The sequence below is a fragment of the Ascidiella aspersa genome, chromosome 6 (assembly GCF_963924565.1).
Source record: "Ascidiella aspersa chromosome 6, kaAscAspe10.2, whole genome shotgun sequence".
Lineage (NCBI taxonomy): Eukaryota > Metazoa > Chordata > Ascidiacea > Phlebobranchia > Ascidiidae > Ascidiella > Ascidiella aspersa.
Genome location: NC_139452.1, coordinates 30,927,020 through 30,999,108, shown reverse-complemented (window position 1 = coordinate 30,999,108; position 72,089 = coordinate 30,927,020). Strand labels below are relative to the sequence as shown.

At 34.1% G+C, this 72,089-nt stretch overlaps 3 protein-coding genes and 1 long non-coding RNA gene across 4 annotated transcripts; 3 read left to right on the top strand and 1 right to left on the bottom strand.

Annotated features, from left to right (window-relative positions):
• The first annotated feature begins 42,442 nt into the window (after positions 1-42,442).
• Positions 42,443-44,268, top strand: LOC146141280 (serine/threonine-protein kinase/endoribonuclease ire-1-like). Its single transcript, XM_083391883.1, has 7 exons — positions 42,443-42,568; positions 42,726-42,826; positions 43,048-43,192; positions 43,395-43,451; positions 43,557-43,707; positions 43,819-44,024; positions 44,089-44,268. Exons 1-7 carry the CDS (start codon positions 42,518-42,520, stop codon positions 44,242-44,244), a joined length of 867 nt encoding a protein of 288 aa, XP_083248009.1. The 5' UTR covers positions 42,443-42,517; the 3' UTR covers positions 44,245-44,268.
• Positions 44,269-44,474: 206 nt separating this feature from the next.
• On the top strand, positions 44,475-45,522 carry LOC146141279 (uncharacterized). Its single transcript, XR_014501312.1, has 2 exons — positions 44,475-44,610; positions 44,946-45,522. It is a non-coding gene; the product is annotated as an uncharacterized LOC146141279 (long non-coding RNA).
• A 59-nt stretch (positions 45,523-45,581) lies between these two features.
• Positions 45,582-49,721, top strand: LOC146141278 (uncharacterized). The gene is made up of 9 exons (XM_083392866.1): positions 45,582-45,595; positions 45,745-45,893; positions 46,430-46,540; positions 46,621-46,806; positions 46,917-46,985; positions 47,044-47,097; positions 48,137-48,218; positions 48,559-48,694; positions 49,029-49,721. The coding sequence occupies exons 1-9, from the start codon at positions 45,582-45,584 to the stop codon at positions 49,104-49,106; spliced, it is 879 nt and encodes a 292-aa protein (XP_083248992.1). The 3' UTR covers positions 49,107-49,721.
• A 6,721-nt stretch (positions 49,722-56,442) lies between these two features.
• Positions 56,443-62,269, bottom strand: LOC146141277 (small ribosomal subunit protein mS27-like). The gene is made up of 9 exons (XM_083391880.1): positions 62,157-62,269; positions 61,273-61,489; positions 60,426-60,616; positions 59,294-59,476; positions 58,733-58,834; positions 58,049-58,131; positions 57,573-57,668; positions 57,122-57,379; positions 56,443-56,669 (listed from the first exon to the last, which is right to left on the bottom strand). The coding sequence occupies exons 1-9, from the start codon at positions 62,233-62,235 to the stop codon at positions 56,457-56,459; spliced, it is 1,422 nt and encodes a 473-aa protein (XP_083248006.1). The 5' UTR covers positions 62,236-62,269; the 3' UTR covers positions 56,443-56,456.
• Positions 62,270-72,089: the final 9,820 nt, after the last annotated feature.

Genomic DNA, 72,089 nt, shown 5'->3' with positions numbered 1-72,089 from the left:
ATTTTACATCAATTTGAAATGTAAAAGATCTCAATTGACATAAACGGTTTAACAAAAACACACGTCTATGCTACGTCAGTGGATCACCACCTATTTTGGCTTGCGGCACCCTTGCTGAACGAAACCTAACGGTGGGAATGAGAAAATAACTTCTTTTGCAAACTTTAAGTTCGAACATTGTGAGTTTCGATGTTTTAAACTAAATTCACAAGTTGATGCACGAGTAGATATGTTGTTGTGTTGTTCATATTATTAAATAGTTTAAATAAAAAAAATGTTTAAGTTAAAAACTGATACAAGTTGTAGTTGAAGTAAGGTGTGTATCTAACAAGAACTCGTGATGTTTGCTGTTAGAGTTTTAGTTCCGCATTCAGCAAACCGTACTTCGTTGGAGTGACCTTAATGAGGCTGACGTTGCGTATTTCCGCATTAACGAGCTCGGCTCATATCAACGGATGTGGAAGCCTTTAGTTGTTTTTTTTTTGTCATACTAAATAAGAAAGTTTGCATCACAAGGTTCCTGGCGCTAAGGACAAATGAAGTCAAAAGGACAGAGGGTCACAATGAACTCTAATCTAACTTTGCTTGAATGAATTAAGGCCGATTTTTTTGTTCAGCTCCACTTTTCCTTTACGAATTAAGGCATTCCAATTTAAACATCCACGATTTTTTTAACATTAGATATAGTTAGAAATCAGACATGATATTAGAAATAACGCATCAATCGACAAAAACACAAAAACACAAAAGTCCCGATCAAGTTAAATCCATGATATCAAAATAAAACTAAATACTATACAAAAGTCACTTGACTCAATTAATAATGGCCAAGTCAAGCAATTTCACTCAAACTTAAAGTCAAGTATTTTAAAAACAATTACTTAAGTGCACTTAAGCCAAGTATTTTTCCAATTTAGTTATAAATAGAAGTAACTTTATTACCATATGGGTGAATGAAATAATACCGACTTTTAATTACTTATTTGTAATAACTGGGCTGGTAAATAGGAGTTGGCGAAGTTTATAAAGATGCTTTGTATTCCGGGTGGAAATTCAATGCGCCATTCTATCACGCATTTGTTTTGTTCAGCAGATACTCAACTTAACAAAGTGCAGTTGTTAGTGAAGATTTAGTCAAGAGCGGTAAAATCACGGGTTTTATAAAGTTGTTAGTAAACTAACGTTGTGTGTTTACCGAACAAAGACTTTATGTTGCCTCTCATTGCAACAGCGAGCGTTTTACCAATTTTTTGTGTATTTTTTCAACTATTTCGCGAAATTTGAAGTTAATTTCGTATAAGGTAGAACATAAACTTTAACCATATGGGACACTTGTATAATATTGACTATTTTTTAAGTCCCGTTTGTAATCATTGCAATATAGTCCGGGTTTTAACGATTCCAGCTCTAAACTTAAATTACTTAGAGCGGAACACGGGTTTCATAAAGTCGCTGATAAGTCAACATTTACTTGTTTTCCGAACAGGGACGTATTTTTATTGCAAGTCAAACACAGTCAGCCATTTCACTCCAACAGCCATCACGTCGCAACAAATAAAGCTAAAGGACAGACGGTCACATCGAACTTTAATCGAACTTTGCTAGAATGAATAAAGGCTTTTTATTTCAACCAACTCCATCCACATTAATTAGCGAACCGTTAAATTATTTCAATTTAAACATCCTCGATTTTTTAAGAATAACCCATATTGACAAAAACACAAGCTAAATTTACTAAAAGTTCGTTCATGAGTTGCTTACTGATAAGGGGGATCTGCTAATATTCCGAACACACTAGCAGCAAATACGACTCAAATCTAATGTTGTTTGGATTCTCAAACAATTTTTCTTGGAAGGTGTGACGGAAAATTTCGATGGGCCGCAAAATCTCTCAAATTAAAGGGGTGACGTCATAAAACAACCTAACTTATAAACAGAGTGAACTTATGCGCAAATATGCGAAAATTTAAGTTTTCACGTGTTTGGGCTGACATATTTCCTTAAAACGGTCCGCAAAAACACACATTCAGAAAAACAAACATCTTGCTTAGCAATGATGGGTGCACAAAGTGTTCGATGGATGTTGAAATGCGACATTAGACTCGATTATAAAAAACACAAGATTATGCCTGCATCAAATACTACGCGATCTTCACGTTTTGATGATAGTCGAAACAATTGTTTTTAATAAAGGCTACTGAAAGTGAGAATTAGTGGTGGGCCGCACGTAAATATTAGGCGGGCCGCAATGCAGCCCGCGGGCCGCAGGTTGGACATCCCTGACCTAAATCGACAAAATAACGCCCATAACTCTAAAAAACAGGGTATGGGACGGTTAAGGGACATCTTATTGGCATCGACCGTTTTGGTGTCGACGTTTGGGTGCTCAGTTTAAAATGCGCCGTTAGGGCGCCGCTGTTTTGCTACTGGATTGGTTGCCTCTGTTTGGGGTTAGGCGCGATTAATGGGTCGAATTAGAATTATTTCAGGGTAAAAATTATGAGGGGAGTTAGTGTTGAAGTTATGGGTGGGGTTTTGGGTTAAGTAAAAGGTTGCAAAGGCCTTATTCTTGCCATTTAGGCCTTATTCGAACGAATTTAGGTCTTATTTTGGTTTAAACGTTATTACGAGTATTAGGTATTAGTCTTATTTTGGGTCTTACTCCGAACTGTTTTTTATGCCGAAGTTGATGTTGTTTTAATCGCGGTTTAATGGCGGAAGCCCAGCTAGAAATGTTGCAATAGTTCCTCTTTCTTTGTTAGCGAAGAGCCTACATTAACCATTGGAACTTCAATAGGGGCTACGAATCCAATCATATTGCTCAGTGTTTATTCACAGAAAATAGTGACTAGAGTTTATTTACAAACATAGTCCTTTATTAAAAAAAATAAATCTGAATGGTCATCTTTGATTAAAGTATCATCTACAAATAGCCTAATTTAACTTTCCCTCTCTAGCTTTTTTAAGAAAAGCTTTAATTTTATCTGTGGATGAGTGTTTTCAGTTTGATTCGGCATTGACAATTTTAAACTATTTAAATGTTGGAAAATGTCATTTAAATTTGTAACTTTGAATTCCAGAATTGACCAACGCCATAATAAAACCCAATATATTTTCGGTATAAGATCCAAGTGGCCTAAATAACTTCCTCATCCGCAGGAAATTGATATAAAACGATTAGGCGCCGCCACAGCCTTATAAGGGCCATGTTTTACGGGTGGTGTTTGTAGACGCTGTTTTGAAACTGGACTGTTGGTCCGATAGGGGTTTGGGTTTGTTATCTATAGGTCCTCTTTCGATCTTATTCCGAACTGTGTTATATTCCGACGTTGATGTTATTCCTAATTTTGGTCTTACTGCTGGAATCCACTATCAGTCACAAATCCTCAAAATTATGCAGAATTTTTGTAGCATTTTCTCTCATTTTTTCGCGGCGCACCTGGCAACCTTCCACGGCGCACCAATTGAGAAACGCTGGGTTAATATATTTAAGTTGAATAGCGATAAATTACTGTTATGAGCTAGTTGTTAACTGCAAAAGTTGTAAAGAAAAAGTTGTTGCCGTTGTTAGATCCAGTAAGGGGTGTCATGGGGCACACCGCACACGCATAGGCCTATAAGATCTAAAAACTTTGGTGTTAGCTTTTTGATTTTAAATCAATTTGAAATGTAAAAGATCTCAATTGACATAAACGGTTTAACAAAAAAAAACGTCTATGCTACGTCAGTGGATCACCACTTATTTTGGCTTGCGGCACCCTTGCTGAACGAAACCTAACGGTGGGAATGAGAAAATAACTTTATTTGCAAGCTTTAAGTTCGAACGTTGTGAGTTTCGATGTTTTAAACTAAATTCACAAGTTGATGCACGAGTAGATCTGTTGTTGTGTCGTTGGTGCGATTATGAATTAGTTTAAATAAAAAAAATGTTCAAGTTAAAAACTGAACCAAGTTGTAAGTCAGTAAGGTGCGTATCTAACAAGAACTCGCGATGTTAGCTGTTAGCGTTTTAGTTCCGCATTCAGCAAACCGTACTTCGTTGGAGTGACCTTAATGAGGCTGACGTTGCGTATTTCCGCATTAACGAGCTCGGCTCATATCAACGGAGGTGGAAGCCTTTAGTTTTTTTTTTTTGTCATACTAAATAAGAAAGTTTGCATCACAAGGCTCCTGGCGCTAAGGACAAATGAAGTCAAAAGGACAGAGGGTCACAATGAACTCTAATCTAACTTTGCTTAAATGAATTAACGCTGATTTTTTTTGTTCAAATTCACTTTTCCTTTACGAATTAAGGCATTCCAATTTAAACATCCACGATTTTTTTAACATTAGATATAGTTAGAAATCAGACATGATATTAGAAATAACGCATCAATTGACAAAAACACAAAAACACAAAAGTCCCGGTCAAGTCAAACCAATGATATCAAAATAAAACGAAATACTATTATAAAGACACTTGACTCAATTAATAATGGCCAAGTCAAGCAATTTCACCGAAACTTTAAGTCAAGTCATTTCAACAAAGTTACTTAAGTGAAGTCACGTACTTCGTTAAACAGTGACCTTAATGAGGCTGGCATTGCGTATTCCCGCATTAACAGTTTTTCTCTTATCGAACGCTAAGGTGGGCGGTTCCCTGTTCCGTTGGCGTATTTTTAGTCATTATTCTACCGACTTGACTAGTGTTATTTCGTCTGGTGAGTGTTGATTGAAATTGAATCTTAACCCTGGGTTATTGTGCTTCAGTCGAACACAACACGAACTGCCAGTTGACGCTATACTTAAATGGGTTGAGGTTTATGTGTTACCTTGAATCAGCCAGACGTTATTTAGTTGAGGCAATGGTTGGCTGTGTTGTTGTGTTGCAGCCGAGCACAGAAGAACGGAACTTTACTGTGACAATGAGGAACCGATATTTCATCTGAGCTCGTGCTTGTCTTAAGATATGTTTTTCTCGCTCCACGCTCGAATATTTTGTTCGCGCCGTAGAGAATGAAATGCGAAACTGTTCTGTAACAGAGAAACTTTATATTTGTCAGCCCTAACTCGCCTCTATGTTGGTTCAATTTACATTAAACGAGTTTCTTTGTTTTAGCTAATACGGGAATTTTAAAACTTCTTTATTCAACGAGCAGTTTACCGCTAGAGTGCAATAAACATATTTGCCTATAGCTTGTGCTCAATTAATTTTGTTTTTATTTAGTTTGTTGTGCATTTAGCTTAAGTCACAGTGAAGCATCTAGTAAGGGTGTCGCAAACTATTTACACTTATTATGGCGTCATAAGCCAAACAGTTGTGGAACACCTGCGCATAAAAAGATCGAACTAATCGCCTGTTTGAAAAACACTGTGAAAAGCTAGAATATTCGATTCGGCGCCACGTTTGTTTCAAAACAATTACAGTCACTAATTTCAACCTTTAAATCGTAAATTTATTTGAACTAAGAAATGCTAAACTTGCAAACAAAGTGTAAAATAATACCCGGGCGTGGCGGATCCAAAACTCGTAAGCGTATCATGAAGTTGTTTTTGTGTTGTGAGATTCGCAAGCGGCCTCAGATCATCGCTGCAACCAAATGTAAAATATGTGCAAAAGTACGTCAGGCTGAAAATTGTCCAAAACCAATTAACAACTGAAACAAGCAGGTTTTTTTTTATGGTAAACTCATTAAAACTTTTGGGTAAACCGTTTTATTAGAGAAAAGACGCCATTTTGTTTTCAAGGACGAGCTGAAAACATTTTCAAAATTTTTAGCAAAAGTATTTTCCTATTTAGTTGAAATAATACTAACAACATATGGGTGAATGAGATAATACCAGTTTTTAATAAAAACCTATTTGTTATAACTGCGCTTAGTAAATACGCGTTGGCTAACTTCATAAACGTGCATTTCCCAAATACCTCCCGACCAACTACACTTCACCCGCGCCCCCGTTTTAATATTCTGCGGCATACCATTATTTTTTAATGGTTTGCAAGTATTTATTACATAAGCCCCATTTCTTTTATGTTGGTTTCTTTGGATTAACGTTCTTTTATCATATTGAGCGGCCGAACATCACAGCGTATTTCAGTATTTACGTCACACGAAACAGTGTGTTGTACGCAGGGAGTCAAACTTTTCCGGTTCAGGTTCGGTTCGGGTTCAAAGATTTTTTCGGAATCCGGTTCAGTTCCGGTTTCGGTTCGGAGGAATTTAAAAGTTCCGGTTCAGCTCCGGTTCGACCATCGTTATTTCAAAACCGGTTCATAAAGTTCCGGTTCAGATACAATATAATTTGCGTTAAATCTCAAAATGTGGGTCGATAAATGTAGAGAATAATCTTTGAATTGTAAGTCATTTAATCTAAGTTACGTGACTTACTAAAAAAAAACAGCAACTCAATATTGAAATATCTAAAAAATAAAAAATGAACGATTTTTTTATTCAATATTCATATTTTTTTCATAAAATTTCGAACATGGCGTAACTCGACTCTGTAAAATAGAAGTTGTGACGTCATGCAGGAGCGAACCGCTTTCGTTTACAGCAGGGGTCGGCAACCTTTTTGCACTGCGGACCAGTTTAAAACGCAAATTTGGCCGCGGACCGGCCTTGAAAAAACAAATATTCAGTAAAGTAAATTTAGTGCAACTTTTAGCAATGAGAACTCTGAGCTTGTTTTGCGCGATCTATATGAATCATTATTATTGAACTTAATGAAACCCGCAATATGTCCCTATCTTTCTTTCTGTTTTGTGGTTTTGTCTTCTGTGCTGTCATCGCAGAAAATCCAGATTCGCACAAGTAAGATGTCGGAAATGGTAGCAAACAGCTGTAGGGCTTTTATGGCAAGGTCAGGGTATTCTGGCAAGACCTTCATCCAAACATTGATAAAGTAGTTGCATGAAAAGTTCATTTTAAGCAGCCATTATTTACAATGTCCAGCAATTGATCCTCTTGTCGCACTACTAAGGTCGATTCACCTGTTTCAGAACCACGTTTTTTACGAAAATAGCGCTTGAACTCTAGTAATATAACACGCAAGTGAAATATGTCACACAAGTATAGGCAAGGTTTACAACCTAGTTTTCGTCTATAAATTTGTTAGCAAGGTCTAAATGTTTCTCTAATGAAAATCTTGGCAGTGATTCACGCAATTTAAACGCTCTCTGTTTAATGTTTTTTCTCGTGAGAGCCACCTTACTTCTGTGTGCAAAAGAAGGTATTTGTGTGGCGCATTCATGTCCTCACAGTCACATAGCTTCTCAAACAGCCGGGTGTTAACTGCATGGGGTTAATCAATTTAACTTTATCATCGAATACACGAATGATTTTAATATACTAGAATAGACTTTAGGGTGAGAAGCTCGCTAAAATAAAAAAACATAATATTTTGGTCCGTTTTTCGATATATTGCACAGTACGTAGCCTACGAGGAGTTGTATTTTACGATAACATAAAAAACATTTTGAACGTTGTGAATGTGCTGTAACTCCTATGGCCATACCAGACTAGCTGTTTTGAATTATACTCGTGTATAGTGATTTTTATCATACCAATCAACCATGGAGTACATTCAAACGAAAGTTAATATGTTTTGAATATAGAAATACATTTCATTTTTTTACTTTTATCTTGCTTATTACTTACGGTTTTGGTTTAGATCCAAATTTTAATCTGGCAACCCTGCTACGGACCGGTAACGAACTCCTCGCGGACCGGCGGTTGCCGACCACTGGTTTACAGGTTCGGGTTCGGTTAAGGTTCTTTCAAATTATTCGGTTCAGTTCTGGCTCCTTAAAATCTTATAAAAACCGGTTCAGGTTCGGAAAAAATTGACCCAAAACCGGTTCATAAAGTTCCGGTTCGGTTCCGGTTCGACTCCCTGGTTGTACGGTTTTAAAGTTATTACGTTATCCGAGTTAAATGGGTATTGTTATAGGGAGTTTCCCTATCTACAATCTCTTTTTAGGAATGCCGGAAAAGTTAAATTATTTTATCTTTATATATTAATTGATGTAATTATTGTTGTTTGAGACTCCCTGTATCTTTTATTTAGTACTTACACATTACCTTTTTTCCTGCACCTTGTTGTGTTTCTCGTTAATATAAAAAAAAATATAAGGTTATTTACCCACTAACAAAACAAGGCCCAGGTCTAGAATCGTACCACACTTTTTACAACCAGAAGCTACACATCACAAAAGCCGGCGCTGGTCTAGAATCCTACCACAATTATTAAATCAACGCACAAAATTTAAGTTAGGGCGCGAGTTAGCATTTGGGTGTGGGTGGGTCAAGTAATTTTAAAATCATTATTTAACAATAATACTTGACAAACCCTAACCCAAACGCTAAACCGCACCCTAACCCAAATATTGTGCATTGTGGTAGGACCAGCGCTGAATAAAAGTTGAGCTCAAATCGAATCCACAGTGTTAAAACAATTATAACATCAACACACAATATTTGGGTTAAAGTGTCGGTTAGTGTTTGGGTCGGTCAAGCATTAGTATTTTAATAATACCGGAACTAAACCATGAATAACTACGGGAATTTTTTAAATCGATTAAGGGAGAAACAAAATGTTTTGTAGATAACATACAAAATATACAACAATAAACAGACAAGAATAAAAACTAGCCAAACAAATATATTATCAAAATCAATTAAAAGAAAGCAAAAGTTCTACTCCAACAGGGAAAACTATAAAATCCTAAAAAACATAATAGTGCAAAATGGAAATATAATAAGCAAAAATAAAATAGCAGGAACATTGAATGTCCACTTTAATAACATAGGCCTTAAAATGGCACAGCAAATTGCACCCACTGATTTTACTTTCTTTTGAAGGAATGCTAGGGCACCATCCCCAACAGATTCATTTCATTTTTCCCCAACCACACAATTTAAAGTAAAAAAAACCCTCACTTCCCAATCCAGCGGCCCTCATGTCATACCAATCAAATATATTCAGATAGCAGCAGATATAATATAACCCCCTTGTACCAACTTGTTAGTTGTATTTCAGTCACCTATTTTAATATCCTACTATCTAATCAGTATTTAGAACTAAAGCCGCTGTGAGTTCTACATTCAGGTTAATATTAATCCTATCCTGTCCTTAAGAAAATCAATCACAAGAAATTTACTGATACAGAATATATTGTGTTGTTTGTAATAGATAAGTGCTACGAATTAATATTGGCATTATACAAATCCACTTCAATATTTTCATCAAACCAATGCAACTGCAAAAACACGAAAAAAATGGCATTTTCAACATCATATTCTGCTCAATTACAGGCTAAAATCAACATGTTTTCACCACGGCCAAACACGCGAAGCCAGCACGCCAATGATTATTCCGAAATGCGCCATTACTCACCAGTATAAACAGGGTTACCATCTGCTCAGATAAAAAAATAAGCACGCTACTCCAAAAAAATAATCACGCTACTAAAGACCAGGGTCAGATCCAAGCTTTCAGGAATAACGTTATAAAATAAAATAAAAACTTGAAAGTCAGCTATTTTTGTTTGCGCAAAACGCAGCTTAATCGCGCGAAGCCCAAACCATTGTGTTTCTTTGGTTGAAATTTGCAAGTTAACCAACCTTATTTAATGCAAGCTTTGTCAACTTTTTTGCGTCAGAGCGCACTTGTACACCTTTTAAACCAGGGGTCAGCAACCTTTTTTAGACGCGGGCCAAACCAAATCAGTAAGTTCTCGACAAGCCATAATAGGTTTCCTTTATCATAAAAGACGGAATGCATCAGCAAAAAAAATCAAGGATTAAGTTAAATGAACTTTCATTTTAGAGACTTTTATGCTACAAGTAATTTCCATTTCGATATAGCTACCATGCGCATGTCGCGTTTTGTCTGAGAAGCCCTCTCTAAACTGCGAGACGTAAAAGGCAGGCAAATACGACTCGCGCGAACAATTTTTGCAGATTTCTGTGTAACACAGTTAAAAATATGAGACATGACCAGTTGGCCATGTCCACTGTCCACCCCTATTTCAAACCGTGGTGCATGGCAGCATAAAACGCCTAATTCTGACCCTGCCTAGAAGTTAAGTTTAGTTCACTTGGCGGAGTTATGCTTGTAATAAAAGTATTCATTGAAAAAGTAATGCATCTAGCAATTTGTTGTTGTAGTAACATTGTGTTTTCCATAGCCTTTGGGCTGATTTCACAATAACAAGAACAGCAATGATCGTAGCTTTTTTTCTTTGGACTTCGTTTGACATTAGAAAATCATTCATGTTTATCACAAAAACGTGCTGATGCTGACTCAATAACATTGTGTCTGCACTGACACAAAAATGCCAGTCCTCACGTCAAGCCAAAAGCTCATTTGATTGCTAAAGCAACCTACCACATTTCTATAGGCTACATGTACTTTTCAGATGTAGAATAAACAATCACAATCCATTGTTATTATGTACTTTAATGCATTGTTGTTATAATCTGGGTTAAAGAACTTCGTAAATATAAATAAGTAAAGTCTTTCACTCCTCCGTCAACGGTAAAAGAATTGCTGAAGAACACTTTTAGAAACTAAAATAAGAAGCACACAACTCTAAAATAAGCACGTTTCTTAGAAATAAGCACATTTGTGTTTTCTAGGACACGGCACCCAAAAATAAGCACAAATCTTAGAAATAAGCACGGTATGGCAACCCTGAGTATAAACAATCACAAAAACATGCATTGTTACAAATCAATCTACACATGTGCATAAAATTAAAATCGTTAGAGCAAATGCAAAATGCAAAACACTTTTGAACAATCGCTATCACGAAAAACGTATTTAACAATTTGTAATTATTCCTAATGATAATAGAAACTCAGAGAGGCTTATGGCAATTAACCAATTTAGGTGTTTACTGTGTTGCTACGTAACACCCTGGCTAACTGATTTCCACAATATTGGTATCTTAAGCAAGCCAGCTAGCCTTAAAATAGCCAAAACAACTCTGATTTCAAAAATTGCCAGACCAAAGACTCCTAATGACTACAGACCCATAGCAGTTACAAATATTTTTCAAAAAACAACACCATAAAAAAAATATCAATATGGTTTCAGAAAAGATCATTCAACCGCTCTGGCTACTGCACACCTGTATAAAAACTTACTAATAAATAAAGATTTAATTAAACACAACTGCATAGTGTTTGGCAAAGGCATTTGATATTGTAGATAACAAAATATTGCTAACCAAACTATACCACTACAGCATCAGAGGCCCACCATTACAGCTAATAAAATGTTTTTAATAGACAGAAAACATAGCACTAAAATCGGACATTTAATTTCAAACCCATTAATTCCTGTATGCGGTGTTCCACAAGGAAATATTTCGGCTCCCCTGCTCTTCCAAATATATATTAATGATCTCCCTTTAAATACTAACAGTAACTGCAGTATGTATGCAGATGATACAGTCCTCTATGCTTCACATTCGAATGCAAAAATTCTGGAAAATACAATTCAAAATGAATTGCAAAAAATTTATCTTTGGTTTCGATCTAATAAATCATCAATAAAATATTCCAAGACACATTACATGGTAACAGATTTGAATAAGGACAATACAGATAAATTTAATATTACAGTAAGGGAAAACAAGATTCAAAAAGTTAATTCGACTAAATACCTAGGACTTTTAATAAATAATAAACTGTCATGGACTCCACATATTTCAATGGTTGACCACAAAAACTCTAGAGCAAATAAACTGTTGGCAAAAATGAGACACCATTTAAATATATGTAAATGCTTGTATTTGTCTAATTTTAAATAGAGGAATCAGCTGGCTCTGTATAAAGATAAATTGTATTGGATTCTCGACAAGCGTTTGCACAAACCGTGCTTAATCAGGCCAAAGTAAATAATCTTTTACTCTGAAGGATTCTAAGCACCAAAAAATGTTATTCCGCCATATTGAGCATGCAGTTTAATTTTTGCATTTAACTGTTGCTTATTTTTGCTTCTTCCTAAACTTACTTACAAACGCTCATCAATGCATATTCAGTAATATATGCAATGCATAGGCGCCAAACGTAGTTGTGCAGAGCGTTTTTGGACGCTTGGGAATTCTTGCGGGTGTCAAAAGACCTGAAATTTGATCAAGAAATTGATGTGCAGTTAGTGTGCAAATCCAATTCTGGGAACACTATATTAAATATAGCGCAATGTATATATATGTTACCAGTAAAACAGTTTAGGTGCCCTAGCAGTGTGAGAAACTTTCCTAAATTAAATGGGAAGAAGTTCATCTGCGAAAATGTTCGTTTGCACCTACAAATAAACAAAGCGCTGAAATCACGAAATACCATGTAGGTCAAGTCAAAGTTTAACACAGGTCTTTTTCTGGCGTCACAATTACTGATGTTAAAATATGCTGAGACGTTTGGTCATTCAAATCAATAAATAAAGGCAATATTTTGAAGCATGTGGTTTTAAGCGCCAACCACATATAAAAATGGTTGTTTAATAATATTGCCAATGCGGGCACTTGTTATTCAGTCACCTTAAAAAATTGACTCTTTAATAATTATTCTGTGTATAGCCCCAAAAATCGCTTTGCTGCACATATGCCATGACGAACAATAACTTCAAAATCACTAATATAGTCTACGATTTTATCTACAAGATTGATGTGAAATTGCATATTGTGACTAAATACTCTTTTTATTATCATAGAAAGTTTATTTTTTTAGGGACAAGAAGCGTGTAGTTCGCTTTAAATTACAAGAGACATAACAAATAGTTTTAAAGATAATGACAGAATAGCAAAATAGGTTTTTCAAGTGCTGTTACATTTGTTGGTGATTACTAAGCATTTCGTACTGGTTCAAAAAACACCATGTATTTAAAAGTTTAGCACCTATGAGCGCAATGTGTACTCGAGAGATCTGGGCAAGCAGCCACTTCCATGCAAAAAACATGAGATATGAATTTCAAAGTTAACTTGAATTACGTGGGTAGTTTGAGTCTATAACTGGAAGCTTTAAATCGATACGTTGAAAAGCTAGGGTCCATAAAAGCAACAAAGATTGGGATTAAGCGATTTGGAGTTGCATACACATACACAATTCTGCCACAGCTTTGTCCGGGAGTTTTTGCTTTGTTCATATTTGGTTTTGGGTGGGTCAAGTGTCATTATTATTATATTTATTTTTCCATATTTATTTCTTTCTTGCAATTTCAATTTTGACAACTTGTTTTATTACTTAAAAAAGTTGGTAGGATTGGATGTCCCTTTAGAACTATTTTATTGTACTAACTGATTTTAGTTTTGTCACAATTTGTATAGACTTGTATTATTTGTTGAATATATAGAATTGAATTCTTGTAGCTTTAAATACTTCCTTTTGTAACAGATTGCATGCGCTGCGTAGCTTTATTAGTCAATAAATTTTCCATGTACAATTTTTGTTTAAGAAGGGTAATGCTGTAAAGTGAGTGCACAGATTTGTAAAATAAATACTCAAAGTTTTAAGTTAGGTAAAACATATGATCTTCTTGTTTTTTTTAATACGTTACTTTAAGTGGCGGCAAATAGCTCAACCTGTTAACATTTTGTTATGCTTTATTGAGCATGTGCGTTATAAAAATTATACTTAACTATATGGCTTCAAACTTCCTAGTGACTGTTGATCCATAGCTATGGGAGTTATTTAGTAGTAGATGTTTTACTGATATATATTTATGCTGCTATTTAATTTTTTTGTTGACTTTTGACTCATAAGTTCAGCAGACAAAATTGTTCTCTTTGCAGAGCACCCAAAACAAACTCTTAAATTAAAATGGCTGATAATGAAGAAACATCAAACAAAGATGGTAAAGAAACAGGAAACGAAGGTGCACCTGATGTTCAAAACATTGACTTGGTAAGATTTAGAGATTACCAATACCAATTACCTGATGATATTTGTGAAATATTTACTTATACAAGGAAATTCATATTTTGACAAGGTACACAATAAATCTTTAACGAACTAACCGAATCAGTCAATCAATTAAGAATATTGATGTTAGTCAGGCTTCAAAAACAACTAGCCGGCTGTTGGGTTCGAACTCACATAATCTGGCAATACACTCTCTGCAAGCTAGTTGTTTTTCTAGCCTGACGTTGCATGAATATCTATAATTAATCGACTGATTAGGTTAGTCACTTTTTTTATGTAAGTCATTGGTCAAACAAAAACATTAAAAATGCCGGATCACAGTTGTTGTACACCAGTCATTTCCAACCTTTGCACTGTGGCCCCCTTTGAAAATGGTAAGAAATCCATGGCAACCCTTTTTTTCAACCTTATAAAAATTAAGAAACATCATTTAATTGAAAACTGGCTTATACAGTGACCGGTAGTTAGAATGATAAAATGATATAAATACAACACACAATAAACACAATAGCACATTAATTAGTTATTACTAGGGCGAATATTTTTTGACCTAAAAATAGGAAATTTTGGCTTAAAAAATTAAAATTTTGACAAATTGTGACCTAAAAATAATTTATTTTGACAAAATTTTGACCTGATAGATATACATCGATTTAAATACCCTAGGCGTCGTTAAACACGCATTTTTTACACCGTATATTGCTCTCATAAAGATATAATACGGTTAAAATGACTTTGAACATAAATCAAAACTAATTTTTTTTGATGAAATTGAACGATAAATTTCAAAACAACTAAACGACCAATTTCAAAAGGCTGACTAAAGTTTTTTTGATTTTGTAAACGATTTAAGTGCATTTTTAAAGGATTTTAACTTAAAATTTGACAAAATGTTGACCTAAAATTTTGACAAATTTTGACCTTACGTGTAAATTTTGAAAAAAATTTGACTTTTTTTGACAAGTCAAAAAATTTTTACCCTAGTTATTACATATTTAGTTGATGTGAAGATTGAGCTTGTTTTTGCTCTGACAAATTTTTTAATTGCTGGTTTAGTGGTGGAAAGACCAAGCCGCATGTCATATTGAATATTCAAGACACTGCGCTGTTTTGTCTTTAGAAGTAACATTGTTAAAAACCCACATTCACAATGATATGTTGATGAGAAAGGCAACAGCAATGGCATGACCATTTCATTAAGCTTGGGTACGATTTGCTTAGTTTTGCCTAAAATGTGGTCGAAATATCTTTCTCAAAGCTCAATTTTGTTGCCGTCTCTTCTCTTGCCATACTGGAGTAGACTTAGAGATAATAAATTAAAAAATTAATATTTTTCAAATTTGTTCATGGCCCTCTCAATAAAAGCTCCATGGCCTCCAGGTAGGGAACCCCTGGTGTACACCTATGTGTACGCATCTTTCATTTTTAAATATGTTTTTCTTTTGTATGGGCAACTCAAGAACAGTTGCTTTTAGGGGGGGAACGGGGGGCAAGCAATTTTTAGTCACACTCTCCACAAATGTGTTTTGCCATCTTTAACAAAAAAACGGTGAAAAACTTTTTGCGTTTTGCGCAAACCTGCCAATCGCATATCACAATTGGTTAGCGCTGGGAAGCCCACACTTATTTGGGCAAATTTTTAAAGTTATTTGCAGTATGGCAATTGCTTTGTGTGTAATCACACCTTTTAAAGCACGATTAACACAATGTTTAATTTTTGCGCTTTGGGCGACATTTTAACGTGGTGTAACCTTACAACCGCGAAGGCAATGCCCTCACAACAGGTTTGTCAAAATCAGCTTGATGAAAACCAGTATATTGAGCACGAGCAATTTTTTTGTTCGCAATTCGTCAATAAAGTTAACCCAATTCAAACCGAATAAAAACAATTTTTTTCGCGCTTTGCCCAATTAGGAGTCAACTTTTGTATTTCATGTTCTCTCACTAATATGTAATCACAAAATAACAAATTGCTCTTAGTATGATAATTATTTAATATCTGAAAGGTGCGCAAAGCACAGGACAATTACCAAAGGGGGCGCGGTAAAAAAAGGTTAAGAACCACTGGGTTATACAGTGAACTAAGGTTTTCTGATACCGGATATAATCTTACCGGTTAAACAAATAGCACAGGCAAGGTTTTCAGTTATTTTTCATGCCTTCATACCCTTTTCACTGAAGTTCCTGAGTTCTGGTTGGTGAAATGTTTGCCCCAAACCCGCCGGGATAGCGGCAACAATTTATGAAGTACAGTTGGGAATTATCGCTTACTTTAAATAATGGAAGCCTAGGTCCACTAAAATATTTCAGTTAAATGATGTTTGTGATGACTAGGGCTTATTTTTTGACCTATAAAAGAAGAAATTTTGACCTGAAAAATTAAAATTTTGATCTATTCAAAATACATTGATTTAAACACCATATTGTTGTTTGAAGTACTGCATCAGTGTCTTGGCGTTGTAAACCACACGTTTTTGATGTTTTACTGACTACGGATCGAACACAAATCAGTTTATTTGTGGGTTTATACAAAATAAGATGCTCGTGATTTTAGAAAAATGTTATGTAAAAAAGTTAAAATCCTAGGTAAAAGTTATTGCAGAAAATTAACAAAGACTAAGCATATTATCGTAAAATAGAAAATGAAAAAATGCAAATCACAAGTGAAGACCCAAACTGGTCAATTTATTTGTCCAAATAAGAGATAAACAACTATAAAAAGCAAAAAAGAAATTCGAGCTGAACGTATTCCAATAAACTAGGCCTGGGTGGTTAATTATGCTGGTTCGTGTACACTGTGTTTGCTTTAATACAGTAAAAATGATGTGAGCAGGGGGGTCCAGAGGTGGCACCTGGCCATGCCCCTTGAAAAACATTATTTTGGTAAATTTCTATACAAGTACAATTTTTTCATGTTTCGCGCAAAATTCTATCTATCTTTATTGTGTTTTAGTCTCTTTGAAGTAAATCTGTTAATATCAAAGGTTCTATGTATAAGCCCAGTTAGATTGAATTAAAGTTAACTCATTTTTTACCCTCCGCGATTAATCTGCATTTTGGTTGCATAATTTCCCATGAGTTTGTAAGACAACGAAACGTTTAAGATTAATTTTGTTATGCATCACGATTTGACAACTTTTTGAGTAATCCCTAAAAACATTCAACTGGCAGCCGTGAATAAGACTGTCAAGGCGGCGGTCAACTGTTAAAAGGATGGGCACCCCTGGTTTAGCTTAACAGAATTAAAAAAAAAAACTAACAGAACCGGAGGGACGTGAACAACTTTGACGCTCAAGCTCAACAACAAATCACTCCGGAAACTAATGTGCATAACATACAAGCTGAACAGTTACTTCTCAGCAGCGGTGATGTTCACATTAATCTTCCACAAGGCAACATCGAAGCAGGTGAGCTCACTCTATTGTTTATAAATCATATTTAGTACAACAGTAGTACATTATTGTGAAGGGTAGTTATGCAATATGCTGCATTGCATTGTCACAGATCTCCTGTGTGAACTTTGTTCTTTATTTTGTAATATTAGGCATTAGATCTGTTGTTCTTACTTAGTGCAGACGGGGGATTGATTGACTCATAAGCAAGCACCTTTGCTTAAAGTGCAATGCAGAAATGCTTTGCTGTTGATATCGTAAATAACTGAAGGTTCCTTCAAGTTTTAATACAAGAAACGTAAAACAAATTACCATGTAGTGTTACTTTTTAGATGGAAACCAATGATAAAAATGTGCTCTAGCTAATGTAAGTTTTCAGTAAATGATTGAAAAAATGTTTTAGCCGTCCCCTTGAAATTAATGGACCCAGTTTAAGAATCAATGTTATGACTTTTATAAGCATTCGCATTATGTGAAGAGCAGTATATACGTTTGTGTTAAAACGCCAAACAAGGGTTTCTGTATTGATTAATCGCTTGAAACAAAATTGTGTGTTATTTATTGTACTTGTTGGTCCAGGTAGATAAACTGATTGTTAATGACAGAATCACTGATAAGTCACACTGAAAAAGTCTAAACCAGGGATGTCCAACCTTTTAGCAGAATGGGCCGCATTGCCACTTTAAAAATTTTGATGGGCCGCAAAATCTATTAAATTAAAGAGGTGACGTCATAAGTTACGTCGTATCGTGACGTCATAAAACAACTTAACTTGTAACCACCCGCTCTTCCATAGAGAACTCGTGCGCAACTATACGTAAGTGAAACTTGGCGTAATCGCGCGAAGCCCAAAAACTTGAGTTTACATGCCATATAATGCCATTGTACGACACCTTTGGGCTGATATATTTCCTTTAAAGTTAAAACGGTCCGCAAAAACTAACATTAATAAAAAACACACATTAAGGAAAAAAACACATCTTGCTTAACAATGATGGGTGTGCAAGTGTCCGATGGATGTTGAAATATGACATTAGACTCCATTTATAGTCATAGAAAAGATAGTAGATTAGATCTACATCAAATACTGCGCGTTCTAGACGTTTTAAAGATAGCCAAAACAATGTTTTAAATAAAGGCTACTGAAAGTGAGAGTAAGTGGTGGGCCGCACGTAAACATCAGGCGGGCCGCAGGTTGGACATCCCTGGTCTAAACCTTAACAGACTTCCAAAACATAATGTTAAGCTAGGTTTAGCCAGTACGGCAGAATGCTGGCGACTTGGCGACTATGTCGGCTGAAGAATCAACCAGAAAACCGGAAAATTGGTGCCAAAATCTTTTAAATTTAAATTATTTTTTTTTTCAATTGGCAGAAATTAATTTTGTTAAAAATTACGGTAGTGTGAAGCACGTTTGTTGGCACAAGGGCGTATCCAGAAATCCAAAAAGGGACGGTTCCGAATTTTCAACTTAGGGAATTCCCCGTTTATCTGTCTAAAGTTAATGACGTCATAAAATAGTGGCGGATATGACATCATAAAACAGCGACTGTAATGATGTCATGAGTAATAAAAAATCATCAGAAAGAGCCAATAAACGTCCAGCAAAAGCGAACCTTTAGACGCAAAGCGAACACGTGCGTCGTCCACACTCCTGCCAGGCGCTTATTGTGCAATCGTTAACTTTAGGCGAAAAACGAAAACAAGACCGTGAAATATGTGTGATTAATTTTGGTAGATCCATGTATGGGACTGTACGCTAAATTACAAGCACGTCTTTCGCCACCAACAATACTGAACGAAGATCGTTTTTGCCGGGTGTTATTCGATTAGCGCGACATCTGTGCCGAGCAGTGTGTGAAGTCAGCGAAAATACAAGCACGTCTTACACCAGGGAGTCGTCAAATAATAATGTAGTTCAGTGTTTGTAAACGTTTCTAAGTCGGGGCATATCTTGCGTGCGAAGCAAGCACGATTTTTTTTTGGTATAACAGCATTTCGCTTAAATTTCTTGAAATTTTTATTACATTGTCGAAACTGAAAATACAAAAAAGTTTAACAATATATGTCCAATATTTTTGAATACATTTTCGTTTGTCCATGACGCACTTGTCAGCCTTCCATTGCGCAACGGTAAAGAAGCGCTGATCAAATTGAAAAGGCAGCATCAAAGCGTAAACAAACTGGACGTGGGAAGTTTATTCACGTAAAGTGCGAACATTTTTTTTTACTTACTTACACAGTTAATGGCCAAAAAGTATTTCAAATGGACTCTTGTATAGTTTGTCAAAGAGGCTGTGGGCGGATCCGGCCCTCAGGCCGTAGGTTGCCGACTCCTGTCTTAAACTGACATCTGATATAAACATGGACAGCAAACAGTGAGAAAGATCAGCACCGCCTAACTTAGTGGTTCTCAAACTGGGGTCCACGCTCCTTTTGGGGTCCACGAGACTATTTTCTGGGACCGCGAAGCACCTAACAAAAAATCAACACGACGCTCCTGAAGAAGAAATTTTTTTGTGCAATAAACTTTTCAGGCAACTTACTTTTACAAACCAAGCTGATTATTATTATCATTAGTTGTTCATTCACGTTATGGCTAGGGATGCTCAAAGTAGAATATCGAATCCTTGGATTCGAATCCAGATGGGATTCGAATCCAATTCTGCCATTTATTTCGGGTAATTGGAACCGATATAATTTAATGTTTTACCGCCGATTGTTGCGCCTAATTGCACAAAAAAGTTGGCCTGTCGCCGCGGCGACCAATTTATAGTGCTTGCTTTAAATGTAACCTCGTAGTGCAGTGTAATCGTTTTTTCGGGCGACCAATTACCGCGTCTCGCGATAACGTTCGTCTAATAATTAAGTGTCAATCAAGCGTTATTGGGCGAGCGGCCAACGTGTAATGTCAGGTGTGGAGTTCGCAATTTCCCTAAATGCGTTAAGTTGCAAAAGTAACATAGCGTTGCAAAACGTGCTGGCCGTCCACAAAATGCGCTATGGGGTTACTTCAGGTCAACTTTAGGCCAATATTCAGGGAAGTTATGCAGTTATGCACAACGTAATTGTCAACCTGGACAGTTGACATATTACGGTTTACAGAACGGCTTCAGATGACAGTTGTTAAGAATGTTAAACATATGAGAGAGTTTTTTAATTATAATGTACACATGTTAGAAAATTGTTTGGGCGATTTATTGCTGTGATTGTGGGCCCTGTAGGGTAGATTAAGATTAATCCCTTCCCCAAACAAAATCGAGGTTAAATAATTTAATAAAAATATACTAGGATTCGCTATTCTGGATTCGTTATTCTAGATTCGAAACCTATTATTCTAGAATACCTTGGGATTCTACTTTGAACATCCCTAGTTATGGCACCCTTAAAGTTGAATTGTCCATTGCAACGTCATAGTGTTGCGTTGTGCTAATGAGAATTACGTTTTTACAGCCTGCTACGCTGACACTGTTGGCTGTACGGTAGCGGTTTTAAAACCGTACGTGATTGCTTCTCACAAAAAAGTGATTTGTTAGAGGTTAACATAGCCAAGCTGATAGCAAAGAAGCAAATGCACCCGTCCCATTAAAACAACGTGTTGTTTTGTGTTTATTGTGTATATTTTAAAAGGACCGTGAGCAACTAAAAAAATTGCTGGGGGACCGATGCGTAATTTTTTTTACAAAGATTGAGAACCACTGGCCTAACTCGACGTTTTCAGCAGGAAAAGGCTGGGACCGCCTGATTTATTGTTGTTGATTGTCGAACACACACTTGCTGATCAGCCAACCCGACCGAATAATGAAATGCGAAAGAAAAAATATCCTGCGTATACGGTCGACCAAACAAGAAACGAAAAACGGCGTTGCGTTTGAATTTGGCTTTGCATTAGCTTGAGACGCGTGACCTAATTAGATTACAAACATTGCCGCTTAGGACTGTGAGTAAAACCCTGAAAAAAACGAACAAAAAACGATAATGTCACAAACATTGCCGCTTAGGACGGTGAGTAAAACCCTGAAAAAAACAAACAAAAAATGATAATGTCACTTACAAAAAGGGGGCGGGGGTCCGAACCCCCCACCCCAACCCCCCCCCTGGATACGCCAATGCATTGGCATATTAAGGATGTATGAGGCTATGCTTTAACACCTAAGGCCTAAAGTATATTTTTGGTTGTTTTAATTACGCAAACGCAAAAAATTTACGAACTTTGGCCTAGTTTTGCTAGGTTCTTGTGTCTTTCTTTTAAACAAATCTATCTATCCCAAAGGTAATATGTATACTATGTGACAATGTGGCATATTGCACTGTGACAATTTCTACTAAATTTTATTATAAATATCATTATTTCGAGCAATATAAATTGGAAATTTATCCAAAGAATACTTTCTTTTTAATCTGATGTTTAGCTGCATGTGTGCACACAATTCGCCTGAAAACAGCTTATCTATATAACAGTTTTAGAGTAAGAAAAGCAGACATGTGCACCCCCAGGCCCCAGGTTGGCATATGCCCCTTATGTATTTGTTAATGACTTAATTTCACAAAAAATTTTGCGCCTTGGGCGCTACGTTTCATTGTCTAATTTACTTATAAGCCTTGTTTATAGCCAAAACATGGCAAGGTTCAGACATTCCTTATGCCAACACATCATTTAAGTTTAGAAGCGCGACCGAAAACCGAAGAATTTTGGCCAAGAATGCTCGTCACCAGAAGGCTGGCAAGATTCTGCCAGCCTGGTCTGACTCTCCTGCTATATAGGACAGCTGCACTAAAATCAATTTTGCGATATTACGCCTTGCGATATAACATTACTCTCCCCAATATATATTACTGACAATTCAACCTGAAAAACGTCAAACTATCGCTTAGCCAAAAAAACCAAAGAGATTAAACAAAATTTTGGATAATTCAAAACATTTAAGCACCTCTTTGATTTGTCTAAGTGCTGTTGAATTAATCTGAATAAAAACTGGCGATGTTATGCAGATCACTATACATTAAACTTTCAGCAGTAAAAAAACGTTGGCTTTGTGGCTCATGAAACATTTATTTATTTTAGCGCAACCTAACCAAATAAAATAGGCAGAATCTGAATTTTCCTTGGGGTTCATGATCCCCAGGTTGGAACAACTTGATCTAAAAAAAATTGTTTATTTTTTGACTTAGGAGAACGTTGGAAACGTCGAAAACGTCGAAAAACCGAAACGTCAAAAACCCGAAATGAAATCTCTCAATCTGGAGGAGTTTTTCAAGCAAGAGGTGAATTACACTGGTCAACAGCAAATTTTAAACGTATATGTGATAGATTGAGTCTTAATGTGTTTTTGGCACATTTTATTTTTTTTGATGTTTTGCTGTATTAATAATATCGTCAAATTGCACACTGTGACCTTATCCAACTATAATGTGACTCACGCAACATTCTATCTGTTTTTCACTGATTTTTTTAAAAACATTATTAGAAAGATCTTTTATTAATGTTTTTGTTATTATTCAGTAGTTAATTTCCAGATGTGAAATCACTTCCTGAGCTTAGTATAAATGTTGTTTAAACAAGTTCTCATGCACTACAGCAGAACAAAAACATAATGAATAAATGTACGGTAGTGCCAGATTTTAATCAGTAATGTTGTTGCTTATTCTTAAAAAAAACTTGGACAGCCTACAGTAGGTGGTCCTTTTTGGTAACAGCCATGTTACGGTGTTGATAGTCTACTTAGTTTAGCATTTAGATGGGTTATGCATGTCACTCAAATGTATATTTTGCACACTTGGTTCGACTTATTTCCAGAAAACCTGGGTTCAGTTAGTGACAAACAAAATAACATTTTAAGCTATAAAACCCCATCACCAAGCATTTTATAAAGGGGAATAGTTAAAAATTCCATGAGAGAAGTACTATTGTGGTGAATCGAGTTATGTGTATAAAAAGTTGTATGTCAGACGTTTTTAAGGCCATGTATCACAGCTGTGTTTTCAAAGTGTTTTTTTCAGAAAAACTAAAATTGTCGATATCTTAAAAATTAGATATGCTAGAGAAAACTAAAGGTATATTTAAAATCAACATAGGAAATACATCTAAGATGAATACTCACATTCTTGTTAACAAAAAAAGTGAAAATTTGTTGACCAGTGTTATTGTTGCTCAACAATAAAGTAAAATGGATTAGTATTAACCAATTTCTTTTGAAGTATTAGCTAAAATCAAACATTGAGAATGACTAGCAGTTCTGTATGCCATCTTTTGATTGTACCTTTGTCTAAAAAACTAAATTTTCAACTTGCTGTTTTGGGAAGCAAAATTCCTGTTTGTATTGTTCTATTGACTTGTAGTTTAAAACATGCAGATAGTAAATAAATCCTAATCTTCTAATGTTGTTGTTTATCCAGATAACACCAACATGAGTATATTCGGCCAAGTTGTCCACATTCACCTACCTAGCGGTGAGTAAAGTGATGTATTATACACATATACACATATAAGGGATTGAACAACACAAAATAGTATGAAATAAGCTATTGCTGCCAGGCATAATATATAACGGAGTGTTGCACGAAATAGTATGCTTATGATTTACTTAACATCAGTATGGCAGAATGCTGGCGTCTTGAAATAAATTGATGCAAAAAAAATTTTAGGTGAAAAAATTTTTTTTGAAAAGCGGAACTATGAAATAACTCTACAATTGGCATAAATTAATTTTGTTATGCCATTTAAAACAAAGTTACAGTAGTGTGAAGTATGTTGTTTAGTGAGAAAAAGCCAGTGTAAGGCATATAGATTGTTTTTTATTTAAAAAAGTACACAATTTTGATCATAGAATTGTTATGTGTATGCAGTTTTACTTTGATTTGGCAAGTACTCCATTATTGAGTTGAAATCCCCATTCCTGTTAAATGTACAGGTATAACATTCACATCGGCATATTAAAGATGTACAAGGCTATGCTTCTCCACCGAAGGCTTAAACTATATTTTTGGTTATTTTAATTACACAAATGTAAAAAAATTTTGTGCTTCGAGTGGACTTTGGCCCAGTTTTTCTAGGTTTATGTGTCTTTGTTTTAAACAAATCTATCCCAAAGGTAATATGCAGACTATGTGGCATGTTGCACTGTGTCTGTAAAAAATTCTATTAAATTTTATTTTAAATATCTTTCTTTGAGAAATATAAATTGGAAAAATTATCCATTGAATATTTATTTTGTTCTTTTCAACCTGGTTTTGAGCTACGTGTTTTCACACAAGTTCGCCTGAAAACAGCATATCTACATTAGAAATAAGAAAAGAAAAAGCAGACATGTACAAGGCCCCAGGTTGTACCTTCGCATGCCCCTTGTGAATTAATGACTTAATGTCACAAAAAATGTTGCGCCTTCAGCAAGGACCGTCCAAAGTGCTGAACAGGTTTTGTGCAAATTACTCCAACAGTTGAATGTCCTACACGAAATGAATATGAAAGTTGTTTCTGTGATGAACCAGTTGCTAAAAATCTAAAAATAAACGCAAAACATTTCTATGATTGGTCTACCAGGCAGTCAGGAAAATAAAAACAAAAAATACCTGAGTGTCAAAATTGGTCTTTGTTTCGGACTAATTGGCTTGCGGAAATTTGTGTTCTGTTTTTGTATAAAAGGGGTTACTTGCTGCAGAACATCATAAAACTGGTTTGGTGTCATTCTAGCATACTGGCGAAATTTTTGCACTTATCGCGTCGGGAGAGCCGCACAAATTCGCTTCTCTCCGTATGCTCTGACGCGGTGTGCATTGACATACATAAGCGCTTGTTGGCGTCGCATCGGAAGGCGCTTACGACGCGATAACGACGGCGGTGTGCATTGGGCTTAAGATATATGTGCAAAAAAGTTGTTCTTAACTAGGGGAGGCACTCCCCCTAAATAGAGTGACGGCAAATTCTCAGGGCGTCGCAAGTACTGCTATAAATATTTTTATATTATGTGCAGTAATTTTTATGGTTACATGTTACGCCTGGTGTGATTTCTGCCTATATTCGGTGTCTTATCCTTTACTTTGAAATTACATGCATGTGTAGTTTCACCTGATTCGTCAGAAATTATTGCAGTTCTAAGCAAAAAAGTGCACAACAATTAGGGCATCCAATGGCAGGAGAGTCTGACTTTTAGACTTTGAGGTCGTGGCAATGCACTAATTGGATCTTAATGTAAACTCTAGGTATAGATAAATAAAAAATATTGGCTGAAAACTCACAAAAACACTATGAGATAGATTTAATAATACTTGACCCACCCGAACCTAAACGATAACCAACACCCTAACTCAAATAATGTGCGTTAATTTATTAATTATTTAAACGCTGGGAAAAAGCCCAAACTCGGGTGGACATAAGTTAATTTCTCGTCCAGGTTATATAGGATTGTTATGTCACACATACATTGATGAATTAGGACCGACAGCGTTTATATAATTATTAAATCAACGCACATTCTTTGGGTTAGGGTGCTGGTTAGCGGTTAGGTTTGAGTGGGTCTTAAGCAGATTTGTTAAGTCAAATTAGTGCATTGTCTAAGACTTCTCTAGCCTTAATGGTCCTAGAGCCTAGACCCTTTGCTTAGAACTGCACTAATTTCTGACGGATCGGGTGGTAGTTTAGTAACTGCAAAATTTGGTTGTGATTTTGTGATTCTCGGTGTCTATAGGCTCATTTAACTCATATTTGAATCTTTTACGACGGATTAGGGCATAGTTTGTCAGAGCAAGGTAGTGTAGTTGACAGGGATGTAAGTTTTGCATAAAGGTTAGACACCAGGTTACGCTTTTCAGTAACTGGAATAATCTTTCGTTTGGCAACTTTATTTCGTCCTAATTTGGAGATGCTTTTGATCTCAAGGTATCTGTGTTTAGCACTGTATGTTTTGTGTTATAGGAAAGTACTTGTGCTTTTATTTGCAAAAAAGAACTTTTTATGCTGTTTTTAACGCTTAAAACTGGGGTCGGAAACCTACGGCCCGCGGGCCGGCACGCCGCCTCTTAGGAAGCGCGAATTATCTTTGTACGTGCGATTTGTTATGTTTTGCTGCTGTCTTTTCAACTAGATCAGTGCCTCGTTACCATTGCGCTGTGGAAGGCTGCCAAGTTCGTCGCGGACAAACAAAAAACGTATTAACAAATATTGGACGTATATTTTTTAACTTTTTTTTATTTTCGGCAAAGTAATATAAACTTGAAATTTAAAAGAAATGTCGGTATGCCGAAAATCGCGCTTGCTTTGCTCGCCTTCTACTTTAAAGTACACTTCCTTCCACTTCAAGGTTAACAAACACTCAACTAGATAAACTATTAAGGTTATCGCGTTTCTTTAAGGTAGTTTTATTACAATTTTCATTAGTAGTATGGATGATGACATGTGGACTCAAATTAAAACCAAACAAGCGCTATTTTTTCGCGCTTTGCGCCAACACTTTACTGCCTGCATGAATGTAATTAAACACGTTTTAAGTGCTTAAAAAGATCCAAGGCCCGTCGGATTCACACTGTTGTTCTAACATTTTAATAACACATTTTCTCATTTTGTGCGGCCCGATAGACCTTGCTGGGTTTGGTTTTGGCCCGCGACTAGAAAAAGGTTGCAGACCCCTGGCTTAAAAGGTTAGGACTTCCCAAAGATAAAACTTTTACGCTCATTGTTTTTAGTAATAAAACAGTGTACAATGCAAATTATAATATACCCCAAAAAGCAAAGTTGCTTGTTGTGTCAACTAAAGGAGTAGGTTAAATTTATTTCAATATAAACTGGAAAGACGCTAAGGCGAAATTTATTTTTTAATTTAAATTATCAACTTGAGAAAAATGCGTAACCCGTTTAAAACTTAAAAATGCTTACTGATAAAACTGCTGCACAACGCGCAATAATTACCTTGACCATTAGGCGGTTACACTGAGCTACGCTAGCGCAATTCTCCAAGTAAAGAGACTCATTTTTATGTTTGGGAGAAATTAATTAAGATTATTGCGACGCCTCTCGTGCTCTGCCGCGCATATTGCTCCTCTTCATTTCAACAAAAACATCCGTCCGATGGACAAAGCAAGCCAAAAATAGTTAATTTAAGAGCTAATAAAAACGCAATTAGGTAAATTCGGTGAGCGCGGATATTTTTGTTGGAAATTTTGGGCACTAGCACTTATTTTCAGCATGTGCGCAAAATTTTGGGCACATGGTAAAAAATTAGAGGGAACACTGCCATAAGGTGAATTTAGCTAATTAGCTATATTTTCTGACAGTACCCCATCCATGCACATTATACCTAATGTTATACAAAATTAGGAAAACAACACTTTCTGCAATGCTCTGTGAAATCTGCCCGAACAGCAACGCCAAACATTGTCTGACAAAACGGAAAAAAAAGTTTTAAGACAAATTTGCAAGCTTTTTCAGCACGTCATTTTGTAGCATTAATAAAACAGTCAAATGTTTTATTGTGATGGATTGCATAAAATTCTGATGTTGTAAGATTGATCCGACCGATCAGGAACAATAAAGTGAATTTTATTGGTATTTTGGAACAATATTTAATCTTTTATGACCATTGTTGTTGCTATTAATTTCAAAGGCAGTAAACAGTAACAGAATACAGATGGAAGTAAAATAATGAAAGACATTTGGATGGTTTCTCAAACTGATAAAGCATTGCAATGTCTAAATACATCTTGGTGTCATCTAACAAATATATAATGCTAACATCTCTTCTTGGCAAACTTCTATATTTGAGATAACAGTTGTATTTGCAATTGCGTAATATTGTCTTTGTGTTTTGTTGTCGATTTTGTTTGTCAGTTGTAGTATTAAAGGTGAGCTGCAATTTCCCAATGGTTATGTAGGATTTGGAAACAATTACATTTTTTCTTTAAACCAGGGGTCGGCAAATACTGGGTCGCGACCCCAATTTCGGTCGCGGGACCATTCAGTTGGGGTCGCCAAAGCCTTATTAAATTTTAATAGCGGCCTATATTTTTAAGTTTTTGAAATGTTGCCGACCTCTGTCTTAAAATTTAAATTGCCCCCTGAAAAATCCCTATATGCGAGCCTTATAATGTTAAGCTTATAATTTTTCAGTTTCACAAAACGATTGCGAGACGTCAGGGCATTTTTAGTGGGTCGCGCCAAAAAATCATTACACACCTTGCTAGAAACTATTGCACTAAGTTAAGTAGTGGACAGAGTTGAAGGGGTTATGGTGGGGAGTTGGTGGGGCTGCAACCCCTGGAACCCATATTGGTTGTTAAATCATATTTGTCACCTGAATGAGACATCACAAGTAGTAAAACTCAAAGCTTCTTTCCGTTGTGTTACAGAACCCTTTCTCTTTAAAAATGAACAAAATGCGCAACATATATATTTGTCTTAATGAATAGAAACACAATAAGTTATTGTTTTTTTTAGCAAAGCTGTTTTATTAAAAACAGCTCGAAGTATTTGGGTCGCGAGACCTCGGTACTAATAATTTTGGGTCGTGCCAAAATGTATTTGTGGACCCTTGCTTTAAACCAGCTAAGATTCTATATGAAATTTATTTACCATTTTGTGGTCCTGTCTCACAGCAAGCAAGATAAAATCTAAACATTTGTTTCATTTGTGTTTCTTGGGAGCAACCCATTTATAGCTGGGCTAACTGTGCTTTCTACACCATTTAATGCTCTCCTACAATATTTTGTAACCTTCAGGGCTACTAGGCATTGTGTAAGCTAGTACCAGGCTGTTGTTTGTTCTAAAACATATATAAAACTTAACAATATCCCTACATAGTTTTTGTGTCCAGAATAAATTATGCGGGCCATTTGGGGTATTTCAGGATATATTAAACTAAGAATCAAGTGCTATTGATGAAGGAAAACTGTTCTAGTTACCACTCAGGAGTCTAAAAAGTGAAAAAAATAGGCAATTATTTTTTGCTCTTAAATTCATCACCTTACTCCAAATCCGATGTAACATGTTACTACAAAATGGAAGAAAAACTATAAAGTCGTTTTTTGAATGAATATTAATAACATTAAACTGGAAAGTTATATTTTAATGGCAGTAACAATTACCTGCAATTACAAATCACTTCAAAAATATATCTCTCCGGTTATACTAAACCATTTGCAGTATCTTTTAGTTTCTTTTCACTTCAAAAAAAATGTAAGTAGAAATAATTTGTTTTAATTGGATATATTCACAAATGTAACTCAGCAACATAAAAGTACTTGTTCCATTTTGATTTTCATACCAAGGTGTTTTTATTTGGTATCTGCTGCCAAAATGTTGGTTTATACTTTGTTAACACCAGAGCAATTTCTATCTTTGTCTATTGTTGTTTGACACATATTTCGCATAGGTGTGCCACTGAATTGGTTTAGCTCTGTTTGTGTGCCGCAAGTTGAAAAAAATTGCAAAGCGTAGGTCTAAAGTATGTAAGTGCCTTCTTTACAAAGCAAAAAGGTGTAAACAATTAGTGAAACAAAATTTTGGGAAACAATTTGGTTTTGCACTTTGGTTATACTCAGTTCTGTCTTACTACATATAACTGTTTAACTCCAAGTCTATTAGCTTTGTTATTTGCTTTTTGAGAGTAAACTTATATATTTCTGAATGATTGCTTGCTAAATAGAACGAACAAGTGTTACAGCTTGTGATTAAACTCACCCAACTATTTACTGCTGCAAAACAAAAAGCAATCGATGAAGCCAAAAGTAAGAAATTCAGCAACAAAGCAGCATTTGATGATTATGTGGAGAGACATGGCAACAGGGTAGGTATGACAGGAATAACTGGAATTGGAAAAACTACAGCTTTTAAAGAGACACTAAAACAGGTTAGAGATGGACTACTAGCAGGCCAATTGCTTTTTCAATACTTACGGAATTTAAATCTAAATAAACCATTGAGTGTTCTGGAACTCCTATCATCCAACCCAAACTGGAAACACACAAAGGAAATAGATGATCAAATACTGAAAAGACTTTCCAAATCCAACAAGCTGTTTATCTTCCTGGATGGTTTGCACGAACTTGGGTTCAAGAATCTTGACTTGGATGCTCCAGTGATCGGATTGTACGATCGGTTGTCATTCTACAAAACCTACTCCGTGGCGACATTCTTCCAAATGCTCACAAGCTGCTTATTTCACGACCGGGAGCTTTTATTAAGTTACACCCAAGCTGCAAGCCCCACTTTGTAGTCAAGGTAATAGGCCTCAGCGTAAGCTCGCAAGATTTTTATTTCCGACAAATTTGCCCAAAGCAAGAAGATTATGAAAAGGTCACCAAGTCACTTGATCAAAACCCACATGCAAAGGATTTGTGCTTTCTTCCTATGTTTGCCAAAACCGTCGCACCTTACATTATAAAGCATGACACTAAAAATGGCACTTTCACACTCACAGATGTGTTTGCCACTTTTGTGTCTGATTGTATTCGCTCGCCTTTAAAAACACCCAAAAGAATTTTGCGCAAACTTTCGCACTTGGCATTTATGTGAATGCTCAATGACAAGGTTAACTTTTATATGAATGATTTTGCCAAAGCTAATCTTAATGCTGCTGGTTTGGAAGATTTTATCAACATGCAAGTTTCTTCCACAGACCCTGACCTCAAAATACTGGAGGGGGACAAAGTTTTTTATCTTTATCCACCTCCTTTGGCATGAATTTTTCGCAGCACTCCATCTTATGTTCGATACAGACCTTGAAACTTTTTCTAAACAGCTTCAAAGCATGTAAAGTGATGAGTGGGAGATGGTTCTACGATTTCTTTTCGGGTTGCTGAACACGGGAATTCATCGTAAGCTAAAGCCCATATTTAAAATCTCTTCTGCTGATATTGCCAGGAAGAAAAGTTTGCTTAAAGATCTCAGTTTAATATAATGAAGATTTGTTTTGACGAACATCAAAGCTTTACTGTTAAATAGTTTTACTTATGAATAGGTTAAAATATCACAATTATCGGCACTGTAACTTTATTGTGGTAAAAAATACTTAATAAAGGCTAGATCACAATTGTTGTACACGCATGCGTATGTATCAGTGAAAACATGCAAACTTTCCTCGCAAACTTGCTTAAAGCTATACAATTTGAAATCAATTAAAATACGACCGAAAATTCCCGTTAAAAACGAACTAGTCCTGCTACAACCAGTTGCTTCTATGAACTTTTTTGTTAGGTTTATCATGTTTTGTAAATCTTGATTTTGTATATTTCTAGCTGCTGGCAAACCTGATGAACGCTCCATTGCAGAGGCCGGTGAGTCATAGATACTTTACTGTGTTTAATGCATTTGTTAATTGGTGAGGTGGGATTGTGGAAAGCATCCAGTGGATGTGGGCATTGAGGTTTAAACCACAGTTTATTATAATGAAGATTTGTTTTGACAAACATCAAAGCTTTACTGTTAAATAGTTTTACTTATAAATAGGTTAAAATATCACAATTATTGGCAACTTTATTGTCTTAAGGGTGGATATTTTTTACCAATTGAAAGTGGTCCAAGACTTATAACATAAACCTTTAAGGTTGAAGTGAAACAAAATGCCAACCACCAACTTCTGTAATTATGTTTTATAGAAACCAAATTTAATTTTGGTTAACTGTGTCATAACATATAAATGCTGGCATCACCAGGCATTTATACTTTCTATTTTTTGCATTACTGTACTAGTGTTATTGGATACGTTTGCAAAACACTGATGATGGCAAATTTATGCTAAGCGCGTTAGAAATTTTTAAAAAATGTGAAAGTATTATTAATTATGCATTAACTTGTAAATCTATCACAATTAATGATACTTGTTTTTATAAATTTACTTAATATTGTTTAAACCAGTTTTACAGAGACTGTTATTTTGTGTTTCCAGATGCATCCTTAAGAGAAGCCCTCAATGAATATGCTGAGAAGATCATTGGAACTCTGCCGACTGGACTGTGTGAACTTGAGGCCATAGTGCAGCGTCAATCAACACCGGAGATGTTTGGTGCAAAAGGATTGATTCCCAGCATAACACCAAACTCTACCAGGGTTACAGTGGATAAACTGGGTGCTACTGCAAAGGAAAATGCAGTTGAAGAGGCTAAAAGTAAGAAATTCAGCAACAAAGCTGCGTTTGACGATCATGTTACAAGGTATGGAAACATTATTACTTTGATTGGTTTCGCTGGAATTGGCAAAACTACATTTGCTAAGCAGTATTTCAAGCACAGTAGAGACATATTAAAAAAGCATGTCAGAGATGCAATAACAGCTCACGATAGTTCGTATTTGGCATTTCTATATCTTGAGGAATTAGATAATGATAAGGTTATGAGTGTTCTTGAATTTCTTACAACCTCAACCAAAAATCCCAATCTGAACTGGAAGTGTCAAGCAGGTTTAGAGAATCAACTTTTGGCCAGAATTTATAAATCCAATAATGTATATATTGTAATGGATGGTATGGATAAATGTAGGTTTAAAGACCTTTCATTGGATGCTCCAGTGATAGGTTTGTACGATCACGCTAAGCCAGTTGTCATTCTCCAAAACCTTCTACGAGGCGACATTCTTCCAAATGCTCACAAGCTGCTTGATTCACGACCGGGGGCTTATCACAAGCTACACCCAAGTTGCAAGCCCCACTTTCCAGTACGGGTAATCGGCTTTAATAAAATCTCTCAAGATTTGTACTTTAGAAAGATTTATCCAAACCAAGAGGATTATGAAAAGATAGAAAAGTTACTCGAACAAAACCCATCAGCTAATGCTTTGTGTTTTATTCCAATATTTGCCAAAACTATAGCACCATATATCATAAAATATTGCACAAATGATAGCTCATTCACTCTTACTGATGTTTTTGCCTCGTTTGTTGACAATTGCATTCGCTCCCCAAAGTTTAAAAATAACCCAAATATTTTACATAAACTTTCGCACTTGGCTGTTATCGGAATGCTCAATGACAAGGTTAACTTTGGTATGGATGATTTTGCCGAAGCTAATCTTGATGCTGCTGGTTTGGAAGATTTTATCAACATGCAAGTTTTTTCCACAGACCCTGACCTCAAAATACTGGAGGGGGACAAAGTTTTCTTCTTTATCCACCTCCTTTGGCATGAATATTTTGCAGCCCTCCATCTGATGTTTGATACAGACCTTGAAACTTTTTCTAAACAGCTTCAAAGCATGGAAAGTGATGAGTGGGAGATGGTTCTACGATTTCTTTTCGGGTTGCTGAACACGAATATCCATCGTAAGCTAAAGCCCATATTTAAAATCTCTTCTGCTGATGTTGCCAGGAAGAAAAGTTTGCTTAAAGATCTGATCACTTCGCTTGGGTCCCAACTTTCAACATGTTATGATTACAGCTTTAACTCCCAATTGTTTAAGCTTTGCAGTTTAGCACAGGAATCCAATGATGAAGGCATCTCCAGGTCTCTGGCTGATTCCCTTCCTAAAAAGTTTCGCATTGTGCTTGGAACGATCGTTCCCAGTGAAGTGTCAAGTCTCTGTCATGTGCTTCGAGCAACACAAAGGGACTTGGTCATCAGCATCGGGGATTTTTACAGCTCAGTCACTTTTTCTGGCAATGGTTTAGAAATGTTGATGGATACAATGGCACTCACCAACCACCAGGTTAGTATGGGTGTAGTATTTTTCTTCAACTTTTTAATTGTTAACTAAACTGGTATATAACCAAAATAGACCTAACATTTTAGTTACAAGACATGAAAAACAAACAAGCAGGTTGTCATTACATATCAATCTTAACTCTATAATATATTTTACGTACCTATTTCTTTTTTGTAGATGAAAGAAGTGTTTGTGAATATAATTTATTTTTAAGTCATTTTTATTTTGTCTTTTAATTACATGAAAAGTAATGTCACCAAATGTCCATCATAAATTTGCCATTCTGTCAATTGTGTAACATCATCTTTTTAAAGGGCTTATTTTGTATTTTTATATTTGAGCTCTTTGTATAAGTTGTATTTAAGTTTGTCAGTTATAATCAAAACTTGTAACAATTTTGTGTAGTTGAAACTTCTGAACCTGAGTGACAACAAGTTGGGGTCATGTGGGTTGAGTTTCCTGGCAACAAGTGTAGGCAACATAAACCAGCTGGTGTTGAGGGATTGCGAAATCGCTGGATTCGATCTGCAACCTCTGACTGACGCCATATCACGAATGGATCGACCGGTAAAATATTAAACAGAGTTGTACTCGTTTATAGACTATCTTGAGTTGTATTTAGAGTTGTGTTTGTTTATAGACATTCTTGTTTTATAGATGGAGCTTTTGGACCTGAGTGACAACAAGTTGGGGTCACGTGGGTTGAGTTGCCTGGCAACAAGTGTAAGCAACATAAACCAGCTGGTGTTGAGGAGTTGCGCAATCGCTGGATCCGATCTGCAACCTCTGACTGACCCCATCTCTCGAATGGATCGACCGGTAAAATATTAAACTGTACTTGTTTATAGACTATCTTGAGTTGTATTTAGAGATGTGTTTGTTTATAGACATTCTTGTTTTATAGATGGAGCTTTTGAACCTGAGTTACAACAAGTTGGGGTCACGTGGGTTGAGTTGCCTGGCAACAAGTGTAAGCAACATAAACCAGCTGGTGTTAAGGAGTTGCGCAATCGCTGGATCCGATCTGCAACCTCTGACTGACCCCATCTCTCGAATGGATCGACCGGTAAAATATTAAACTGTACTCGTTTATAGACTATCTTGAGTTGTATTTAGAGATGTGTTTGTTTATAGACATTCTTGTTTTATAGATGGAGCTTTTGGACCTGAGTGACAACAAGTTGGGGTCACGTGGGTTGAGTTGCTTGGCAACAAGTGTAAGCAACATAAACCAGCTGGTGTTGAGGAGTTGCGCAATCGCTGGATCCGATCTGCAACCTCTGACTGACCCCATCTCTCGAATGGATCGACCCGTAAGTTCACCAGACAATAATACAAGCTTTCGTAAAATTTTTTTTTTCTAGCACTGCATTTTCTTACTCTTGTTTTTTGTAAAAAATAAGAATAAACTTCATATTAAATATAAAAACTTATGCACCATTCATTTGGGAACATGTCTTTTTTGTATGGTCCATACTGGCGCTAAATTTAATGCACAATGCTATGCAAATACTATTAACACCCTCAATTTTGTTCCGACTTATGTAGATGAGGGAGTTGAATCTGAGCTTTAACGAGTTGGGATCGCAAGGACTCGCTTTCCTCCAAACTTGTGCCCACAATGTACAATACCTGTGGTTATATGGATGCGACATCGATGAAGCTGATGTGGATTCTCTGTGCAAGGTAGGCATCAATGAATCTATGGATTCTTTGCGCAAAGTAACCTTCATGCAGCCAAACACGAGCCTAACATTTTGTTGTTCTTATGTAGATGAGGGAGTTGAAAAATCACATCCATAAGCATTATCATCAAACCACATAATTTTGTAAAAACACAATATTAATTTTATTTGGTTATGTACTGTTTAATTCAGTGGTAGGTTAACTGTGGGCCACGAGTTACTTTTGAAAAGTTTGGTGTTATAATGTAGTTGTGGGCCGCGTGATAGCCGTACAAACAATCATTGCACTTTATTTTAAAAGTTTGTGTGGATAAGATTTTTTTATTGTGTCAGCGTTGTTGAGCCCCGCTTGAGAGTGCCTGTAAAAATATATTTTTTGCCAGCTTTAACTGTATGTAAATGCGAAAATTGTTCTGCTTCGCGCATATTTTCTTCATTTTATGGTATGTTTTACATATTGGTAAACTTTTTTTGTGTTTCCTAGATATAGTGTTAATCTTTTCGCTAAATAAAACCAAATAAACGCAATTTTTTTACATTATGCGCTAATTAACTGGATTTTAGCTTCATATCTTTGTACGAGTTCGTTCAAAGCAACTGGTGTTTTAAAGAACAATTGTAGTTTGACATTATTCTGATGCCTTTAAACTCAAAACAAATATCCTGGAGCCGCCCTTGTTTTACAAAGTGGGTTGCGACAAAAAAAAGACTGCTGGTTTAATTCCATATTTTGCAATGTTAGGCAAACCACGATGAAAGTGATAAAGAATCAGATGTTAGCTCATCTGACAACAGTGAATATGAAACGCCCACTGGATATTTGCCTCCTGTAAGTTAGACCTTTAATTTCACACAACAAACTGTTTTGCTAAACATTGAAAACATTCAAAGTTAGTGCTTTCCTAATATAATTTGAATAAAATATAATAAATTGACTAAAAAGGACAACTAATTTTATCGAATTGTGCTGCAAAATATTAAAGATGTTTCACATGTTTATAATTTTTTTTGAGCTTAAAGTTTAGTCATGTTTACTCCAAACCCATACATCACAAACCTGAACATTTTTATTTAATTTGGCAGGATCACAAACAAATTGATAAAGATTCTGGAATATTTCACTATTGTTTTAAATTTTCACTACTTTTTATAAAAATAGCTTTTTTCATAAATAAACTAAATTTCAGTGTTACCATCTAAAAATATATAAATTTTGTTATTATTTTTATTGCCTTTTACACAAAAGCATATTTACATGAAAGATGCTTAATTATTCTTGTTTTTTCTTACCAATAAAATTTTGAATGAAAGATATAGAGTTTATTTTAAATTTTGGTTTAGCTTGCATTTTAGTTACATGTTTCTTACGATGGTAAATAGGACTGAAAAAAGTACATTGAATAAAATAAACACTTACATTAAATATATGTATCAAACTTTGTTTAAAGCATTTATCTTTTTTGTTGTTGTAATTTTGTGAAAAGATTAGTGAATGAAATACCATCCAAGAAAATATAAATTTATTGAACTAGTCACAAAGTAGAAAAAAAAAACTGTTTTTTATTGTTGGTTTATTCCATTTATTTATATATTATTGTCCAGGTTAAATTTGGTATTTATTAAGTTCAGTACTTCAATGTTTGCATGAAAAAAAACTGGACTTAAATAGCAGTGATTGTTTGTTTTATTTTTAATTTAGGCGGATAACAATGAAAGTGTTAATGATTCAGATGAAAGTTCATCTAACAGCAACGAACATTCAACTACCTCAGGAACACATCATCCCGTAAGTTATACTTTGAATTTCACACAGCAATCTGGTCATTGCAGCCAACAATATACCAATACTTCTTCCTAACTATTTGAAAAATTAAGCTCATTTAATTCCATCACTGCTTGCTCTTTATTCATAATAGAATTCTCTTGGCATCAGTGGACCGGGGGCATAAGGGGCAAATGTAACACAAAAATGTATACACAAAAACACAACCTTTAAATATATGCCACCATTCTATTTTTAATTTAGGTAGCTAACAATAATGATTCCGATGAAAATTCATCTGTGAACAGCGAACATTCAACTACCCCTGGAACACATCAGCCTGTAAGTTATACTTTGAATCTCGCACAGCAACCTGGTCATTGCAGCCAGCAATATACCTATACTTCTTAACTATTTGAAAAGTTAAGCTCATTTTATTCCATCACTGCTTTTTTTTTATTCATAATATAATTCTCTTGGCATCAGTGTTACACTACAAAAATAGCTAGGTTTATTACATTTTTAACAGTCCTTTGATAGAAAATTCCAACTGAAGGTGCAATAGATAAATATCACATATTCACCAAAAAATATTAATTTAGGCATACCTACTTACTATATATTTAAGTTTCAAGTACCTATCAAACAAACAGCGCACTCAGGATTTCTTATTTAGCCAAACATTACATAAATATGTAATTTAAAGAAGTTTGTTTTAAACACATGGCAAAGTGTAAATTATGACTAAATATATTCAAGTTGTTATCGCCGAATTAAGAAGTTAACTTTCTGCATTTGAAGTCAAGAGTTGAAAAGTAAATTGAACAAAATAAGCATTTACAATAATTATACATAACATCCAAGAAAATATAAATTTATCTAACTAGTCACAAAGTAGAAAAAAACCTGTTTCTATTGTTAATTTATTCAATTTATTGATATATATATACACTGACAACATGTTTGGCATTGTCCAGGCTAAATTTGGTGTTTATCAGTTTTAGTGCTTCAATGTTTGCATGAAAACTCTTGACTTGACTAGTAATGATTGTATGTTTTACTCGTTAAAACATTTAACGGTGGGCTTGTAAAAATCTTAATGAACCGGGCTTTCAATATTTCACCATTTTATTTTTAATTTAGGCTGATAACAATGAAAGTGTTAGTGATTCGGAAAACAGTTCATCCGACAGCAGCGAAACTACCACTGAAACACATCACTCTGTAAGTTATACTTTTCACACAGCAATCTGGTCTTTGCAGCCAACAATACACCAATACTTCTTCCTAACTATTTAAAAAGTTAAGCTCATTTTATTCCATCACTGCTTGCTATTTATTCTTAATAGAATTCTCTTGGCATCAGTGGAACAAAAATCCGGTAGTTTCAAACTACTAATCTGTGAAGTGCTATTGCATTTACTGATAATCAGAACTATTGTGTTTGATACTGCTACATAAACTGTTATATGTGCATGACTTTATAAGATAATTCGTTTTTATATATCATAAATACTTTTCCATATACCAGAGCGCTGACGATGTATGTGATGAAAATTCCAACGACAGTTCACCAAGTGGTAGCAACGATCACCCACCGACTAGGGACGGCTCTTCGGTAAGTTAGTTGTAATTATATCTTGGTATTAAATTGTTTGGTTGTCAAACTTAAGTCTTACTTAGGGCAGTATGAGATAATTTGAGTATGTCAGTGGGTTATATTAACTGAACTAAGAAAGAAACTTAGTGATAGTCAAATATAAATATAATTTTGTGACGTTTTACTGTGTGAAACTTAGAAGTTAAATGCTGACGACCCCCAACCTAACAGTGGAACTTCAAGTACGCAAGCTGATGCAACTAAGGAACAGCCCACTACAAGTCAAGTAAGTGTAAATAAGTTATTTCAACACACTTTTGCTCGAAATACTGTTATATACCTACAACAAAAAAGTAAAAAAGGTTGCCTGCAAACGTAATCCATTAATATAATTTTCTTCAAGCAAGGTTAACTAAATGTATGCACTTCTTCCCACTTCTGTGCCACTTTATTGTAAGACTGGGAAAAGTACACTGAACCAGATAAACATTTATATTATATATACCGTGCAGCTGACTGGAAGGTGGTCCATTGGACCCTTCGCTGCTCTGGCCGTATCGCGCGTGAATTTGTTTTTTGTCATAGCTTACTTGTGTATTTTAATTTAAGCGCTAACGGAAAAATAAACATTACTTACTTACTTACTTACTTATATGTATTAAACTTACTTTAAAGCAATTATATTTGTTGTTGTTGTAGTTTTGTGAAAAGATTAGTGAATGAAATAACATCCAAGAAAATATCAATTTGTCTAACTAGTCAAAAAGTAGAAAAAAACTGTTTCTATTGTTGGTTTGTTTAGTTTATTCCATTTATTTATATTTATATACACTGACAACATGTTTGGCATTGTACATGTTAAATTTGGTATTCATCAAGTTCAGTACTTCAGTGTGTGCATGAAAAAAATCTTGACTTAAATAGTAGTGATTATTTGTTTTATTTTTAATTCAGGCGGATAACAATGAAAGTGTTAATGATTTAAATGAAAGTTCATCTAACAGCAGCCAGCATTCAACTACCACTGGAACACATCATCCTGTAAGTTATACTTTTAATCTCGCACAGCAATCTGGTCTTTGCAGCCAACACTTCTTCCTAACTATTTAAAAAGTTAAGCTCATTTTATTCCATCACTGCTTGCTCTTTATTCATAATAGAATTCTCTTGGCATCAGTGGAAAAAAAATCCGGTAGTTTCAAACTACTAATCTGTGAAGTGCTATTGCATTTACTGAAAATCAGAACTTTTGTGTTTGATACTGCTACACAAACTGTTGCGTGCTTGGCTTAATAAGATAAATTCGTTTTTTTGTTTTTTTTATATATCACATATACTTTGCCATATACCAGAGCGCTGACGATGTATGTGAAGAAAATGCAAACGACAGTTCACCCAGTAGCAGCAGCGAGAACCGACCGACTATGGACGGCTCTTCGGTAAGTTAGTTGTAATTTTATCTTGGTATTAAATTGTTTGTTTGTCAAACTCAAGTCTTACTTAGGGCAATATGAGATGATTTGAGTATGTCAGTGGTTCATACTAACAAAACTAAAAAAAAAAACTTAGTTATATTCAAATATAGGTATTGTATCTGCAATATGCTTAATTAACAAGTTGAATATTCATAAAGTACCCGCAAAATACCAAATTCATAAAAAGTTGAGGTGATTTTAAGGGTGCAATTTGAAAACTGTTGGAAATGAACCGATTTGAATTTGAGCCGAAGACTAAAAACGTTTTTGACATTTTTGTTTTTTCAAACAAGAAAATAATATGGAAAGCAGGAAATTCACCCATTGAAGACATTATTTTAACGTATATATAAAAATATATATATATAGCAATACTTCTTCCTAACTAGTTAAAAAAGTTAAGCTCATTTTATTTCATCACTGCTTGGTCTTTATTCATAATAGAATTCTCTTCGCATCAGTGGAAAAAATGGGCATTTTTTGTTATTAATATTTGACTTACTATTAATCAATAGTTTACGATAATTCTGTCTTTTCTTACTTTAACAAGACCTGTTACTTGTGGCCACTTTGTTAAATATCAAAACTTTTGCAACTAATTTTAATAGTATAAACATTTACGAGCCTGATAGAAATAGAAGTTTGTAAGGTTTTACTGTGTTAAACTTAGAAGTTAAATGCTGACAACCGCCAACCCAACAGTGGAACTTCACGTACTCAAACTGATGCAACTATGGAACAACAGCCCACTACAAGTCAAGTAAGTGTAAATAAGTTATTTAACGCACTTACATACATATATATATATAATTTCTAATTTTTTATAAGTCACATACCAATGATTGTCATTTGCAGAATGATTTTACTCCCAATGATTTGTTTCTTTATAGTGGCCTAAAATAAAATTGTTTTCGGTTTAGACACAAAACTAGTTTGCAAAATGACACAGCCTATTTTGCGAATGTAATTATTACAAATATTTAAAATTAAAAAATAATCTAGGGTCTTGGTAGTCAAACTCATGATTAACTTGAACGAATTCAAAAAATAAATGTAAAACATTTATTTTAACACACTTTTTACTCAGCAAAAGTATTGTTTTCTTTCCAACTATTTATATACATTACTCGTTAAAAGGGTAAAGTGTAAAAAGGCACACCTTTTTTAAAATTATTTCCAGTTGATTAAACTGTAAATGTTTAGTCTTAAACTTTTAAATAAAGGCGCGTTGACATTTTCATAACTAAAATATAAGCCAGGGTTCGTCTTCCATGCTGTTTTAAGGGAATTATCCTAAAAGTTGTCTTTGTAATATAGAGTACCTATTTCTAGAAATCTTTATAAAGATTTACTTATTTATATTTATACTTCAAAAAGTGTCTATTTTCCACAGGGAGGGCAATCGACCTTTGATGAGGAAAACTCGAATCAACTGTTACAAAAGTTAATTGCAGGGCAACAATTGCAGGGTGAAGTATCACAAAAAAACCATGAAGAGCTACGCAAACTAATAAGCACAGTTGTGGATGTAAGTGTATTTAATCAGAAAGTTTATTTTTTTATTGATCCAACATTCCTAAGGTCCTCAAACACAAGTAAAATGTAGCTTGGTTAATATAACAACACTGTCAATCCTTTCAAATAGGCAAACAAAGTTTCAAAGTTATTACATTTACATATCATTCATTTTTATTGTCATAATCCATGCATTAATAGTTTATCTAGTCAAAAAATAAATCGCATTTATTTATGACCATCTTAAAATACAAACATAAAGTCGGGATCGGCAAGACATTGTTAGCCGAGATTATTGTAAAAGTCATTAAAATTGGGAAAAAAAACTTTTTAAACAAAGTGTAGTGACTGGCATCACAATAAAAAGTAAAATAAAAAAACTGTCATTAATGGAAATACATTTTGCCATAACTATCTCAGTTTGCATCTGACATAGGGCTTTATAGCAATAGTGGTTCTACTTCTATAAACGAATATACACAAAGAACATGAGGACTACCAACCAGCAGATATTTTCATCTTAGAAACTAAATGTGGATGGAACCCTACCTAACAGTGGCATGAGTTTAAATACACAATCTGATGCAGTTGTTGAACCCTCAACGAGAGAAGTATAGGAACATGTTTTTTAATTTGATATAATTTAAATATGTCTATATTTTTTTCTGTTTGAAACACCTGCTTATGTTGTTAAAACGGTAATATTTCCGTATCACGGTACCAAGTCGAATGTTTTTTAAACAAAAAAACTTTTTTCTTCTTTTCAAGGACCAAATAAAACCAAAGCAAAATGAAGATGACTTTAATAACCGTTTCTCACTGAAGGGAAAGCCATTTTATGATGATAAATCGTTTGTAAAGGTTTATATGTAAGTTTGTTTAATTTCTACTATAAGATGAAATGTATTAATGTGAAAAATATTGAAAAAATTACAAATCTTTCTAATAAAAAGTTATATCAGCAAAAAATCTTTTTAACATAACATATTAACATTGATGTGTTCAATCTAAAATCTACTGCTGACATATTAGGAGTTTAATACTGCTGACATATTAGGAGTTTAATACCATAATCAAAACTTGATTTTAGGATCCACAAAAAAAGTGATGAAACAAAGCGACCACTTTGTGCAAAAATCATTAACAAAAATATTTGTAAGAGCCCTAATGAAGAAGGGTTGTTGTTAGATTTAAAGGATTCAAACGTTGTTCATTTTTATGGCCTTTGGTCAATGGTGAGTATTAATTATTTTGATTTACATGCAAAAATATATAAAACGAATACTTCAAAAGTCATTAGGAAATTCTTTTCAGGGTAGTTAGTATTAACATTTACAGGTGATTTATTTTAGATTTGAATTGAAAAAAGAAAAATAGTTTTAGCAAAATTTTATGCAAATATTAATAGTTTCAAGGAAATTGTTTACTGTGTTTCAGGATTCCGATCAATCTTACGCCTTTGTAATGGAGCTTTGTTGTACAACAGTTGAAGATGTATGTATTAAAATATAGACCAAATTAAACTTTTACATTTGGCTTTTTTCAATGTTTAATATTCAATTATCCGAAGCCATTCACAACAATGCGTTTTTGTATTAGTACCTAAAAAAAACCCAAACCTGGATTGATATTAAAAAAGGTGAAGAGGTAACTGATGAAAGGAGCATTCAGCATTATTTGCCCATTTCCCATTTGGAAATTTTGAAACAATCAACATTAGGATTACAATGTCTGCACTCTGAAGGCATTAGTAAGTACTTTTGTTGTTATCTAAACCCCGCTCATTGCATATGGGCCCTTGTTGTAATTTGTTGTATTATTTTAATTTAAGCAACAACTGTATTTAACAAATTTGTTTTAGTTCACAGAGACATAAAGCCAAGCAACTTTTTTGTTACAAAGAAAGCTGAGAAAGCTATTGTAAAAATAGGCGACTTCGGAATTAGTCTAAAAAAAAAGAATGAAGTGAAATCAAGTGCAAAAATAAGTGGTTATGGCACAGCAATGTATATACCCCCTGAAGCTTTTGAAACAGATGAAGAGGGAAATAGTTTTGAAAAAAATTTTGTAAGTACTTTTATGATATTTGCTTATCTTCATTCCCTAATCGAAATCTGTTTTTCTATTCTAGACTTTATCCTACGACATATTCAGTTTTGGAATAATGTGGTACTTTGTATTGACCAATGGAAATCATCCTTTTGGAGGCATGAATGGTCACCGATACAATGTGAGCGAACGAAATAAACCCACACTGAAGCCACAAGGTAAATTTTTCAATCTGTAATTTTTGTTTGCCTAAATTAGCAATGTAATATTCAACAAAAGTCTTTTATTAAAATTTTCCTGTACAAATTTGTTTGCTTGCACACTCTTTGTGGTGAACTAGAGCCCATAAAATCAAAAGCCTAACCTGAAGGTTACTGGTCCACTATATCAATGCATCCACTATTGTTTGAAATTTAACTTTGAATAACATTACTTATTATTATTACTTACCATCCCTTGGCCAGATATGGACTGCGTAATTTCCCATGAGAAGAAAAATGAAGCTCTTGAATTAATTGGCAAAATGCTCCAGTTTGAACCAACGGAGCGCTGTGACATCGGAGTGGTTAGCAGCCATTCCTTTTTTGATGGTTGCTCATAAAAGGTAGATTTCTTTATATATTGTTGGTAACTTTGTAAAAAATATAATTATTTTCCATGTTATTCGCTTGTAAACATCACTAAGATTTCTTTGTATTTCATTCAGTTAGAGCACTTCGAAACTTTTGGCACTTTAAAAAAAACTTTAAAATTCTATAATTAATAGTGCTTTGAAGAAATTTAAAATTAAGACTTTTTTACTGGGATTGTTATCACCTTCTGCATTTTAAATATAATTATTATAGCAATGTTTATATGCTTAATGATGCATGAGGAAATTTAAAGCACAAACATTCAACAAATAAGTTATCATAACAATTAATGATGTTTAATTTACAGAAATACAACTACCTTAAGCCCCACAATGATCTTATTGAAGTCTGGAAAAGAAAGCCTTTTTTTAAAGAAAAAGAAGATCTATAACTTTTGCTCTCAGAAAACTATTAGAACACACAGATGTCATTATTTTGTGGTCATGGTTCTATTAATTAATGTGATTCAATATATTGTTGCCTTTTATTGTTGCTGAAAATGTGGCAAATTACAAAACATCTGGTTTTTACCTAACTCTCTTCCACTTTTACTTGCTTTTAATCGAGTCTTTATTGATTTATTTATTATTTAATCATGATCTGTTTCAACTTACACTTGTACTTTTTTTTTTCCGTGTTATAAATTTATTTACATATTATAAGAGCTTATAGCTTCATTAACTAAATGTGTATTTTTTTAGTTCATTTCGAAACAACGACCTCTACTAGTCTGTATATACAGATAAATGCTGCTGAAATCGCAATATGCGTTTTTATTGTATGCTCTGTTTTGTGCCTTGCAAACTGCAATTTTATGCTATGTGCTTAGTTACTTTTTGACATTGTTTTCCATTGTTATGATCTTTTTTATTTATTTTTTACAGCTTGTTGTTTATTTTTTTAACTATTAGTTCTCTTGGTTTATCAAGCTGAAAGAAAGGTCATGTCTGCAACGAGGTGAGTATAACATTAAATACTGCTTCTAACAAATCAACATTTTCTTTCTGGTTTTTTAGAACGAATTAAACTTATGTAAAATACGTTTATTCCATACCCCTTTTTTAACAAGGTTGTATTTACTTTAAAATACAATTTTTTGTTTAAAGTGTTGGTTTAAGTAAGGCGGAAGAAAATATTGTTGACATTTTAACAAACGAAGAACCACAAGTTGGTTATCACAATTGGTCCGAGTATTTGCGCAAACTTGGTTTTCATGATTTGGAAATTGACAAACACCGAGCAAACAAACCACTAAGTGATTTTAGTGGTTTAGCTTGCTTTTGGTGCAAACATGTAGGTAAGGTGTGTTTAGAAGTGTCAACGTTACTTTATATAGATATGATTTTATATATTTATGTGTTTTTGCATATATTTTTTTTTGTAATCAATTGTGTTATGTTTTGTATTTTTTGTGGAAATATATTTTTATTTGTGTTAAGCCTGTAACAGACACAGCTATAAATGTTGAAAAAATCTCTAGTCCATTCACCAATAACACCTAGGCATTAGCATTTATCACATTGCTCTGTTGGAAAGTACTATTTCTATTAAATCTGTGAAATGGTCACGTTTTGACCGCCGCCCAAATTAAGGAAGGCAAACATATCTCCTTAATTTTTTAGTCTGAAACTTAAAAAGGAGGTAGCACGCGAACCGATAAAGTTGAGAACCACTGATTCAAAATCTGCCACTCTATTCAAAATCCTGTAACAGTTCACCATGACCAAAAAACAGGACAACGTAGTAAGTATTAATCAGTACTTTTAATAAACTTTTCTCATATATGTTCAGGTTCGAACACTGACAGTAAAATCTTTGAGTCCATCAGGAAAGAAGTTTTAAGACAAGAAGTTTCCTTAGAAGGTTTATTTGCTTCAATCAAGTTCACCAAACTTCGAAAACGTAAGACGTCGTAATATTGTGTTATTTGTAGAATTATTAAATACGTTAAATTAATAATTAAATAATATGAAATCCCTCAGGTCGAAACCGTGCCCTGTTTGTATATGAGTTCATTCGCAGCTATGACATAGCAAATTGGAAAGACTTGGTGCGCAAGAAATTGTACCAAGGAGACAAGTTACCAGTTGTTGAGTTTAATTACAGAAATGACATCGAGGAACAGAAATACAGAGTGTGTGTTTGCTGGCTTGAAGCAAACAATTTTAGTAAGTGCGTTTTGATGATTCACATTTATTTTGTTTCTTGAATTGCTTTAGTACATTTAATTTTATCAAGGATTGTAAGTGTTTCTTAACCATTTGTTGTTTATTTATAGCAACAATTCATTCTGCTGTTGAAGAACTGAAGAAAAAGGAAATACCAATAATACCCGAACGCTCCGAAGGTATATCCCAGAATTTTATGTACATTCACATTTTCGTAAAAACATGTTTTACTTCTAGAAATTTCTATGGAATCCTGGTGTGATTCAGAACAAGAAAGTGAATTTACTGGAGGTATTATTTAATGTTTTATGTATTTTAATTTGCGCGAAGGAACTCCTTCTCAAGCGAGAGGCTTAAATAGAAAGAAAGTAAATTACTTTCCGACAGAAACAAAATGACTCTAGTTATTTGAAATATTGCGCTCGCTAGAGACGCCATTCCGCTTTGTAGTTTGTTTTGTGTGCTTGGCTAAGTATAGCGCGGTGTAGCCGCCCAATGGTCAAAGCAACTGTCAATTTTGTGAAATTTTGTCTGATAAACGTTAATGGAATCTATTCAACCACGCAAAATTAAGAAAGAGTTTGAAAAATGTCGCGTTTGTTGCAGCAGTTTGAACCGTAACCAATTCTTCAAACATACCTGTAGACTCAGTTTGGTACCGGGATTACGTATTTGATTGAATATCACGAACTGTTGCTGCAGCGACTTGACGTTTATTAGTTATTTCCGATCAATATATATCACAGGTTTTCATTGCGTAAAATACTGTGACATTTAATCAAAGATTTGTGTGATTTCTTATTAGTGATTCATCAGCTTGATGGTTTGAGTAAAATTAGACTGTGCTTGTTAGCGTCTTCCCTATTTATAAATGCATGAACAGAGGCTGCTCATTCAGTTTATCTATTTCAGACACAGCACACAACATTACATTTTATGTTGTATAAAGGTTTTGCACTGTTTTAACAAAGATTTAATAAAATTTCGTTAAATACCAAAAACTTAATTGAAATTTTACTGTCAGATAGATAATTGCGGTAATTAATTTATTCCACACCAGTCAATTAAATGCTTTATCCTTATAAGATAATGGTCTTATTGCGGGAAGCAGTAAGTTAGGGACAGCCGCTTTTGCTGTTTTACAATGTTGCTCTATGTTTTAAAACTAAACTGGTAAATATTTTGTTTAACCTGTACAACGCCTGGTATTTTGTTGGGTATAAAACGAACAATGTTTGTTAGTAACAAATACTAATCAAACAACAAAACAAGTAAAACTATATATAACAAATTCTATGGTTATTGGTTATATTCATTTCTGTTATTTTAGATAATCTGGCGGAATTCAGCTTCAACAGACGCTATAGATTGCACAAGTTATTCAGCAAAGGAAAGACTGCTAACCTTTATGTGTCAGAAGTTTGTTATCATTGCAAGCAGTATTTTTTAAGTCTGTTAAAAATATATTGCACTGGTGAACCTGCTTAATATTCAAACCATATATATTCTATATACAATGTCAGTTGTCTTTTTATTTAACCATTTGTTTTAGGTAATTAAAACAATGAAATAGTATTGTTTTTACATCTCACATATGCACAATCAAAGTTGTTTTTAGAAGCATAATGTTATTTATCTGCATATTTTATGACTGGTACTTATATACCTTTACCCATGTTTAAAAAAAGTAATTTGCATTTGTAAATTGAAGCTTCAGTTATCTTACTACAACATACTTTTTTTTGTTTTTAGTGCTTATAGTTTGAATGGGGATGACGTTGTGTGTGCTAAAATACTTATTCCTCAGCATTATAACATCTCACAAGTTGATTCAATCGCAAAATTTAAACACTCAAATATTGTCCGCTTCTATGATATCTTGTCTGTGGTGAGTTAATCTTTTATCAGATTACCACAATTATGCATCTGATTTGGCGGTTATACTTTTGACCAACTAAATTATGATTCCTTCTTTGCTTTGTTTGTAAATAAATCGCAAAAACTTCACTAATTGTAATTCAACGACATAAAAATTATTGATATGAAAGTTTTATAAGTTTTTATTTTACAAGTTTTTAGTAATTTAAAGATAGTTTTATCCACAAAAGTTTAAAGAGATCTAGAAAAATGCATTGAAAACCCGCAGAATATTAATATTTTGGGGATGTAATATTATTTTTTGACCGGCTGCTGAAAAAGTAATCAAATTTTTATTTTTTAAGCAATCTGATGAAAAGAAAGAGATTGCATTTGTTATGGAACTTTGCTACATAACAGTCGACAATGTACGTATAACATGAATATCATAACTAAAAAAAGCTGGTAACAATACTTATCTGCTGTATGTGTTCAGTATATTTTGAAGCCAAGTAAATGGGTTGATGTAGAAAAAGAACAAGTTGGCAAAGGAAACGTTTTTGATGTTTTAAAAATTGGTTTTCTTGAGATTCTTCGTCAATCGACGTCAGCACTTGTGTATCTCCACTCGACCAAAGCAGGTAAAGTAACAAGTAAATATAAACTGTGAAAACTTTTTATTTAAATATGCAAGGCATCTGCACATAGTGTGGTTACCAACCAAAACAATTTTCTTGCTGATTTCAAATAAATGTAACTACACATTTAGAATTATCGAAATGGCTTTTTTTATTAGGCAGACTTTTAAATGCACAGGATTGTTTTTATTTTCCTAACTATCAACTTGAAATTACATGTTTATATTAGTTCATGGTGCCATCAAGCCGAATAATTTCCTATTAACACTTGACGAAACCGGGAAGGCTGTTGTAAAACTATCAGATATTGGAGTTGCCCAAAAACTGCTGAACCGGACTGCATCTCATAACATCGCTAAACTGAGCAGTGAAGCATATTTGCCTCCTGAAGCCATATCTTGTACAAAGGTCGCTGATATTAAACTTGTAAGTATTTGAGCAAACAAGACAGAAGTATTCTATTGATAATGTGGTTCAGTTGTAATACTTATGGTTAGAAAGACACAAAAAACTTACAATTAAAACTCACATCCAGATGCCATCCTACGACATATTCAGTTTTGGAATAATGTGGTACTTTGTGTTAACCAATGGAAAAGGTCATCCTTTTGGAGGCATGAATGGTCACCGATACAATATAAGCAAACAAAATAAACCAACATTGGAGTTAAAAGGTAAACAACAAATATGTTTAGGCAATTTTTTAATCCGTAATTTTGTTTAACTAATTATTAATGTTAGCCCAAACCATCTGCTTCGATCAGACAAAAAATAGAAGTGCATCCTTCAATAGTTTGCGTATAGGTATTATTATAAGATAGATAACCATATCACTTAAGCAAAAAATATATTAGAGCTTAACCAAAACAGTTTTTAATCGTTTTGTCAGATTTAATGGTCGACCTGAATCCGACGCAGCAAAACGCAGTCCTCGCGATTATCAAGAAAATGCTTTGCTTCGAGCCAAGTGACCGATGTACAGCGGCCGAAATAGCTGGATGTAAAGACATCTGGGGCGACTGACAGGCTGGTATGTTTACACCTTTGAATTCTCGACAAGGTTTCGCACAACCGTGATTTTTTACTTTGACCTGATAAAGCACGGTTGTACGAAATCTTATACAATTTGTTTTTTTTTATTGTGCCACCCGGTTACTTATATTTACACGGTAACTTTGCGAGTATGTCTGTGTCATCGTAGACCACTCACCTTTTGTTCTAATTTTTGTAATATTTAATTATTATTACATTATTACGCAAACATCAACAAAACAGAAAGATAGTGAACAAAAATAGCAGCACCCATCAAGACGCGACAGGCTGGGCCAAAGGCAAGTCCATTCAACTTTGTGAGCTGCGAGTTTTTCAGAATTTAACGCACAGATAAAACCAGGGTGTTTCATCGATTTAATCATAATGGAACTAACAGCTTGGTATGTTTTTGCAACAACAGAATCTTTCCCTCCAACAGAACTCATAATACCAACGATATAAGTTTTAGTTTTTTTTTAATTGCGTGAGAAACGCGCCGCTTCTCAAGCTACATGGAGCTATGGGTTGTATTTTTCAATTTAAACATAAAATAAGCCTAGCGAGCTTCGGAAGCACTAATAAGGGCGATCAAATTTTGGTCTTCTGCTACATTAACTCATTAACTAACTCAACACTATCACCTAAAAGTTAAAACAAATATAAAGAATTGCAATTTGCTTTGCCAGGCACACCCGCAGTATAATATCGAGCAGTTGATTAAGAAGAACGTACAGATGTCTTCCAATTGCCATCACACATTCGAAGAAAGAACCTTTCTAGACAACGACTATACCTATGCATTTTGCTGCACTTGTTTGAATTGTATTTTTTAATATTATTGTCAGCATCTACTTGAAATTTGTTTTATAGAATGTCTGTTAGTTAATTTACATTTAATTGTTGTTAATTTACATTAAACCTACAAAGCAACCATATCTAAAGCACAATAATCTACAATACCAGAGTATTATAAAGCCCAACGACATAATAGGTAAACCGTCGTAATAAGATATAAATCTGTCGGAATATGTTATAAATTCATCGAAATAGGGCCTAAATGGCCAAAATAACGCCTGAAACTGTAGATAGAGGGTATGGGACAATCGGGGGCCGTCGGTCTAGCATGGGCCGGTTTGGTGTCGACGTTTGAACGCCCTAGTTTTACCGGCGCCGCAAGGGCGTCGCTGTTTTGGCACCTTTGAATAGGCCTGCTTCTGGCCATTTAGTTGTTATTCGGACGGTTTAGGTCTTAATCCGATTTTTTCGTATTACGACTGATAGGTATTAGTCGTATTTTGGTCTTGTACCGAACTATGTCTTATTCTGACGTTTGTGTTGTTCTTATTTCGGTTTTATGACTGGAGTCCAAAAAATCATGTTGTGTTGTTTTTCACTGATTTTTATCTTAAAGTTCAAACCATTTGTTTTAAAGCGTACAGTTATGCACTTACCCGCCTTCTCTTGTATTAATGCACATCCTTACCGGCAGTAATTTAATACATTATGCGGGAAATATTCTTTGCAAGCGTTACCCCAAACGTTCCAAAAGCGTGGTATCATTACGTCAGTCAAATCTTTGGTGAACTTTAAACTTCTTATCCTTGGTATAATTTTATAATGATAATGCAGTGACAAATTTAATTGTTGGTTATTTGAAAATGTTTTTGTGGTCAAAATTGAATCTTAATAATAACTTATTTTTTAATGAACATGGATTTCTTTACTTACATGAGAGATTAATATATAAGCAGGCACAACAAGAAGGTACACTTAATACAAAACAATATGAATATGGTTTTGGCAGATAACGCCAGACAGGGTTATTAAATTAATTCAAGGCAGTTAATGACATCTCTGTATGTTTTAGTTTCAGTTGTTTTAGTTGCTTGTAAGGTGTAATTTGTGGGAATGTGGAATAGTTTTGTTCTTGTGAAGACAATTTGCATAAAAGGCGGCCAAAAGCTTACAAATTATGCCTGATTACATTCCTTTCCTTTTTGTTAAAGCACTTTGGCGGCCAAAGCTTGCCAAACGGCTGCAGTGACAATGCCAGTCCCGCAAAACCATGAATATTTGTCGGCCAAAAAGTATGTAATGGTGACTCAACTTGAGTAGGTGATATATAAGTGTTGGGACAGGCGAACAAAAACCAGTGAGCCTAGAACTTGTTGGATTTTAGGCGCTCATTTGTACGCTTTTTCCGCCTAAGTTTGTTTTTTGAATTTAACAAGTAAAACATCGCCAGTTCGCCACGATGTTCGAAGGCCAACCGGTGCGCCCTTGGGTAAAAGTATAAACTGGTTTATAAAACTGATTTCTATGAAGTCGAGCGCGAAAACGATTACGTCAAGATTATAAGCATTTCTTCATCTAAAAGTTGGTTTCATGAAAACAAATAACAACTTTGTTTCGATTAAACAGTTTATTTAAAATATGCGAATGGCTGTATGATAATATTTAAATTGTTACAGCATGATAACTAATATTGTTGTCAACTATTCTTGTAGTCGAGACGTCTAATTATATTTTTATAAACACATTAAAAAGGGAAATTCCCAATTTTATTTTTTGTCAATAAATTTTAGGAAACTTGCAATTTCACCGGATTGCTCTTTTACGCTTGCATAATTTTAATATATTTTTTTGGAAATCGATTTAAATTACTTTGTTTAACGGGTAAATAGTTTGAGGAAATTTTTACCGGATTGCTATTGAACGCTTGCACCCGTTAGTGATTATATGTCGATTTAAACTCGGCACATTTTAATTTCAAGGCCGAATATGACTAAAGGCGCTCGTCTAGAATCCTACCACAACAGACATTATTTGGGTTAGGGTGCCGGTTAGCGTTTGGGTTTGGGTGAGTCCAGTAATAGTTTTAAACAATATTACTTGACCTACCTACACCCAAACACTAACCGACACCCTAACCCACATATTATGCATTGCTTAATAATCATTTCAACGTTGTGGTAGGATTCTAGACCAGCGCCTGACTAAATATTAATATTGCTGGCTGAGTTAGGTTGCCTTGAGTGATGTGTAACAATTTTGACTAAAAATCTTGTTTATTTCTCGAGTTATGGGACATCTGCCTTTTGGCCCGATTTAAAATTTTGGATGTTGAATAATTGGTGGTCGAGTCATATCTCATTTTGAAGAGTAGAATCGTAGGTGCTCTTTCACTATTGTACGTAAAAATTAATAAAAAAAAAATTTCTTAAAATGCCGCATACCACAACACATATTGTTTGGGTTAGGGTGCGGGTTAGCGTTTGGTTGAGGGTGTCAAGTTATTATTAATAATAAACATAATATTACTTGACCCACCCTCACCCAAACGCTAACCCGCACCCTAACCCAAACAATAAGCGTTGTGGTATGCGGTATTATTGTTATTTTTTTTTGCATAACTTTTCACGTACAATAGTGAAAGAGCGCCAAATCGTAGCTATCACCCTATGAAAGTCACTTAGGGCACATTTTATAAAAGGCTGAATATTAATTAATATTTTAATGTTTTTTTTTAAATCTGATTGCTGGCTAAGTTAGGTTACTTTGAGTAATGTGTAGAAATTTCGATATCTTGTTTACTTCCGGAAAAAGAATTTAGAGCTGCGTACTTCCCTTTGGTGCCTAAAGGCCAGGCATGGGCCACCGTTTCTAGTCTCAAGCCAAAACCAACCCCAGAAAGGTCTATGTAGGTCATTAAATTTTAATTGCGTGGAATTTATGCATCTTATTGTAACAACCGCAACGACTGTTAATAAGAGATAAAACTAGGATATTTTGCATTCTACACTTAATAGAGGAACAAAATTTGCAGAAAGTGACCCAATCATAATTGTTTCTAGTTTTGTTGAACTAAAATTTTATGTGATGTAATTTGTGCGAGAACTGCTTAGATTTGAATTTTCAATTTTTTATAGTTCCTAAATATACCTAAATAACATTCCTGTGATATAGTGTTCTATTCTTATTGTTGTTTTTTCTTATAATTAAGGCCTACGGTAAGAGATATTGGTTTAATTGAATAATCAAATTGATTTCACATAATTGTGATGGAGTATCATGGTAAAACTTATCATCTGTGGAATCGTGGTCTAACGAATGTTTATGACACCGACCTGTTTCACAGAAAATTACCCATGTTTCTGCATTAGGCTGTGGTGTAAATGTATTCTGTTTTGACTACATGCCTAAAATAAGAGTCTTTTAACAATGACTCACAAGGAATCTTTTAAATTAGTGACTCACATTTTGATAAACAGTCCAGAACTAAATTCCTATAGTCAACTACACAATATATTACCAACCAACGCATGCCTTTTAATATATATATCCCTTTTCAAGAGCATAGGTCCTTTTTTCCAAAGAAAAATGACTATTCCTCATAGGAAACCTCACCACAGGCTAGTTGTTTTTCTAGCCTGGACACAATTTGTTTCCCAGCTCGATTCTTTTTATTTCGTATGGCATATTTTTTTGTTTGCATATCAATTATATTGGATTGTTTATATCAGGGGTGGGCAAATGTATTTAATGGAAGAGTCATTTGCAGAAAATAAAAGTACCAGAGAGCCACAAAATTGTTTCAACACAACAACGGTAAATAATGTAAGTTCAGCAATAACAACAGAATTGTAATATAACAAAACGGCACCAATTTAACACAATAATAATAACGGTAATAGCAAAATAACACGCACGATATTTATCAATATAAGTCTTTCAATTGTTTGATTTGATAATCTCTGAAACCATAGCAATGAAATTGCATTGACTTACTGTTAACTAACTCTTTGGATTCTATGTCTAGTGTTACATCATAAACGAAATGCTAACCTAAATCAGAAAAGAAAGACGTTCATAAACCGTTCTCTTGGTAGCCGTTACAGTTTTTTTTTTGAATTTTGCAATTCAACCAGAAGAGCCATAAAAATATGCCGGCGAGCCGCAGTTTGCCCACCCCTGGCATAGATCCTTCTTTTCAAAGAAAAATGACCAGTCCTCATAGGAAACCCCACCAACTGAATTCAGTAATCCTCTCCGAAGGCATCTTGTTTACTATATATGGATGCCGTTATTGTAGGACAGTACAACTCCAGAATACCTTGATCACAGGTCATACACATTGTGTATAGGAATGTTTTAGTTGTAGTTTTCTAGTATAATATAAAAAATGCCTAATATGTTATTATTATTTTTTTGTATTTTGTGTTTACCTTATTAGATTTCCGACAGTCTTATCATTTTTCCCTATCTAAACATCAAACTTTAACGGTATGCATCTGCAATTTTTATTTGCCCCATTTTTACTGTTGCTTTTGCTGAATATGCGTAATGTAATTCAAAAAATTGATAAAAAGTGGCATTGTACTTTTTGTTTCATCAAAATATTGTATGCCTTACTTTAAGATACTGTTGATATTTGATATTTTATGCTTGAAATCATACACAATGTCACTTCAACCCTAAAATGTAACAAAAATAAGCTGTGGCCAACATAATAAAAAAAACAAAAAAACAATATTACTTCAACAAATGCATGCCAAGACAACGGAAATGTCTTAACCCTAACCCTGATTTTCAACTTTTTTTAGGTTTTAGACACCCAGGGCATTGTCGAATGTTTTAATATAAGAAAAGGTGTCGCAGACTTTGCTTAAGCAGGTTGTGTTTATCTGGCTGCCATGCATGGCCAGTTTCAATGATTTCAGTATGTCTAACGGCAAAATTGCATTTTTCTGGTATTTTTAGTAAAATAATCTTCATCTCCAACAAAAAACATTTGGGACTATTTGCATGAAGCAGAATATTTTTTTTTAGCCTATTCAGTTCCATTTGGCCCTTGATAATATTGTTAGAACCACAATCAGTTTTTGTATGTAAATACCTTTTTGCATTTTAATTAAAAAGATTTAAGCTATGTTGTGCTGTTTAAAGTTTAACGACATCATTGTCAAAGTTACACTGTTTAAGTGGCATATATTAATAATCACCAAATGCTAATGCTAACTTTAAATAGCCTAAAGGTTTGCCTTTTTTGTATAACATAGAGATGATGCATTTTTTGTATTAAATTTATTACAACTTAATAAAACGCGTCAAAAAAATTACAATTTAGTTCCTTTGCTTTATTTTTGTTTTTTCAGTTTTCCGCTGTCTCGGTTGTTTGGTCTTTCGCTCTTTTATTCTCGGAATATGAATAATCGGGTCTTTCACAATTCCTTTCTTTTTGCGCAAAAGTTCAACCATTTCAAGGTCAAGAAAGCAACCTTCGATGTAATCTTCTTTCAAGTGATCTTCAACACTTTTCACCTTTTTATTTTTTCCCTAAAATATTAAGATTATCAAGGCATTAAATTTGAATTACAATTTACTGTTTTATGTAGTGTTTGCTTAAACCGGATTTGAGCATAATATAAATTGATCACAAAATTAAGTTTTCATGTTTAATAATTATTTTTTTAACCAGTGTCTACAAACTAAAAAAAAACAGTCATTTTCTGTTGTTCTTATAGACATTGTTGCCCTCAAGTTAAATGCATTAAAATTATTTATACAGTGGTTAAGGAATATTGGTTACAAACACTCTAATAGGTACATTCAACCTATCAGCTTTGGGAAATACACCAGTTTTTATCCCTATAAGTAAAACATATTTTATTTCAAACTAAATAGTATTTAACAACAGTAAAAAGCCACTAAAGTGATACCAACTAGAAAAGATTGAAAAACACTGCTGTAATATATTATACACCAAAGATTTCAACTATACAACCTACCTTATCCAGGAAATAGTATCCTAGTTCCTCGATAGCGCCTTGGTGTGCACTTTTCTCCAGCTTCTGATTCGCCAGGTAAGTATCCCTGTGTTTCTTCTTCGATTCGATTAATTCTTGTTCGATTTCGTACAAATCGCTTCGTTCTTCGATCCACCCGCTCATCTCACTTTGCAGAAAATCGTGATCCTCATTTTCAAACTCGTCAAGTTCGCCGATCAGTTTGTCACTGACTCCTTGAATTGTAAGTTCATCATTTTCCTGAAAACAAAAAGTTTCAATAAAATCAGAGACTTAAAAAAAACCTTAAAACAAATTGTATTGAATTCCCCACAACCGTGCTTCATCGGGTCAAAGCAGAAACCTACAAAAAATGTTAAATCTAGGGGGGGTAGCAGAATGAAAACTTTGGGAAGGACTGTGTTACACAATATTATACTCGCTTTAGTCTCACCGAAATCATGTTTGTGTTTTGTAGCGTTTCGCAAATCGCATTGACTTCATCCAACAAAGGGTCTTCGTCACCAATGCACTGCTTCAGAATATCAACCTGGGAAATATAAATTGCATTACTCCCATTGGAACATAAAATCTACAATTAGCAATAACATCACACAAAAGTGGTTATGCTTATAAAAAGATAGATTTAGGCAGGAGTTGGACTTTATTAACCTAATTATCGTTATACCAAGGAAATATAAATCACTATGAAACAAAAAACTGTGGCGCGCCTAAAGAAATTGTCTTTTAGTTTGAAACTTCGTCGAAAATTCGTTTATGTTGCATTCAACAAAATGTCAACTGTATTTCATCTTCATTAAGGAAATATGTTGTGGGCTGCACTTTGGTGACCCTGGCTTAAATTGATATTATCTTGAGTCATAATTACAAAACAAAAGATGATATAATTAAATAAAGATATTTTCTTACACATTCTTGTGAAACAGGATTTGTAGCGTTCTGTAGAGATTTTATGGCTTTTTGCAAATAACCTTCTTCCCATAGTAAAGGTCCTAAAGTAACAAAAGTAATTGTTGCTTTTAAACTCTAGCATTAACTTGTAAACTTTTTTTTGTTTGCATTAAGGGTTTTATAAAATCACAAATTGCAAACAGCAGTGTTGTGATGACTTTTAAAAGTCACTGTTTTGGTAAACTGACTTGCCTTGGGATCAAAGGCCCGTTTACACTACAGCTGCACTGAGCTGAGCAAAGCGTAATTTGAATTTAAATTTTATTGTTTTGAGCTTTTCATGCTTTGCTAAACTCAAGCTCCGTGCACCTGGAAAAAAATACGCTTTGGAGCGATTTTTATCCCCAGCTTGGCTGAGTGCAGCTGTAGTGTAAACGGCCCTTAATAGTTTTAGTTTAAAATTTTGATATACATTTATTTATTTATCTCAAAGGCATTTTTTCAGCTGTAAGTGTTTTTCATGAAAAATAAGTAAGGTTTGGTCACAAATTTTAGTCATGTATGAAATAGTGTTGTGATGTGATTTCATACCCCCCCTGTTTAAGAACCTTATTTTTGTTTAAATTATTCAACAAACCAAAGATCTTACTAAATGTGGATTTCATCAAAGTGTTGTGATTTCCACAAGCCACAACAACTTACCCCAGGGTTCTTGGTAAACTGCTCTTATTCCATGTTCTTTCTCAATACTTCCGAGTAAACTTAGACCAGCAACTTCTAGGCTTGGGTTGGATAAATGTTTGCCTGTAAAATACATATCATGGCTAACTTTGGTTTGTAGTGAATCGTAAATAATGTTTTTTATACAAATTGTTGCTACCGGGCCTAGTAATAATAATTAAAAAACAATTTCTCCAGTAATTGTAATTGTTAACCAATGTTTCATCAACTACAGTTACAATTACCAGAAGAGCTGTTTGTGATTATAAATGTTGTTTGTCTTTCCTGTCTTAGTCATTAAAAAGTTTTAGTCAGTTAAAAGAGATTCTCTTAACAAGAAACTGATGATGGCTTATTTTGTTTCGAAAATATATTTCTCTTTTTAATGACTAGAACCTTTAAATGATTGACTTTGACCAAGATAGGAAAGTCTCAGAATATCAAGGGCCTAATTAAAATTACATGGCCAATTAAAAAATCTTTACTGCTTTACTGTTCATAATTGTAGCTGATTATTTAAACAAAAAAATGCATTTTATTTACCTATAATAAAGATGCAAGCTGCCAAGTTCCTTTTTACTTCTTGGTCTTCAAACTCTGGCAGAATGTTTCCTTCCTGTGTGTTTTGTTTCCAATAATTTGTGATAAATTTGAGGACGAGAGATTGCGAGGATTTTTGGCCCAAAAGCTCAAGAAGAAACTTCTGCTTCACGATTTCCATCGCACCTAAAAGTGTTTATAGTTTTAAAAATATACATAAAACTATTATATAACAGCAGCTTTTCTGTCTTGTTTGGGTAAAAATTTATGCCAGGGCTGCGAAGTTGGGCTTGAATCTAAATGGAGTCGGTTTGTTTATAGTTTAAATTTACATAAACTATTATTTGACAGTTCATCTAATCCTGTCTGTTTGTTTGCGTACCCATTTATGATAAACTAATGCCGATTTATGATGACCGTGATTTATTATGAAACAGCAGACAATTATACAACACATAATTTAAAAAACTATCTAGTCTATTTTTGAAGTGTGTTTGTGCTCTAACTGTCACTCTGTGCAAATATGGCACTCAGGTTATGATAATTAATTATTTAAGAGCATTTGTCTTAGATAAAGTTAAAAAATATTAGACAGATTTATGCATAATAATACAACGGAACCTATGCACAATAAAGCACATGTATTGCCATGTTTTGCAGAATTGTTAGAAGTTGTAGTAAGATTATACAATCCCATTTTAAAATATATACAATATGAAAGTTATTCGAAACATTCATACTGATATCTACTTCTGTACGAACTTTGGCATTGATGTTATATTTACGGCCCAGGATTTATTAGATCCTTAAAGTTGTTATCATACATATTATGAAAACTTGTACCTCTTGGTACATTTACTTCAACTCCTTTAATTGTAGGAAATTTGTGCCATTTCTATAAACAATGTGTTGGGTTTTAAGCATGACAAACAACACAATAACAATGAAGACACACAAACATATATGTTTAATGACATCTGTGATCTAGCCCCTCGGAAGTTGCTTTATGACCAACGATTACGGCAGTAGTAACACAATAACATTTACAGACAGACAAGCAGTAACACTAAGTTTATATGTAATTGTCTAAAATCAGCATAATTAGGTCAATTTGTAAAATCAGTAAAATACAAACCTTTCATATCATCCTGTTTAAGAAACTTGTCCAGAAATTGATTGGTGGTGATGAAATGTGGAAATATTCCGTACTGGGCTTTGTTGTTCAAAACTTCAAGCCACGTTTCCGTGTTTAAATCGAGACACTTTAAGGAAAAGACGTATGTGGTCCACGGCCGTAAGTAACAACCATTGGTGGAATGTCGAAAGCTGCAGATTGATATAAAAGAGTTTTTATACAATTTTGCCAGACGAATTTATAAAAAAATATTAAAAGATTTTTTTAAGAAATTTGTATGTTTTTAATTGAACCTAAAATTAAAAAGCTGCCCTTTTTTAAACATAGTTGATATTTTCAAACAAAGCAGTACAGAAGGACAACACAATTAGAAATAGTTAAAAAATGTATTTTAAACACATAACTTTAGCTGGACAAAGTGTAGGCTAATCTACAACCAGACTGAAAACTTACGATATTGAGAGATTTTAAAGAGCTTAAAATTGCAGAGCTGTTATACAGCTACTGCTAAAATTTACGCACTAAACAAAAAAGCAAGATTTAAAGTTTCTTGGGTTGAACAAATCAAGTTGTGCAGCAGAATGCATATTACTGGACCGAGGCTGAGTGGGTTAATTCTATTAACTCAATAAAATTAACCCACAGAACAAACTTTTCAACCTGCTTGTATGTATGAAATTAAAAAAGAATTTGTGTACTTAAATGCAAAATTAAACTTGCGCATAAGTTTATTAAATATGGAAAAAAACTAAAATGTTGTAATTCATAATAAACAAAATAATTGGTAAATTCTCCTGATATATAAATAAATTTAGTGCATTGCATTTATGTTGTTTAGCCAACTCACTTGTAGAGGTAATATTTCATTGCTTCGACGTCATGTGACGAACGAACTGAGCGGATGATTCGATCGATCATTAAAGAAGTGACGTTGAAACTGCGTTCCATAGATCTGTCTATTTTTAAACATTGCGATGGAAGATCCGATACGTTTGCTGCCTCCGATGTTAGGGTTTCAAGAAGCGGAACTCGTCCGTAACTTTCCGACAAAAATGTTCGGTTTCCTGCAAGAATACATGTGAAAAATTGTAGTTTCTTAAATCTTGAAATTTAAAGTTCGGTAAACAGTTATAGAATTAGTTTGCAACAAAGAATGATCTTATTATTATTTTGGGTAGGTTATTTGTGCAATAATATTGCCTAACCCGCCCAAACCCTAACTGAAATAATGTTTGTTGTGGTAGGATTTTAGACCAGCACTGTAGTTTTTACCGAACTTCAAAATTTGCCCAATTATTGAACTTTAAATTCGCACTACTGTTACCGGATCTACTAAATTACAATATGATTTATTGATAAAAGCTAGTTACGGTCGTGAAAATTTTGAAGTTTGGTAAATGAGCAAGCTGGGCATAAGACTATTCCTTAGTTAAATCATAAACAAATGTAAGTCTTATACCATGAATGGAGAAATGAGCTTTTCTAAGGGCGTTTTTTAGTTTTATTACAAGTTATACGTTCAAAAGCTCGCGATCACGTATACTGTAAATTGTTTAGTAAAAGTGCATTTTATACCAAAATCACTATTGGTTCATAAATTTATTAAATGGTCTACAAATGCAGTTAGAAAATTTATAAAGTGTTAAACATGTTCATATCAAACGAATTCAATCGTAGTATTTACGAAAAAACTGTTAAAAGTAAAAAAAAAATTACAAACGCATTTCTTACCTAAGACGAGACACGTATTCCGGATAAAACTTTGTCTAAAAACTCTTGACGTGCACAGTTTGGCAACTATTGATGCCATTTTCGGCAATTATTGATTTTTTATGAAGTTTTATTTTTTATGAAGTTTATAATAAATTTTCATCTTGCTTTAAATTTCTGTTTTGATGCACATGTGGTAAAACCACCCGGGGAATCACCTTTGTAAAAGCGTTCATAGAATACTAAAACTAGTTTTTAATGGTTAAAATTACCTTCATAGTTTAGCGCAATAATCAACTAATAGCTCAATGTGTTTCGTAATTTTATCGAAATAATTTGAAACTATCTGCTGTCAACCAGTAAAATAATAGTAGTTTGTTTGTAAAGTTATGAGGATATTACCCATTTGACAAAACAATGCAATTTGCACAATTTTTTTTTTTTAATTTTGTAAATTTGCCATGGCTATTGCCTTGTACTTCATTTGATTTTTTTATGAATGTCTTATTAGGAAGAAATACCCGAAATTAATTTTTATTAAACAATTTTTTTTTAAATCATTTCAACAGGAAATAACCGGATTTTACCCGGAAACCGGTTAGAACCAACTTAAACTGGTTCGGCCTGAATTTTTTGCTATTTCTAGCCTTTTTTCAAATTTCACCAAAATTAATTTTTGCTTTTAATTGCCCCAAATTTTTGATTAAATCAGTTTAAGGCGGTTCCAACCGGTTTTTGTTGTAAAATCCGGTAAATTCCCCATGAAAATTGAATTTTTTCAACATCAGCTAAAATTGGCAAAACGCCAAGGCTATTTAGCCTTGCCAAATTTTTAAATTTCACCAAAATTATTTTTGCTTCAAATTGCCCCAACATTTTGATTAAACCAGTTTAAGGCGGTTCCAACCGGTTTTGTTGAAAAATCCGGTAAATTCCCCATGAAAATTGAATTTTTTCAAAATCAGCTAAAATTGGCAAAACGCCAAGGCTATTTAGCCTTGCCAAATTTTTAAATTTCACCAAAATTATTTTTGCTTCAAATTGCCCCAACATTTTGATTAAACCAGTTTAAGGCGGTTCCAACCGGTTTTGTTGAAAAATCCGGTAAATTCCCCATGAAAATTGAATTTTTTCAAAATCAGCTAAAATTGGCAAAACGCCAAGGCTATATAGCCTTGCCAAATTTTTAAATTTCACCAAAATTAATTTTTGCTTCAAATTGCCCCAAAATTTTGATTAAACCAGTTTAAGGCGGTTCTTTCCGGCTTTTGTTGAAAAATCCGGTAAATTCCCCATGAAAATTGAATTTTTTCAAAATCAGCTAAAATTGACAAAACGCCAAGGCTATTGCCTTGCCAAATTTTCAAATTTTACCGAAAAACTTTTATGCTTTTAATTGCCCCAAATTCTTGATGAAACCAGTTTAAGGCGGTTCCAACCGGTTTTGTTAAAAAATCCGGTAAATTCCCCATGAAAATTGGATTTTTTTCAAAATCAGTAAAAATTAGCCTTGCCAAATTTTCATGTATTTCCAAAAATACTTTTTGCTTCAAATTGCCTCAAATTCTTGATTAAACCAGTTTAAGGCGGTTCTTACCGGATTTTGTTGAAAAATCCGGTAAATTCCCCATGAAAATTGGATTTTTTCAAAATCAGCAAAAATTGAAAAAACACCAAGGCTATATAGCCTTGCCAAATTTTCAAATTTTACCGAAAAACTTGTTTGCTTCAATTGCCACAAATTCTGGATTAAACCAGTTTAAGGCGGTTCTTTCCGGTTTTTGTTGAAAAATCCGGTAAATTCCCCATGAAAATTGGATTTTTTCAAAATCAGCAAAAATTGACAAAACGCCAAGGCCATAGCCTTGCCAAATTTTCAAATTTTACCGAAAAACTTGTTTGCTTCAATTGCCACAAATTCTGGATTAAACCAGTTTAAGGCGGTTCTTTCCGGTTTTTGTTGAAAAATCGGGTAAATTCCCCGTTAAAAATGGATTTTATCATAATCAGCGTCATTTGAAAAAACACCAAGGCCATAGCCTTGCCAAATTTTCATATATTTTCAAAAATACTTTTCGCTTCAAATTGCCCCAAATTTTTGTTTAAACCAGTTTAAGGCGGTTCCAACCGGTTTTGTTGAAAAATCCGGTAAATTCCCCATGAAAATTGGATTTTTTCAAAATCAGCAAAAATTGAAAAAACACCAAGGCTATATAGCCTTGCCAAATTTTCATATTTTACCGAAAAACTTGTTTGCTTCAAATTGCCCCAAATTCTTGATGAAACCAGTTTAAGGCGGTTCTTTCCGGATTTTGTTGAAAAATCCGGTAAATTCCCCATGAAAATTGAATTTTTTCAAAATCAGTAAAATTTGAAAAAACGTCAAGGCCATAGCCTTGCCAAATTTTCATGTATTTCCAAAAATACTTTTTGCTTCAAATTGCCCCAAATTCTTGATTGAACCAGTTTAAGGCGGTGCTTACCGGATTTTGTTGAAAAATTCTGTAAATTCCCCGTTAAAAATGGATTTTATCATAATCAGTAAAAATTGAAAAAACACCAAGGCTATATAGACTTGCCAAATTTTCAAATTTTACCGAAAAACTTGTTTGCTTCAATTGCCCCAAATTCTTGATGAAACCAGTTTAAGGCGGTTCTTACCGGATTTTATTGAAAAATCCGGTAAATTCCACATGAAAATTGATTTTTTTCAAAATCAGTAAAAATTGAAAAAACTCCAAGGCTTTGCCAAATTTTCATATATTTCCAAACAAACTTTTATGCTTCTAATTGCCCCAAATTCTCGATTAAACCAGTTTAAGGCGGTTCTTACCGGAATTTGTTGAAAAATCCGGTAAATTCCTCATGAAAATTGGATTTTATCATAATCAGCAAAATTTGAAAAAACACCAAGGCTATTGCCTTGCCAAATTTTCATATATTTCCAAAAATAATTTTTGCTTCAAATTGCCCCAAATTCTTGATTAAACCAGTTTAAGGCGGTTCTTACCGGATTTTGTTGAAAAATTCGGTAAATTCTCAATGAAAATTCTATTTTTTCAAAATCAGCAAAATTTGAAAAAACACCAAGGCTATTGCCTTGCCAAATTTTCATATATTTCCAAAAATAATTTTTGCTTCAAATTGCCCCAAATTCTTGATTAAACCAGTTTAAGGCGGTTCTTACCGGATTTTGTTGAAAAATCCGGTAAATTCCCTATGAAAATTGGATTTTTTCAAAATCAGCAAAAATTGACAAAACGCCAAGGCCATAGCCTTGCCAAATTTTCATATATTTCCAAAAATACTTTTTGCTTCAAATTGACCCAAATTCTTGATTAAACCAGTTTAAGGCGGTTCTTTCCGGCTTTTGTTGAAAAATCCGGTAAATTCCCTTTGAAAATTGGATTTTTTCAAAATCAGCAAAAATTGACAAAACGCCAAGGCCATAGCCTTGCCAAATTTTCATATATTTCCAAAAATACTTTTTGCTTCAAATTGACCCAAATTCTTGATTAAACCAGTTTAAGGCGGTTCTTACCGAATTTGGTTGAAAAATCCGGTAAATTCCCCATGAAAATTGAATTTTTCAAAATCAGCAAAAATTGACAAAACGCCAAGGCTATAACCTTGCCAAATTTTCATATATTTCCAAACAAACTTTTATGCTTCTAATTGCCCCAAATTCTTGATGAAACCAGTTCAAGGCGGTTCCAACCGGTTTTGTTGAAAAATCCGGTAAATTCCCCATGAAAATTGGATTTTTTTAAAATCAGTAAAAATTGAAAAAACTCCAAGGCTATTAGCCTTGCCAAATTTTCATGTATTTCCAAAAATATTTTTGCTTCAAATTGCACCAAATTCTTGATGAAACCAGTTTAAGGCGGTTCTTACCGGATTTTGTTGAAAAATTCGGTAAATTCCCCATGAAAATTGGATTTTATCATAATCAGTAAAAATTGAAAAAACGCAAAGGCCATAGCCTTGCCAAATTTTCATATATTTCCAAAAATACTTTTTGCTTCAAATTGCCCCAAATTCTTGATGAAACCAGTTTAAGGCGGTTCCAACCGGTTTTGTTGAAAAATCCGGTAAATTCCCCATGAAAATTGAATTTTTCAAAATCAGCAAAATTTGACAAAACGCCAAGGCTATTGCCTTGCCAAATTTTCAAATTTTACCGAAAAACTTTTATTCTTCTAATTGCCCCAAATTCTTGATGAAACCAGTTTAAGGCGGTTCCAACCGGTTTTGTTGAAAAATCCGGTAAATCCCCGTTAAAATTGGATTTTTTCAAAATCAGCAAAAATTGAAAAAACGCCAAGGCTGCAGCCTTGCCAAATTTTCAAATTTCACCAAAATTAATTTTTGCTTCAAATTGCCCCAAAAAATTGGATTAAACCAGTTTAAGGCGGTTCTTACCGGATTTTGTTGAAAAATCCGGTAAATTCCCAGTTAAGATTGGATTTTTTCAAAATCAGCAAAAATTCAAAAAACTCCAAGGCTGCAGCCTTGCCAAATTTTCAAATTTTACCGAAAAACTTGTTTGCTTCAATTTCCCCAAATTCTCAATGAAAATTCTATTTTTTCAAAATCAGCAAAATTTGAAAAAACACCAAGGCTGTAGCCTTGCCAAATTTTCATATATTTCCAAAAATAATTTTTGCTTCAAATTGCCCCAAATTCTTGATTAATCCAGTTTAAGGCGGTTCTTTCCGGTTTTTGTTGAAAAATCGGGTAAATTCCCCGTTGAAAATGGATTTTATCATAATCAGCGTAATTTGAAAAAACACCAAGGCCATAGCCTTGCCAAATTTTCATATTTTACCGAAAATACTTTCTGCTTCAATTGCTCCAAATTCTTGATTAAACCAGTTTAAGGCGGTTCTTTCCGGATTTTGTTGAAAAATCCGGTAAATTCCCCATAAAAATTGGATTTTATCATAATCAGCAAAATTTGAAAAAACACCAAGGCTATAGCCTTGCCAAATTTTCAAATTTTACCGAAAAACTTGTTTGCTTCAATTGCCCCAAATTCTTGATTAAACCAGTTTAAGGCGGTTCTTATCGGATTTTGTTGAAAAATTCGGTAAATTCCCCATGAAAATTGGATTTTTTCAAAATCAGTAAAAATTGAAAAAACTCCAAGGCTATTAGCCTTGCCAAATTTTCATGTATTTCCGAAAATACTTTTTGCTTCAAATTGAACCAAATTCTTGATGAAACCAGTTTAAGGCGGTTCTTAACGATTTTTGTTGAAAAATCCGGTAAATTCCCCATGAAAATTCTATTTTATCATAATCAGTAAAAATTGAAAAAACACCAAGGCTATATAGCCTTGCCAAATTTTCAAATTTTACCGAAAATCTTTTATTCTTCAAATTGCCCCAAATTCTTGATTAAACCAGTTTAAGGCGGTTCTTACCGGATTTTGTTGAAAAATCCGGTAAATTCCCCATGAAAATTGGATTTTTTTAAAATCAGCAAAAATTGAAAAAACACCAAGGCTATATAGCCTTGCCAAATTTTCAAATTTTACCGAAAATCTTTTGTTCTTCAAATTGCCCCAAATTCTTGATTAAACCAGTTTAAGGCGGTTCTTACCGGATTTTGTTGAAAAATCCGGTAAATTCCCCATGAAAATTGGATTTTTTTAAAATCAGCAAAAATTGAAAAAACACCAAGGCTATATCCTTGCTAAATTTTCATATTTTTCCAAAAATAATTTTTGCTTCAAATTGCCCAAATTCTTGATTAAACCAGTTCAAGGCGGTTTTTGTTGAAAAATCCGGTAAATTCCCCATGAAAATTGGATTTTTTCAAAATCAGCAAAAATTGAAATAACACCAAGGCAAAGGGTTCGATCAACCAAAACGAAATCATTATTTACAAAACAAACAGCCTTTGTAGCCATAAGAGCCCATTTGTAGCCATAAGAGCGCTCAGTCGACAAATTATTGCTTCCTATATTGTATTTTTAAATCGTTTGTAGATATTTTAATCTTAGAGAAAATCTTTCCATAATATTTCGCCTCCCAAAATATTATTGAAAATGCCCTTAAACCTGGCTTTGTTGAGTTGTAAATAAATAGTTTCATTAATAATCCAGGCATGCGTTTCGCTCGCCACCTTGTGCACTTCAACTTTGAGTCACACATATTTTGTTTCACGCACCAAAGCCATACTCGGATATCGGTTTTGCAGATCTTTTTTCAATGAATAATCAATCCTTCCTATGTCTGGCTTGTTCATTGGAGGGGATATTATGTAACATTTAGCTAGCGATATTACACGCATTGCCTAATTGACGTCACCATGCACGTGACCGGTGTCCACTGACGCGTAACGAATATCCCAACTGTATGTTTTCGGCGTCTTCGTAAATGGTTCTATTTTATACGGCTTATGAACTAGCGGCCTGAATCATTCGTTTATCCAACTTTATCGTATGTACTGCTGGGATTTGTGAATATACGCAGCGAACCTTATCAACTGAGGGAAGTGACCTTGTCTAGAGTAACGCCTTCTTACCCGTAACTATAGCTTTTCAACCGCTAAACCATTATGTTTGTATACAACTGCTTCAAATGGCTTCAGTTGTAAAGTATGGTATTTTTATAATTACATTTTTGATAACAATACAGATATTTTACCAGATAAATTTACGATTAATAGCTGTTTTGTAACTAAAGGGTGTTTTTGATTAATCCGTAATAGTGTAAAAAAGTGTAATAATATTAACATTGTGAGAAAAAATTACATTTAACAAACGAAGCGAATAATAAGCAAAAGATGTTTTGAGTATTTGTTCTATTAAAAAGGCGTAACAGGAGAGTGTTTATGAATTGTTTATTTTTCAAAATTTAGTAAAACAAAAATGTAAGCATAGAGATTGTAATGTTTTCCCGAACTGGTTTTAATTCCTGATTTCTTGTCGGTAAATAGAGTTCCTGGAGTCATGCTGGACTTTAGTGTTGGTACTGTAAAGTGGAAATACAAAATTAAAGAGGAACGTATGTGTAACAGGGATAGTGACCTTTTGTTGATGAAATAATAATATTATTAGTTATTAATATTAATATTTTTGTTAATATCTGGATCGAACTTATTTGAATGAGAATCTTAGCAGAACTGACGATGCTATTTGCGTAACTATACAGTATTCTGCTCTTGTTGAATAAAGTTGTTTTGGATCTTTTTACAACCTTTGTGGTTTTGCTTGGATAGTGACCTTCTTATAGGCAGCAGGTTTCTGCTTGTCGACCACCGTTCCGCTACATACATATTTATTTTACGTATGTATCAGTGCTGCGGAGTCGGAGTCGGACTCGGGACTCGAGGAGTCGGTTTGTTTTTGCTGGAGTCGGACTCGGGACTCGAGTAAGATCTTGTAAAACTACCAGAGTCCCGAGTCCGACATACGCATGCGCAGTACCCGCCAACTGGAAATTGTAAAGGTGGAATAGCAAATGGTGGAATATTTTTCAACCATGTATTGCAAGTGAATGAATTATAGGACATCCCTATAAATGGATTGCTGAATATTCGCGTTATTATAGTTATGTAAATTGGTGAAATACAGGCTGTAGAGTCAGGGCCGGACTCGGGACACAAAATCGCACATTTGACCGGAGTCGGACTCGGGACTCGGGAGTCGGACTCGAGTTTTTTTTTTTTTGGCCGGAGTCGGACTCGGGTTATTTTTAACCGACTATTTTTAAGCCCTGGTATGTATGTACTGTTCCGCTGACGCGTATACTACCAATAAAATATTTTAACTTTGAGTTTTATTGTTCTTATAAATACGATACGATCGTTTGATTTAAGCTCGGTTAATGCAATACAATATGTTGAGATAATGTAAATGTCTCAGAATCAAAGGCGATTTATTGTTGTGCTATAGACAGCTAAAGAGGTAACCTGTCTCTTTATTTAAAACTAAGTTCTTTAAAATGTCCTAATCTTATGCAAAAGTAGCAGCACCTTTTTTGTGATGGACGTTCCAAACTTCAAAGACCCGGATGTCCTAATCTTATCGCAAAATGGCAGCACTTTTTTAACTTTTATTTAAAATATTCTACACTTTAATGACCCGGATATGAACCGTTAAGTAGCCGTGCGGTAGACCAGTGGTTACCATTTTTTTGCGACGCATTTAGACAAGTTTGTTGGGATTGTGGCGCACCAAGTTATAGAAGTTTTACTAATTTTCACTAAAATTCTCACACCGATTCAATTTATCTGTTTGTTTGAGAAAATTATGATCCTTTGCGGCAGCTTTATTGTAGTTATACATTCGAACGCAAATGTTAGAAAGTAATAATATAAGTAGTTAATTACCGCATTTAAGTTGAAATTCGAAACATATTCATTTTGCGGCGTCCATTGCAAATTGAAACGACGCACCAGGCCGTCGCGAACACATTTTGAGAACGTCTTTTGTATACTGATGAGTTCCGCTCATTACAATGATTAGCCTAATGTTCCAAGAAATGCGACATTTATTGCGGAGAATGAATTCAATAATAGCTGTGCCCTAATGATGATTAAATCACGTGTTTTACGTGAAATTAAGTTTTTTCTGGAAATCATAAAACCGTGTATTTTTGGCTAGCCCATTAAAAAGATACCTCAGGACTGAGGCTAATACTTATCATAATTTATTGCAGGAATAAACTAAACAACTTCTCGTATATTTACCGATTTCGTGCTTCTCAGTTAGCTTATTACTTGTGCAAAAAAACACAATAAGTGTCGCGTAAATATTGTTTCCAACAACCAAATTTTAATTTCTTGTTATTTTACAGTGTGGAAATAAGGACCTAGTACATCCCACATTTTTCTAGTTATTTCCAAAAGTAATTTCAGAATCAACAATAAAGAAAGTAAATTAATTTTAACAAAATTTGGGCGATTTTTATCAAAAAATACTTATATTTTAAAAATGTTGCAAGGCCTAACGTGTTATAACATTTTTAAAGGAAACATTTCGGTTAGCTATTTAAATTGTGAGCCCCTCACAAATATCCAGGATGGTCCCTGCCCACCGGTCACCTTATTGAACGACCCCTGCCACAGAAACTATCTCGGTTTAACGAGCTCACTACAGTCGTGAAAGTAAGATAGCTGGACCAAAAAGTAACTTTTTAATAACTTACTGTTGAAGGATTATTATCAAGGATGTGATTTACATTAAAACTCGAAACAATCTGAAATATAACTTTTGGAACTTTTATCTATTTGCTTGTTCGAGAACAGTAATGACGTCATTTGGTATCGGTCGGATCGCGATACTTTTTGTCAAAAATATCGGTTATCGGAATAAAATGTCAAGTATCGGACATCTCTAAATGTAAGTAATAAAAAAGTGAATTGAGTTATTATCATCCCGCCAGTGAAGCAGCCAGCTGTAAACAACAAGGTTCGCCGAAAAGGGTTCCTTGGAAATAATTACTGCCGATTCGCCGTACTGGTGAAAATGTTTTGAGGTTTTTTATTTTGTTGATAATTAAATTACATTTTGTTGCCAGTTCGTCTCTAACAATTTCGTGAAGGTGTCTGGACTCTAGGCCAGCGATGGGCAGTTATTGTTAAGCGCATGAAACAGAAAATGTCTTGGCCGTCCGTGTCAGAAGGGGATCTCGAATACACATAATAATGATATCCTTATGTTGATAAGCTGGTAAAAGTAGAACTGTGTGGGCAAGTCTTGATTTAATTTATTCAAATACAAGATTAATTTATTCCATTAAATATGCTGAAATCAAGAAAAAAACATTAAGACCGATTTTTGCCTTTTAAAGTTTTATTAAAAATGCCCCGAGAACAAGATCAACGTCGAATTAAAACAAAGTTCGGAATCAGGACTAATACCTAAAGTCGTAATACCATCTAAATCGGCATAAGTCCTAAACCAGTCGAAATAAAACCTTAATGGTCAGAATCAAGCCAATG

Bases quoted from the DNA above. Each gene is read 5' to 3' on its own strand.
- LOC146141280 (XM_083391883.1), top strand. From the start codon at position 42,518: ATGAGTTTAAATACACAATCTGATGCAGTTGTTGAACCCTCAACGAGA. The intron at 42,569-42,725 runs GTATAGGAACAT...CTTCTTTTCAAG, and splicing joins TTGAACCCTCAACGAGAGAA to GACCAAATAAAACCAAAGCA. The intron at 43,708-43,818 runs GTAAGTACTTTT...AATTTGTTTTAG, and splicing joins TCTGCACTCTGAAGGCATTA to TTCACAGAGACATAAAGCCA.
- LOC146141278 (XM_083392866.1), top strand. The intron at 46,807-46,916 runs GTAAGTGCGTTT...GTTTATTTATAG, and splicing joins GCTTGAAGCAAACAATTTTA to CAACAATTCATTCTGCTGTT. The intron at 46,986-47,043 runs GTATATCCCAGA...TTTTACTTCTAG, and splicing joins AATACCCGAACGCTCCGAAG to AAATTTCTATGGAATCCTGG.
- LOC146141277 (XM_083391880.1), bottom strand. From the start codon at position 62,235: ATGGCATCAATAGTTGCCAAACTGTGCACGTCAAGAGTTTTTAGACAA. The intron at 60,617-61,272 runs GTGAGTTGGCTA...ATCAATCTGCAG, and splicing joins ATGAAATATTACCTCTACAA to CTTTCGACATTCCACCAATG. The intron at 57,380-57,572 runs GTGAGACTAAAG...TTTTGTTTTCAG, and splicing joins AAAACACAAACATGATTTCG to GAAAATGATGAACTTACAAT.